This window comes from Oncorhynchus mykiss, chromosome 6 (assembly GCF_013265735.2).
Source record: "Oncorhynchus mykiss isolate Arlee chromosome 6, USDA_OmykA_1.1, whole genome shotgun sequence".
Classification (NCBI taxonomy): Eukaryota; Metazoa; Chordata; class Actinopteri; order Salmoniformes; family Salmonidae; genus Oncorhynchus; species Oncorhynchus mykiss.
Genome location: NC_048570.1, coordinates 29,649,602 through 29,701,470, shown reverse-complemented (window position 1 = coordinate 29,701,470; position 51,869 = coordinate 29,649,602). Strand labels below are relative to the sequence as shown.

At 41.6% G+C, this 51,869-nt stretch overlaps 1 protein-coding gene and 1 long non-coding RNA gene across 5 annotated transcripts; one reads left to right on the top strand and one right to left on the bottom strand.

Moving 5' to 3' along the window:
• Positions 1-8,984: 8,984 nt before the first annotated feature.
• On the bottom strand, positions 8,985-48,952 carry LOC110525692 (MLX-interacting protein). 4 transcript variants are annotated; one of them, XM_021606041.2, is made up of 17 exons: positions 47,542-48,952; positions 32,783-32,889; positions 32,360-32,445; positions 31,995-32,084; positions 31,275-31,310; positions 29,579-29,819; positions 28,273-28,362; positions 27,979-28,073; positions 27,228-27,819; positions 26,708-26,814; positions 26,491-26,602; positions 24,480-24,592; positions 24,208-24,315; positions 23,541-23,668; positions 23,304-23,427; positions 22,825-22,954; positions 8,985-9,697 (listed from the first exon to the last, which is right to left on the bottom strand). In XM_021606041.2, the coding sequence occupies exons 1-17, from the start codon at positions 47,853-47,855 to the stop codon at positions 9,576-9,578; spliced, it is 2,595 nt and encodes an 864-aa protein (XP_021461716.2). In that variant the 5' UTR covers positions 47,856-48,952; the 3' UTR covers positions 8,985-9,575. The 4 variants fall into 4 exon arrangements, with proteins under 4 accessions (XP_021461716.2, XP_021461719.2, XP_021461715.2 ...); XM_021606044.2 differs by having other exon boundaries at positions 29,579-29,750; XM_021606040.2 differs by having other exon boundaries at positions 31,275-31,316; positions 47,542-48,951.
• LOC110525693 lies at positions 47,695-51,268 on the top strand. Its single transcript, XR_005052054.1, has 3 exons — positions 47,695-47,817; positions 49,220-49,267; positions 50,140-51,268. It is a non-coding gene; the product is annotated as an uncharacterized LOC110525693 (long non-coding RNA).
• Positions 51,269-51,869: the final 601 nt, after the last annotated feature.

The following is a 51,869-nucleotide window of genomic DNA, read 5'->3' as shown; positions in this document are numbered from 1 at the left end:
TTCTTCATGTGTTTCATGCTGCAATTGTTGTGCTATGGTGAATGCTTACACATTCAGGTGTTAGCTGACATCTTTGCTTCATTATCTGCGCACAGTTTTGCACTATGGCATGGCTGTCGATATGGTTTTATGGGAGCATGTGCATGTTAAGGCTCTGCATTCATCACCTTGCCGATGCAAAGCTAATGCTAATTCCTGCATTGGCTGTTATGTTCTGTATCTTCTGCACATAGTCGTTATGGCATGACGGCATTGTTACTGTCAAGAGTATGGTGAGGTCTTGGTAACATAGAGGCAAACACAAGCCACCCCTTCCACAGCATCTGCTGGAGCTTCGCAGTACGATTTATTTTACCCAGGATGTTTCGTCGTTTCTTACCCAGATGCAATGAGGCATTACATGAACACCTAGTTTACATTCATGATGATGTCCTGCTTTAGTGTCGGTGTGTCTTGGCATTTTATTGAGTATTTATTGTGATGTATTATTGGCTGCTGCAATCAAAGATAAAGATAAGTGTTTCCAATGGCATCATCGGTGTCACTGGTGTAGAGAAGAGTAGGCAGAAGGCAGTCACAGGTGTAGAACTACTGAGTTGATTTAAGCACCATAGATCAAAGCGGGACGAAACCCAAACGCTGTTCTGCACAAAATATATCTTCATAAACAAAAAGGCAAAGGGCGAACCCATCGTGGAAAATATAAAGTACTCAGGAAATAGCGGGTGGAGTTAGTCATAGGGGAGGTGTCTAGGTGTCTTTCTCTGTGCAAAGGTGGAGCAGGAAGAGACGTAAACCAGGATGTCCCGGGCCAAGTTGGGCCACCAGTACTTGGCGGAGAGACAGTCGATAGTACGGGCTATACCCGGATGCCCCGACACTGGAGTTGTGTGTGCCCAGGTGAGGAGACGATCCCGCACATCAGAGGGCACGTAGATATACCCCTCGGGACAGTGGGCAGGTGAGGGCTTCTGTCGCAGAGCTCGACAGATGTCTGCGTCCACATTCCACATGACAGGAGCCACAATGCGGGACAAGGGAATAATGGGTATCACTTTCTCCCTTCGATCCTCTGTGTCATGCACCCGGGACAACGCATCGGCCTTAACGTTCTTTGATCCCGACCAGTCGGAGAGGGTAAAGTCAAACCTGGCAAAGAATAGGGCCCACTTGGCCTGACGCGGGTTCAGCCTCTTGGCTGCTCGAATGTAAGTTCCTGTGGTCCGTCCAGACAAGGAATGGGTGTTTAGCACCCTCCAGCCAGTGCCGCCATGCTTTCAGCATCTTCTTGATAGCCAACAACTCATGATCCCCCACGTCGTAATTCCGCTCTGCTGGAGACAGCTTCCGTGAGTAGAAGGCGCATGGATGGAGTTTAGGCGGCAATCCAGTGCGTTGGGAGAGAACAGTCCGTACTCCAACCTCAGAGGCATCCACCTCCAAGATGGCGCCGAAGAGGATGGCTGATGTTTTACATACTCACCACGAACTGGAAGAAGCTTTTTCCTTTAAAGAGTCCGATGAGAAGGATATACTGCTCTCCTGGGAACAGGCCCAGATCCCCGTCATTTGCGTGAAGAAAAGACAGAGGAAAAGAGGACGCAGATCGGGCTGCCTTCTAAGAATCTGTAGGGGAGCGAGTAAACTTTTATTGCCTTCCGATCTACTTGCTAACATGCAATCATTGGAAAATAAAATTGATGACCTACGATTACGATTATCCTACCAACGGGACATTAAGAACTGTAATATCTTATGTTTAACCGAGTCGTGGCTGAACGACGACATGTGCACCAGCAGAACAGTGATGCTACGTCTGGAAACAACTGGTGCGCAATGTCTAATATTAAAGAACTCTCTAGGTATTGCTCGCCTGAGGTAGAGTACTTTATAATAAGCTGAAGACCACACTATCTACCAAGAGAGTTCTCATCTATATTATTCGTAGCCGTCTATTTACCAGCACAGACCGATGTTGGCACTAAAACCGCACTCAACCAACTCTATAAGTGTCATGTTCTGACCTTAGTTCTTTTGTTATGTCTTTGTTTTAGTATGGTCAGGGCGTGAGTTGGGTGGGTTGTCTATGTTCGTTTTTCTATGTTGTGTTTTGAGTTTGGCCTGGTATGGTTCTCAATCAGAGGCAGGTGTCGTTAGTTGTCTCTGATTGAGAATCATACTTAGGTAGCCCTCAGAAAAAAAAGACCTCCACAAGTCTGGTTCATCCTTGGGAGCAATTTACAAACGCCTGAAGGTACCATGTTCATCTGTACAAACAATAGTACGCAAGTATAAACACCATGGGACCACGCAGACATCATACCGCTCAGGAAGGAGGCGCGTTCTGTCTCCTAGAGATGAATGTACTTTGGTGCGAAAAGTGCAAATCAATCCCAGAACAACAGCAAAGGACCTTGAGAAGATGCTGGAGGAAACAGGTACAAAAATATCTATATCCACAGTAAAACGAGTCCTATATCGACATAACCTGAAAGGCCGCTCAGCAAGGAAGAAGCCACTGCTCCAAAACCACTGTAAAAAAGACTACAGTTTGCAACTGCACATGGGGACAAAGGTGGTACTTTTTGGAAAAATGTCCTCTGGTCTGATGAAACAAAAATAGAACTGTTTGGCCATAATGACCATTGTTATGTTTGGAGGAAAAAGGGGGAGGCTTGCAAGCCGAAGACCACCATCCCAACTGTGAAGCACGGGGGTGGCAGCAGCCTCATGTTGTGGGGGTGCTTTGCTGCAGGAGGGACTGGTGCGCTTCACAAAATAGATGGCATTGTGAGGAAGGAAAATTATGTGGATATGTTGAAGCAACATCTCAAGACATCAGCCAGGAAGTTAAAACTTGGTCGCAAATGGGTCTTCCAAATGGACAATGACCCCAAGCATATTTCCAAAGTTGTGGAAAAATGGCCTAAAGACAACAAAGTCAAGGTATTGGAGTGGCCATCACAAAACCCTGACCTCAATCCTATAGAAAATGTGTGGGCAGAACTGAAAAGCGTGTGCGAGCAAGGCCTACAAACCTGACTCAGTTACACCAGCTCTGTCAGGAGGAATGGGCCAAAATTCACCCAACTTATTGTGGGAAGCTTGTGGAAGGCTACCTAAAACGTTTGACCCAAATTAAACAATTTAAAGGCAATGCTACCAAATTTTTATTGAGTGTATGTAAACTTCTGACCCACTGGAAATGTGATGAATGAAATAAAAGCTGAAAGAAATCATTCTCTCTACGATTATTCTGACATTTCACATTCTTAAAATAAAGTAGTGATCCTAACTGACCTAAAACAGGGAATATTTTCTAGGATTAAATGTCAGGAATTGTGAAAATCTGAGTTTAAATGTACTTGGCTAAGGTGTATGTAAACTTCTGACTTCAACTGTATACAGTGAGAGAATGGGGATTGGAACCAGGTGTGTGTAATGATGATGAAACAAGTCCGGGGCTGATGAGTGAATTGCGTTTGCCAGCAATAGGTTCGGCAGCAGCTAGAAGGCCGGCGATGCCGAACGCCTGAGCTGGACAGGAGGGAGAGCCAAAGTGAAGGCTGGTGAGACAATCAGTGTGCATCGTTTGATTTTGACCGATTGTGAGTAGGAATTGCCTACTAATTACTTGCCTACTAATTGTTTGCTAATTGGTTAATGATGTCATTGGAAACACTTATTTCCTCTATCTTTCTTACTACAAAACATAGAAATGTGCCATTTTCACATATGTTGATGTTGGGATGGTGCTGGAGATGAATATGAAGTTGAAACATTTCGAAGCTTCTCTTTAACATTACTCAGTCTTTTCATTATTAAACATATATTCACCGATTACTACTGCTAACCCTAACCATTTTTTCCACACTCAGATTTTTTGTTATCACTTTGGACCTTAGTGGGGGAGCTGAGGCTGTATTGCGGTGCGATGACCAATCAAGGCTCGCTATAGCTTCCAGTCGCGTTGGATTGGGTGGTGATGATACATTTGAGGTTACACCAACATAAAAACCACCCTAATCTGTGAGGTGTAAGGCTTGTTAAGAGCTCCATGAACGCGGTTATGCCTAAGATTTTTAGAAGCATTAGACTAGAACATTGATACTGTTTGACATCTAAGTTTAAACATCAGTCATGAAGATTAGGCTATTTAGATTTTTGCAAAACGTGATGTAGTTCTCTTGGGATTTGGCTCAATCTTCCCTCCTCTCTCATGTAATTATTATTTCCTCAGGTTGTTACTGTAAATGAGAATGTGTTCTCAGTCAACTTACATGTTAAAATAAGGGTAAAATATATATATATATATATATATATATATATATATATATATATATATATATATATATATGACCTAGCATGATCAGCTGTTTCCAGATTTCTAGGAAATATGACCTATAATTAATTACGAGTGAAAAAGTCCCCCCCCCAAATGCAAGTAATTATGTTAAAAAGCATCTTTCCTGTGTTGGAATGGTGTGTAATGTTATGGAACTGAGAGGCATGATTGAGGGCTAGGCATACCCCAACAACAGAATGGTGTGGGTGTATACCGGGCATAAAACATATTTAGAGTAGACTGATTGGCCAGCTCATCCTAAAATAGCAAATTTTTGAAACCGTCTGTTTGAGATACACGTTTGAGGTGGTGTTTTTGAAGTGTTTGTTCTCCAATATATGCTTTGGCCACATACAAGTATAGGATTAGTCAACATTATTTGGGTATGAGTTAACAGAATATGAACTTTTAAGTGAGATTTTCACTGTACAGTTAGTTACAGACAATTCTTGGATTAAAGTATCATTGTTATCAGTTGATAGTCATAGAAGAATATTAGCCATCATTGGAAACCTTTTCAAAATAAATGGTTAAATGTAAATGTGGTGTTATACCTGATACAAATCCGTTAACATGGAATAAAAGTACTATTCAGAAAAAAATGTCAATGTCTTGAACATGAGAGAAACTGTCAAAGAGCAGAAAACTGTACTGTTGTCATACTTCCTAGACTTGTAACATGCACTCGGGAATGCAAGAAAGGAGGATATTGATGTGACCGAAACAGTACAAAAACACAGAAACCATGCTGGGGGAAAAAATGTCTTTACTTTGTAGACCAAGAAAGAGAATATTTCCAACACTTACTGTATCTCAGGGGGAACAAACATAGAAATACTTCCAAAAAGTAATCTCATAAATGAAACATCCCCTTAAACAAAATACTTAATCCTTGTTTTATAACTTAAACCAGGTCATGATTCTTGACAAAAGAATATTGGAAACTTTCCCCACCACATAGTAACTGCTTGGCAAACACATTTTTAATGACATCCATCTGCTCTTGTTCTTTTGGAGTCTTTGCATAGTTCCAATTCCCTTTGAATGGAACAGAAATAAAACCTTTGATCTGAATGACACTAGATTAATGTTAATTGTGATTAGCCCACAGAAATGCTGTCTCATGTGGCCAATACTGTACATGGGGCTCAGAATCAGTAACAATAATACAGTCCCCAGTCATAGGATAAAGAGTACTCCACTCGTAGAGTAGCAAAGAGTGCAAACATTTAGGTGATCACAGTTATTGAGATGTATTAAGGACTCTCATAAAGTCCATATAGCCTCTAAAAAAATAACATACATTCAGGAAATACAAAACCAATAGTGCTAAATGTGATATAATTCCAAGCAAATTCCATTGTGCATCAAAATAATAAATACGACAAAAAACAAATACTAAATATCACTCTGCAACAGTCAGGAGTTACAATAATAAAGTATATTCATGTATTTGCTGTTCTGAGGTGCATTGCTAATAAAGGAGTAGTTTCTCTAAATGCCTCCCACAATGTACCAATGTAGGTCAGGGCTTCTGAGACTAATAAAGGAGAGACGTGAAATTAAAGTTTCTACTTTTGCAATATAACCTATAATGTTTAACTGTATCTTAGACAAATACGATCTGAACTATGAGAAGAGCTATGTATCTTTGACAGGCTAGCATAACGCTGTCATAAGCATACCTTAGACATAAGGATGGCTTGATTGTAAGAAACAAAAAAAGAACATCATACATATGCTATGTATGTAACCTGTATGCTTACAGTATGGCTGATGCTTTCTTCATCATAAAATATCCTGATTGTGTTTGTTTGGTTATAGGGAGCAGCATAAAAAGCTCACCAGCGCATCCCTGAGAGAACAATAAGAAAAAAGCAACATTCACCACATAATGTTTGAATGCTCCTATAGCACAATGTTTGTTTAAAAGACAATGAAATGGTAGGCTGCAGTGTGTAAGGTTAAATGTGCTCAAAGTGCTTCACACCTGTCCATGGCCTTGTCCAGGAACCACCCAGGGTCCATTAGTAAAGACTGAATTTTCCTTGAGTGAAAAGTGAACCTTTTTCCATGGATAGACTTTGGCTTAACATCACTGAGGATATTAAAGACTTCTGGTATTATTTGAACAGTCCAACCCCCCAAGAAAAGGGTAGAATAACCAGAACGTCTGGCAACAAAAAACTAGGACACTTCATTTCACGGAAGACAACTGTGCATGAGTTTGAGACCCCACCAGATGCAAAGGCACATGAGTCGAATTATGATGAAGAAACAGTAGTAAGTAGTTACTGAAGGCTTTCAGAGTACTCAAAGCATACTGCCAATCAGTGCTAAGCCTTTTTATAGCCTTTTTGATAACACTCAATGTATCCACACTCACCGTCATACAACAGAGAAAACAACAACAGAACCCACAACTCATTCAAGAGATATTTCCCTTTTATGACAAATCATATGCCGTTTTCTTTGTTTCATACCTTAAAATAACAATAAGAGCTCAATAAAAACAAAAATACCAAATAAAACGAGCAAGCACGGTAAAACACCTCTGGTTCAACACCATGTTATTTACCTGCCAAAGTACAGTGCCTTCAGAAAGTATTCATACTTACTCCATTTTTCTTTGGTGTGTTAAAGCCTGAATTCAAAATGGATTCAATCTATTTTTTCTCTCTCACCCATCTACACACAATACCTCATAATGACAAAGTGAAAACATGTTTTTAGAAATGTTTGCAAATTTATTGAAAACAAAATATGTAAATGAGATATTTCTGTAAGTATTCACACCCGAGTCAAAACTTTGTAGAAGGACCTTTGGCAGCAATTAAAGTTGCGCGTCTTTCAGGGTAAATCTCTGAGCTTTCCACACCTGGTTTATGCAACATTTGATTCAAAATTCTTCAAGCTCTGTCAATTTGGTTGTGGATCATTGCTAAACAACCATTTTCAGGTCTTTCCATAGATTTCAAGTAGATTTAAGTCAAAACTGTAACTCTGCCTCTCAGAAACATTCACCGTCTTCTTGGTAAGCAACTCCAGTGTAGATTTGGTCTTGTGTTTTAGGTTATTGTCCTGCTGAAAGGTAAATTCATCTCCCAGTGTCTGTTGGAAAGCAGACTGAACCAGGTTTTCCTCTAGGATTTTGCCTGTGCTTAGCTACATTCCATTTCTTTTTTAACCTGAAAAACTCTCTAGTCCTTAACGATTACAAGCATAATGTTGGATTCTAGTTTGAAATATACTTATTAATGTTACCATACTAGAAGTTATTGATTACTTTACATGTATAAGGAATGCATACGTTTGGGTCTATAGAGAGTGTAAGAACTAGGTGTATTGAAAGTTACTGAGTGAGGAAGGGGGAGTGCAGAAAGTTTACATTCTCAAAACATGGTATTGTTAAATCTCATGGCTCCTAAAGAGAGAAGCAAACTGCAACAGTCTGGTTTCAGTCACTGATAAGGTAGGACAGCCGTGGAGTAGGGAGGAGTGAGGAATTTGTCCCGAGGTCGGGTCAGATGAAGTGACAAGGAACAGTCATGTTACAAACATTATACTTCCATGCCCATGAAGGTTCTAGCAGGAGGCGGGGCCATGACCACACCAGTGAGAGGAACCAATTAAGTCCGGACTTGCAAAAGAGATGTATTGGCTGTTTAGATGTGCAAGGAGTTGACTCAGCCTAGTAGAAGGGTATAAATATATGTGCTTGTGTAAACACATCTTTTGCCTTTGCAGCTGTTTCACCCAGTGGGGGAATAACTTGGTTTGAGCTTTTCCTAGTCGTCCGTTTGAGTTTTTACTCTTTGTTCAGAACCTAACAATACCCATAACATGATGCAGCCACTATGCTTGCAAATATAGAGAGAGTGATACTCTGTAATGTGTTGAATTGGATTTCCCCCAAACATAACACATTGTATTCAGGACAAAAAGTGAATTGTTTTGCATAATTTTTTACAGTATTACTTTAGTGCCGTGTTGCAAACAGAATGCCTGTTTTGGAGAAGAAAATACAATTCTGTACAGGCTTCCTTCTTTTCGCTCTAATTACGTTAGTATTGTGGAGTAACTACAATGTTGTTGATCCATCCTCAGTTTTCTCCTATCCCAGCCATTAAACTCTGTAACCATGAGAGGTTGGTTTCGTTCCTCTCCGGCTACTGAATTAGGAAGAACGCCTATTTTTTTTTTACAAATATACCAATAGGTGCCCTTCTTTGCAAGCCATTGGAAAACCTCCCTGATCTTTCTGGTTGAATCTGTGTTTGAAATTCACTGTTTGATTGAGGGACCATACAGATAATTGTATGTGTGGGGTACAGAGATGAGTTAGTCCTGTTAAACACTATTATTGCACTATTATTGCACACAGAGTGAGTCAATACAACTTATGTGCAAATATTTACTCCTGAATATATTTAGACTTGCCATAACAAAAGGATTGAATACTTATTGACTGTAGAAATTTTTGCTTTTCATTTTGAATTAATTTGTAATTTTATTTAAAACACAAAAAAAAAAAAATATATATATATATATATATATATATATATATATATATATATATATATATATATATATATATATATATATATATATATATATATATATATATATTCCACTGACATTATGGGGTACTGTGCGTAGGCCAGTGACAAAAAAAAACTAAATTTAATCTATTTTAAATTCAGGCTGTAACACAACAAAATGTGGAAAAAGTCAAGGGGTGTGAATACTTTCTGAAGGCACTGCAAGCCTTAAAACTAATTGGGAGTTCCACCATCAACAGTGTGGCGAGTTACATTAACAAAGAGCAATGTTATTGCTGGGTTCATAATATGCTGCAAATGTTGTTCTGTGTGTGGTGTGTATTGATCATCCAAAGTAATGCACCGAGCTTGGGTTGTTGACCGCAATGCCCAGTCGATGTGTAGGAATGAGAGGTCAGTAAGCTGGATGAGGTCACGTATACAAAGACCACAAACTTCATGTCCTGTTCTAAATGGTAATGGATAGGGTGGAAGACAGAGTAACTTCTTTGGATTACCTTTACGGCAAACTAGTGCTGGTACTTTTCCATTCTGTAGTTTCAAGGTCTTTTTCAATCTGGAGAGGTTAGAGTACTTTGTGGTAGAGACCCTCTGTGAAGTGCTGTACTAGAGGGTACTATGACCATGCACTCAATCTGAATCACTCTTCCCCTCCCCTGGAGGTGCGGCTAGGAGTCTGCAAAGTGACTGTGGGTGTTGGTGACAGCCTGGGTGGCTTCCTCAGGCAGAAGGGTGGGGTCAGTAAGGATGGATGTGCTAGTGCTGAACTGTCGGAGAGTGCTCAGTACCACTGGAGAACAGAAAGACAAATCAGCTATACATTCATCACAGTTGACATTTTGTGTGACAAGTTACACAAAACAAGTTACAAAAAATATATTTTTTCCCTCCATAAAATAATTTATGAAACAGCAGACAAAGATAAAGAGGAGCTAGCATGCCTCTCAGTAAGGCTTCAGATTGTGCATCTGACTCTTCATAATCCTACTTCCAAAAGCATGCTAATCAGACGGTAGTAATATATAGTCGCTAGTAAAAGTCTATGACCCAGGGAATCGATAGAACATCACTAAGAGATGCACAAAAACAATGTACCATTAAAAATGGGCGAATCTTCACTTTAACACTTGGTGGAAGCACCCTTGGCAGCCATTACAGCTTTGAATAATTTTGAATAAGTCACCAACAAGTCTTAAGGCAACAAATATCCATTGTTTTTGTAAAAATTGCTCAAGCTTAGTAAATTTGGTTGGGAATCATTGATGGTTAGAAATATTCAAACCTTGGCTCTGATTTTCACACAAATTTAAGTTAGGACTGAGACTGGACCATTCAGGAACACTTAACACCTCTTAGAAAGCCAATTCTGGTTTGTCTTTGGCATTACTTTTGTGTAATTGTCCTGCTGGAAAATACAACTGTATCCCAGGGTTAGGTATTCAGAAGACTGTGGCAGGGTTTCTCTAACTTTTTACCTGGGCTTTGCTCCTTTCATATTTATTTTGATCCTGACAAACTCTCCAGTCCCTGCCGGTGACAAGCATACTCATAACATGATGCTGCCACCACAATACTTAAATACCTTATCCTGGGTTATGGTTTTATTTTTCTGCGGGACAATTACACAAATGTAATGCCAAAGACACACTATGATGGCTTTCCAATAGGTGTTGAGTGTTCCTGAATGGTCCAGTTTCAGTTCTAACTTAAATTTGTTTGAAAATCAGAGACAAGGTTTGAATATTGCTGTCCATCAATGATTCCTAACCAAATTTACTGAGCAAGATCTAATTTAATCTATTTTTAGATGTAATTTTAAGGCAGCAAAATGTGCAAAGGGGTGTGTAGACTTTCACTAGGCACTGTAACCTAGTGAACTGAACTGTCTCCAGTGATGATAATCTCTGACGTCAACATCCCTCCCTCTTAGATTGAGTGTGTAAGAGACACAGGTTGAACAAGAGACTGAAGGAGAATGTGTTCTTTCTTGTAAATAAGTGACAGGGAAAATATTGTGTGTGAGATCATGTCACATCAGGAGGTAAATCTTTCCTTACAAAGAAAAATGGGGGTGAAATGGACTATTAGACATTCTAAAAAAATAAGTATATCGTACATCACACACACTGTACCATCTAACACCTACAGACAACTAGTCATTCAAGTCAAAATCATAGTGAAATGCTGTAATGCAGTGGTATTCAAACTTTTTCAGGCAGTCTTTTTGTCGAGCAAAACTTTCTGAGGAAAGTAATACACAGAGCACAACAAACTTAGTTGAAATACGTCAAGTGTCCTTATAGGTATATTTGGCGTGGAAAATGTGAATCCAGCTGTACAGCCTATTGCCTGTTTCTGTTTACGAGTCTTTTATTAAATAATGTGAAACAATGTGTCTGTTTGCTGCTTTTCGTTAAATCATGCATAGCTGTTCTTTATATGGCCTAAAATAAATGTGTTCATATGGGCAGAAAATAATCTATAGGCTATAGCATACTGAATTTTTATCAGTTATGAAAATAAAACATTTAATGCAGAAAAGTGGATCTGGTAAACGGCTGACATTTGGATGTTTCAGTTAAAACAGACTGTCACATGACTATAGAAATGGAAACATTACGATTTTAGAGACACAAAGTAACAATAACCTATGATTAAAGGGTTAGGCTATACCGTCATCATCATTATTCACATCATTCAAATTCAATCAAGTCACAATTATCGGCTTTGGTATTGACATCAATGAGCAGACTTTCCGATTATGAAATTAGGACCAAAGAAATCCACTGTTTATATAAAAGGTATGCCTTTTCCCCTACATTTTAACAGTCTAAATAAGTCAACGTAATATAAGACATCACAAAATCCATTTGGCCTACGTCGTTTTATGTAGTCTCACTATGATGCGGAAAATGTAGGCTATTTCTAAATAATTGAATACCACATTGAGTTGACTGTATAGGCTATTATAGTAAAGATCTATCTGAGGTTCAACTTTAAGACAAGGGCATTTTTTAAAACTATTTTGATACTCACCTCATGTCTTGATAATGTGAATGAAATCCATTTAGTTTTGAAATCAGTATTTGTCCATTTACCCATTGTTCCCATTTTCAATAAAGAAATATGCATGACAGACTCTTTTTAGCCTGTATCGTTTGGACTATCCTTTCCGTAAAGTATGAGACTTCCATTTATTATTATTTTTTTTAACCTTGCATGCAATCACAACAGCTGTTCACATAACTGTCAAAATTCTGATTCAGCTGATTGTTGAAACAGGGTTCAAGTTGAATGTCTAATTTCACATATAAATGCTTATAGTCTGGAAGATGGCGCCGAAGAGGATGGCTGACATTTTACATGCCAGTAACCAATTGTGCTATTTTGTTCGTTTTTTGCGCTGTTTGTAACTTATTATTTAACTTATTTTGTACATAATGTTGCTGCTACCGTCTCTTATGACTGAAAATAACTTCCGGACATCAGAACAGGGATTACTGACCACGAACTGGAAGAAGCTTTTGACTTTAACAAGTCAGACAAGAAAGATATACTGCTCTCCTGGAAACAGGCCCAGAACCCCGTCATTTGCGTGAAGAAAAGACGGAGGAAAAGAGGACGCAGATCGGGCTGCATTTTGAGAATCTGTAGGTGAGCGAGTAAACTCCCACTGCCATCAATTCTACTTGCTGACATGCAATCACTGGAAAATAAAATTGATGACCTACGATTATGATTATCCTACCAACAGGACATTAAGAACTGTAATATCTTATGTTTCACCGAGTCGTGGCTGAACGACGACACGGAAAATTGATTTCTGGAGGAATTTTCAACGCACCGGCAGAACAGAGAAGCTACGTCTGGTAAGACGAGGGGTGGGGGTGTGTGTCTTTTTGTCAATAACAGCTGGTGCGCGATGTCTAACATTAAAGAAGTCTCAAGGTATTGCTCACCTGAGGAAGAGTACCATATCATAAGCTGTAGACCCCACTATCTACCAAGAGAGTTCTCATCTAAATTATTCGAAGCCGAAGACCGATGCTGGCACTAAGACCGCACTCAACCAACTCTATAGGGCCATAAGCAAACAAGAAAATGCTCACCCAGAAGCGGCGCGCCTAGTGGCCGGGGACTTTAATGCATTGTAAGTGCATCAACAACGTTGTCTCAACAGTGACCGCACATACAGTTGAAGTCAGAAGTTCACGTACACATAGGTTGGAGTCATTAAAACTAGTTTTTCAATCACTCGACAAATTTCTTGTTAACAAACTATAGTTTTGGCAAGTCGGTTAGGACATCTACTTCGTGCATGACATAAGTCATTTTTCCAACAATTGTTTACAGACAGATTATTTCATTTATAATTCACCGTATCACAATTCCAGTGGGCCAGAAGTTTAAATACACTAAGTTGACTGTGCCTTTAAACAGCTTGGAAAATTCCAGAAAATGATGTCATGGCTTTAGAAGCTTCTGATAGGCTATTTGACATCATTTGAGTCAATTGGACATGTACCTGTGGATGTATTTCAAGGTCTACCTTCAAACTCAGTGCCTCTTTGCTTGACATCATGGGAAAATCAAAAGAAATCAGTCAAGACCTCAAAATTATTTTTTTAGACCTCCACAAGTCTGGGTCATCCTTGGGAGCAATTTCCAAACACCTGAAGGTACCACGTTCATCTGTACAAACAATTGTACGCAAGTACAAAAACCATGGGACCACGCAGCCATCATACAGCTCAGGAATGAGACGCTTTCTGTCTCCTAGAAATGAACGTACTTTGGTGCGAAAAGTGTAAATCAATCCCAGAATAAAAGCAAAGGACCTTGTGAAGATGTAAAACAGTCCTAGACCACCATAACCTGAAAGGCTGCTCAGCAAGGAAGAAGCAACTGCTCCAAAACCGCCATTAAAAAAGTCAGACTACAGTTTGCAACTGCACAATGTCCTCTGGTCTGATGAAACAAAAACAGAACTGTTTGCCCATAATGACCATCGTTTTGTTAGGAGTAAAAAGGGGGAGGCTTGCAATACCATCCCAACCGTGAAGCACAGTAGTGGCAGCATCATGTTGTGGGGGTGCTTTGCTGCAGGAGGGACTGGTGCACTTCACAAAATAGATGGCATCATAAGGAAGTAAAATTAGGTGGATATATTGATGCAACATCAAGACATCAGTCAGGAAGTTAAAGCTTGGTCGCAAATGGGTCTTCCAAATGGGCAATGACCCCAAGCATACGTCCAAAGTTGTGGCAAAATGGCCTAAGGACAACAAAGTCAAGGTATTGGAGTGGCCATCACAAAGCCCTGAACTCATTCCTATAAGGAATTTGTGGGCAGAACTGAAAAGGCGTGTGCGAGTTACACCAGCTCTGTCAGGAGGAATGGGCCAAAATTCACCCAACTTCTTGTGGGAAGCTTGTGGAAAGCTACCTGAAATGATGGACCCAAGTTAAACAATTCAAAGGCAACGCTACCAAATACTAATTGAGTGTAAGTAAACTTCTGACCCACTGGGAATGTGATGAAAGAAAATTATTCTTTATAAATTATAAAACTCCTATTATTCTGACATTTCACATTCTTAAAATAAAGTGGTGATCCTAAACTGACCTAAAACAGGGAATTTTTACACAGATTAAATGTCAGGAATTTTTAAGGTGTATGTAAACTTCCGACTTCAACTGTAGATATCCCAACCAGAAGTCATGGATTACAGGCAACATCAGCATCGAGCTAAAGGCTAGAGCTGCCGCTTTCAAGGAGCGGGACACTAATCCGGATGCCAATTGATAATCCCCCTATGCCCTGTGGCAGGGCTTGAAAACTATTACTGACTACAAAGGGAAACGCAGACACGAGCTGTCCAGTGACCGGAGACTACCAGACGAGCTAAATGCCTTTTATGCTCGCTTCGAGGCAAGAAACACTGAAGCATGCACGAGAGCACCAGCTGTTCTGGATGACTGTGTGATAACGCTCTCGGTAGCCGATATGAGCAAGACTTTTAAACAGGTCAACATTCACAGTGCAGGACCAGATGGATTTACTAGGACGTGTACTCAAAGCATGCGCGGACCACCTGGCAAGTGTCTTCACTGACATTTTCAACCTCTCTGAGTCTGCAATACCTACATGTTTCAAGCAGACCACCATAGTCCCTGGACAAAAGGAACACCTACGTGAGAATGCTGTTCATTGACTACAGCTCAGCGTTCAACACTATAGTGCCCACGAAGCTCATCACTAAGCTAAGAACCCTGGGAATTAACACCTTCCTCTGCAACTGGATCCTGGACTTCCTGACGGGCCACCGGATAGGCAACAACACGTCTGCCACGCTGATCCTCAACACCCTCAGGGGTGTGTACTTAGTCCCCTTCTGTACTCCCTGTTCATCCAAACACGACTCCAACACTGACGACACAACAGTGTCCTGATCAACGACAACATTAATGGGGCTGTAGTGGAGCGGGTCGAGAGTTTCAAGTTCCTTGGTGTCCACATCACCAACGATCTATCATGGTCCAAAAACAGGGCACGAAAAATCCTTTTCCCCCTCAGGAGACCGAAAAGATTTGGCATGGGTCCCCAGATCTTCAAAAAGTTATACATCTGCACCATCAAGAGCATCCTGATCGGTTGCATCACCGCCTGGTATGGCAACTGCTCGGCATCTGTGCGAGCGCTGCAAAATAAATGTACACATACATGTTATTCAATCATTGCACCCACAATGCTCGCACATGCCAACGAGCGTCTGTGTTGCCAGGGGCTAAAACATAAGTTGCTTCTATTTGTGACGCCGAACGCGATGCAAGTCCTGTTTCACCCATCTCCTCATTGGCTTTTAGAAGCATATACCCACATGCCATCTCCTCATTGGTTATAACCATGTGGGTGATTGAAAGATGAACTGGTAATACACCTTATTATGAAAGTTAGATGCCAATCGCCATATAAAGTCCAAAGAAGAAAAAGCCTGGAAGGAGAAGAGATGACTAGAAACGATTCGGTTGATCGTTTAATGTGTGGATTAATTGTCCGAGTAGAGGACCTTGTGCACAAGTAAAATAACAACTCAACATTTATGTCCCAGGACAAATTAGCTAGCAACAGCAAGCTAGCTAACTAAATAGGTCAAATTAGCTAGCAACTGCATGCTAGCTAGCTAAATTGCCATACATGTTTAATGCTTTTTGACCTGTCCCCAAATTAATATAATTGTTTCAGAGTTTGCTTTGATATTTCAACCTGCGTGTCGTGATCACATTTGGTGTGAGGGGACAAAATCTATTTGCACACGATGGCGGACGCAGTTTGGGCATGGTGGGAGGCAAGACCTGAAACCCGACTCAATCATGACTTACTTCAAGCCAGCGGCTTCTAAAGCTTTCACAAAGGTGTTTCCTGGGACTCACAACCTGGGTTGCTTCTTTCACATGAAACAAATGCAAAATGTACAAATGTTTTCCAAAGTGCGACAAAAGTACCTCCACGACACGACTATGCCCAAGAGATAAGGGAGCTCGGCGTGCTAGCATTCGTCCCGCCGGCTGATGTAGGCCAATGTGTCCACGACCTGCTGGATACCTGGGTTCTTTCAGCGCACGGAATGTCAACTGGAGGAGCTCCTGACATACTTTCAGACAACATGGGTTGGGGAGAAGGTCGGAAGCATTTTTTGTATTTTGCTAAGCTTATTTGTTGATAAATACATGTTTTAAGGTGAATGGTTGGTGTGAATGGATGGTGTAAAAACTATATGAAAGGAAAATACATTGTAGAAACTAGATACAGGCCTAGATAGATTATAGTTTGTTTTTAGCCTTATATATACACACTGTTCAAAAACATAAAGGGAACACTTAAACAACACAATGTAACTCCAAGTCAATCACACTTCTGTGAAATCAAACTGTCCACTTAGGAAGCAACACTGATTGACAATACATTGCACATGCTGTTGTGAAAATGGAATAGACAACAGGTGGAAATTATAGGCAATTAGCAAGACCACTCCCAATAAAGGAGTGGTTCTGCAGGTGGGGACCACAGACCACTTCTCAGTTCCTATGCTTCCTGGCTGATGTTTTGGTCACTTTTGAACGCTTGCGGTGCGTTCACTCTAGTGGTAGCATGAGACGGAGTCTACAACACACACAAGTGGCTCAGGTAGTGCAGCTCATCCAGGATGGCACATCAATGCAAGCTGTGGCAAGAAGGTTTGCTGTGTCTGTCAGCGTAGTGTCCAGATCATGGAGGCGCTACCAGGAGACAGACCTGTACATCAGGAGACGTGGAGGCGGCCGTAGCAGGGCAACAACTCAGCAGCAGGACCGCTACCTCCGCCTTTGTGCAAGGAGGAGCACTGCCAGAGCCCTGCAAAATGACCGTTCTAATGCCTGCAACATCCTCCAGCATGACCGGTTTGGCGGGTGGGTCAGTCATGGTGTGGGGTGGCATTTCTTTGGGGGGCCGCACAGCACTCCATGTGCTCGCCAGAGGTACCGAGATGAGATCCTCAGACCCCTTGTGAGACCATATTCTGGTGCGGTTGGCCCTGGGTTCCTCCTAATGCAAGACAATGCTAGACCTCATGTGGCTGGAGTGTGTCAGCAGTTCCTGCAAGAGGAAGGCACTGATGCTATGGACTGGCCCACCCGTTCCCCAGACCTGAATCCAATTGAGCACATCTGGGACATCATGTCTCACTCCATCCACCAACACCACGTTGCACCACAGACTGTCCAGGAGTTGGCGGATGCTTTAGTCCAGGTCTGGGAGGAGATCCCTCAGGAGACCATCCGCCACCTCATCAGGAGCATGCCCAGGCGTTGTAGGGAGGTCATACAGGCACGTGGAGGCCACACACACTACTGAGCCTCATTTTGACTTGTTTTAAGGACATTACATCAAAGTTGGATCAGCCTGTAGTGTGGTTTTCCACTTTAATTTTGAGTGTGACTCCAAATCCAGACCTCCATGGGTTGATAAATTTGATTTCCATTGATCATTTTTGTGATTTTGTTGTTAGCACATTCAACTATGTAAAGAAAAAAGTATTTAATAAGAATATTTCATTCATTCAGATCTAGGATGTGTTATTTTAGTGTTCCCTTTTTTTTGAGCAGTGTATATATAACCATATGCACAAATGTATATATAATATTCTGCCCATACTAACTTATTTTAGTTACTGAACCAATTTCTGTATATACACACACAATATTCTACCCATGAGCACTAATGTATATACTATATTTGTAGCCATACGTGATTAAATGAAAAGCACTAAAAACACCTGCCCATGTGAACGAATGTAGGCCAATAGGCTATACAATATTTAAAACCATATGAGTAAACGAAAAGCAGTAAACGTACACATTATTTCACATTCTTTAATAACAGACTCAAACAAAATCACGCAATAGGCTACAGATCACTTCACAGCTTCACCAGGAAACTCAACGTATTGTAGCCTCATGTGGATGAAAGAGTAGCGGAGGAAGGAGTTCGCTTCTGCTGCAGTGTTCATGGCAAAATATTATGTGTTGCAGTGGTGCTTCGCTTTTTCAGCGGGGACTCAAATTATTATTTCCACCAACATTTCTGGAACCCCATTTTTTTTTTTCGCCGGAAATTCTGTAGACCCCACCACAAATCTAATGAAACAACCTTACAAATGGGTACATTTAGATTTTCATATCAACAAATAACCATCTCTCCTATCAAAATAAAGAGAACCAATATATACAGTGCCTTCAGAGTATTCATATCCCTTTATTATTCCACATCTTGTGTTACACCCTGCATTTAAAATGGATTCAATTGAGATTTTGTGTCACTGATCTACCCACAATACCCCATAACGTCAAAGTGGAATTCATTTTGTAGAAATTTTTACAAATTAATTCAAGCTGCAATATGTAACTTTTTGGGCAACCCAACCAACTTCACATAAAAATATGAGTTATAGATCTGTCATTCTCATTGAAAGTAGGTCTAAGAAAAAAAATGGTAGATATGTTCTATGAGTATTATTTCTATGCTTCCCATTCTTTAGTTTTGTTTTTGTGTCTGTTACTTTCAGTTTTGAACACCAGCTTCAAACAGTAGAAAATACAATATTTTTGGTTTTGGAAAATATATTTCACAGCCGTTTAGATTGTAAAATGATTCTCTACACTATACTTACTTGTTTTGTCACATAAACTGAAATTAGGCAAACTATTACAATTTTACTGGGTAATGGTGGAATGATATCTGCATAATACATCTTTAAAAATGAAAAGCTGAAATGTCTTGAGTCAATAAGTATTCAACTACTTTGTTATGGCAAGCTTAAATAAGTTCAATAGTAAACATGTGCTTAAGAAGTCACATAAGTTGCATGGACTTGTGTGTAATAACAGTGTTAAACATCATTTTTGAATGATTAACTCATCTCTGTAGCCCACACATAGAATCATCTGTAAGGTCCCTCAGTTGAGCAGTGAATTTCAAACACAGATTCAACAACAAAGACCAGGGAGGTTTTCCAATGCCTCGCCAAGAAGGACACCTATTGGTAGATGCGTAAAAAAGCAGACATTGAATATCCCTTTGAGCATGGTGCAGTTATGAATTTTACACTTTGGATGGTGTATCAATACACCCAGTCACTACAAAGATACAGGTGCCTTTCCTAAATCAGTTGCCAGAGAGGAAGGAAACTGCTCAGAGATTTCACCATGAGGCAAATGGAGATGTTTAAACAGTTGCAGAGTTTAATGATTGTGATAGGAGAAAACTGAGGAATGGATTAACAACATTGTAGTTACGCCACAATACTAACCAAACTGACAGAGTGAGAAAGGGACAGAATAAAAAAAGATTCCAAAACATGCTTCCTGTTTGCAATAAGGTACTACAGTAATACTGCAAAAAATGTGTCAAAGCAATTAACTTTTTGTCCTGAATACAAAGTGTTATATTTGGGGCCAATCTACAACACTGAGAACCACTTCATATTTCAAGCATGGTGGTGGCTGCATCATGTTATGGGTATACTTGTCATGAGCAAGGACTAGGGAGTTTTTTGGGTATAAAAATAAACAATAGAGCTAAGCACCAGCAAAATCCTAGAGGAAAACTTGGTTCAGTCTGCTTTCGAACAGACACTAGGAGACAAATTCACCTTTCAGCAAGACAATTACCTAAAACACAAGGCCAAATATACACTTGAGTTGCTTACCAAGACAACATTGAATGTTCCTGAGTGGCCTAATAAGAGTTTTGACTTTGAAAAACTTGAAAAGGACTGTCTAGCAATGATCAACAACCAACTTGACAGAGCGTGAAAAATGTTAAAGAATAAATGGGCAAATATTGTACAATCCAGGTATGCAAAGCTCTTAGAGACCCAAAATCAATCACAGCTGTAATCGCTGCCGAAGATGATTCTAACATGTACTCAGCAGGTTGAATACTTATCTAATCAAGATACAGTATATTAGTGTTTTATTTTTCCATATAAAACAAATAATCTTTGAATTTTTCTTCCACTGACATTAGAGTATTGTGTGTTGATCGTTGACAAAAAAACTATTAAATCCATTTGAATCCCACAATGTAACACAGCAAAATGTGTAAAAGGTCAAGGGGTGTGAATACTTTCTGAAGGGACTGTACATGTATTTACTCAATACACATGAAAAGTTTGGACACACCTACTCATTCAAGGGTTTTTCTTTATTTGTACTATTTTCTAGATTGTAGAATAATAGTGAAGACATCAAAACTATGAAACATATGGAATCATGTAGTAACCAAAAGAAATGTTGAACAAATCAAAATATATTTTATATTTGAGATTCTTCAAAGTAGCCACCCTTTGCCTTGATGACAGTTTTGTACACTCTTGGCATTCTCTCAACCAGCTTCATGAGGTAGACACCTGGAATTAAGTTAAATTAACAGGTGTGCCTTGTTAAAGGTTAATTTGTGGAATTTCTTTTTGAGCCAATTACTTGTGTTGTGACAAGGTAGGGGTGGTATACAGAAGATAGCCCTATTTGGTAAAATACCAAGTCCATATTATGGGAAGAACAGCTCAAATAGGCAAAGAGAAACGACAGTCCATCATCACTTTAAAACATGAAGGTCAGTCATTATGGAACATTTCAAGAACTTTGAAAGTTTCTTCAAGTGCAATTGCAAAAACCATCAAGCGCAATGATGAAACTGGCTCTCATGAGGACCGCCACAGGAAAGGAAGACCCATAGTTACCTCTGCTGCAGAGGATAAGTCCATTAGAGTTAACTGCACCTCAGATTGCAGCCCAAATAAATGTTTTACAGAGTTCAAGTAACAGACACATCTCAACATCAACTGTTGAGAGGAGACTGCATGAATCAGGCCTTCATGGTCGAATTTCTGCAAAGAAACCACTACTAAAAGGACACCAATAATAAGAAGAGACATGCTTGGGCCAAGAAACACGAGCAATGGACATTAGACTGGTGGAAATCTGTCCTTTGGTCTGCTAAGTCCAAATTTGACATTTTTGGTTCCAACCACCATGTTGCATGCGTGATTCCCACAATGAAGCATGGAGGAGGAGGTGTGATGTGTGGTAGTGCTTTTCTGGTCACACTGATGGTGATTTATTTAGAATTTATTTAGAATTCAAGGCACATTTAACCAGCATGGCTACCACAGCTTAGTAGGGCTATCATTATTTTTCTACAGGATAATGACCCAACACACCTCCAGGCAGTGTAAGGCTATTTGACCAAGAAGGAGAGTGATGGGGTGCTGCATCAGATGACCTGGCCTCCACAAATCACCCGACCTCAGAGTTGGACCGCAGAGTGAATTGAAAAGCATCCAACAGGTGCTCAGCATATGTGGGAACTCCTTCAATACTGTTGGGAAAGCATTCCAGGTGAAGCTGGTTGAGAGAATGCCAAGAGTGTGCAAAGCTGTCATCAAGGCAAAGGGTGGCTACTTTGAAGAATCTCAAATATTTGTTGTTTAACACTTTTTTGGTTACTACATGATTCCATATGTGTTATTTCATAGTGTTGATGTCTTCACTATTATTCTACAATGTAGAAAATAGTATAAATAAATAAAAACCCTTGAATGAGTAGGTGTGCCAAACTTTTAACTGGTACTGTATATATTTGTATTATCTTTCTCAATAAGTGAATATATTATCCTATGAAATAATACGTACTCTGGTTCTCCCCCTGAAAGAAAATGCTTTATTTTGCGATCCCACTGCAATTCCATTTGAATATCACTGCTGTAATGGAACCACTTGCCAACCGCCACTTCTCTATCCACCTCCTCACTGTCCTACTCTGACGCTGCAGCTACAGGAAGACTGATTAGCAGGAAAATCATGGGGGAATCTTGAAACCATTTAATTGAAAACATTGAGCGTGTGTGTGTGTCTGTGTGGATTTTTGGTTTTATTATCCTTAGCTCAGAGGTTAAGTTTAGGGTTACAATTAGGGTTAGGAGTTTGGGTTAGATTTAGGGGTAAAGGTTAATGGGAATCAATTGTTTGATCCACACAAGGTTAGTAAAACAAACGTGTGTGTGTGTGTGTGGAGGCTTATATACTATCCTCGTGGGTACAGTCCCCACAAGGATAGTAAAAACAAGGAAATTATCCCTCATGGGGACATTTCCCAGATCGCTACAACGACAAAGGCTATTTTAGGTTTAGGGTTAGCATTAGTGTTAGAATTAGGGTTAGGTGATAGGTTTAGGAGTTGGGGGTTAGGATTAAAGTTAAAGTTAGGGAAAATATAAATGTTGAATATTTTAGGTCCCCACAATGACAGTAAAACATATGCTGTGTGCGTGTGTGAGAGAGAGAGGTTAGGGGCATTGAGTGTAGTTTACTCACTGGGCCTCAGCACATGGAGGGAGCAGTGACGGTCCAGCCATTGCAGTGTGGTCTCACACAGCTCCCCTTTGCTTGTGGTGGAGACAGTCCCATTGAAGGACTCAAATAGGGGTTTAATAATGATGCTGAACTAAGGATGGTGGGTCAAGGGTCAAACACATAGGGAAAAGGGAAAAGATTCAAAGTTGCATCCTATTTCAATCTCAGAAGACATATGAACGAACCTCTCTGGCAGAAAGGACCTCAGATGTACTCAGATGGCTCATGGTATACAGTCCTATATCATACTACTTCATTTTCTACAGTCGTAACCTTCACAAGTCCTCCTGAAACCAAACATTATTGCTCTTCTTTGCTTATATACAGCATCTAATCTAGCCATCTGACATAAATTAAATAAATATTAAAAGTAGCCTGATTGATTATATCATTATGACAAAGTCATGTTAAATGTCAGTGATAAGGGTAAAAACGGATACGATCCAAAACTTCCAGTTCTGAAGTGTGCGGCTCTTCACGTACTCATCAAACTTCTCCCGCATGTGGTCGAATCGGTGGCGTGTGATGGGCACACCTGTAGCAGGCAGCTGCTCCTGACACACACTGTGGCACAGCAATAGCACAGATTACTATGTCATGTATACTCATACTCAAACTGTTTCCTGAACTCGTCTACTCAGATAAGAGAGATAACATAACAGTGAGGCAGTACATACTTTATGGAGGCATTGACCTCCTCAATCTCCTCCCGTAGCCTTTTGGTCTCCTCCTGCATCTGCTGCCTCTCCTGCTGCAGCTTCCTAATGTACTCCACTGTCTTCTGCAGCGTGACTGCATTACTGATCTGGTATCAAACACAACAAGAATAGGTGGCAATATTGGAAAGGTCATGACACGTCGTCAACTGCTGGAGCATTCAACAATGTGTGGGTATGTATCATTCTTTCATGACTTTACCATTTCAGACAGAAGATGTGATATATTACCTGTAAAATAAAATTAAACAATGGGTACTGTTTACATTTCACATTAGAGAGGTGTTAAACAATGGAAATGTTAATGCACTTACCTGCAGAAAAAGCATAGAACCATTCACACAGCCCCGATAACTGTATTTGGTTATAGGGCTTTTAATTTACAATGTTTTTTTTTACCCCCTACATATATATGCAAAATCTGGTATAAAAAAGCAGGCATGGTAAATGTGAGATTTTGGTCTGTGTATGAAAGGGATACTATATTTGTACCCTATACCTGAAAATAATAGGATGTGCAAACACTATGCTTCTGAACTGATCTTTAAATAAAAGCCATCAAAAGCTAGATCTGGAATATATTAGTAGGAGGACTCAGTAGACAGATGACAGACAGACATGGCTTTACATTGGACTGGGACTTGAGAGCAGGAATCAGGCTGCACAGCATTTTGAAGCCAATGTTGATGTTGAAGCGCCTCTTCTGTTCAGCAGTGATATGGGTCACCCTACGGCTCTGGAACAGACAGGGAGAGAACAGACACACACATAATCAGAATGATTAGTCTGCAATGATTCAACGGCAGGCACACAACACTGGACCTGCTTGAAAAAGCTGGAGTCATACACAGTCACATACACAGACAGAGAATAGTAGGCAGGAGGGTGGGCTGCTGTTACCTGGTTGGACTCGTTCTTGGAAAGGGCAATGCAGCTGCTGTGTGGAGACTGAGGACTGGAGACCTGCTCTGACCCACACAGTGACCCCTGACCTGAGCTACGGTCCTCATGCCCTGGGAGACACAAATGATCCACACTTACCAAAAACCATCATAAAAAAGACTGCTACACCAGTGAGCACCAACTCACATTAAAGACAATTCATTAATTTTATGGAAAGCAGATCAGTACTGTAAACATTCCAAAACACTGTATGAATGTGTTACCATGCCACATCCTGTATACACATGTAGAGCTAATAGATTGATAGCTTATGTTTGACAGGAGGCAAGCACCCTGTGACACATGACTGAGTTTAGTGTACATACAGTGGGGCAAAAAAGTATTTAGTCAGCCACCAATTGTGCAAGTTCTCCCACTTAAAAAGATGAGGCCTGTAATTTTCATCATGGGTACACTTCAACTATGACAGACAAAAAGAGAAAAAAAATCCAGAAAATCACATTGTAGGATTTTTTAATGAATTTATTTGCAAATTATGGTGGAAAATAAGTATTTGGTCACCTACAAACAAGCAAGATTTCTGGCTCTCACAGACCTGTAACTTCTTCTTTAAGAGGCTCCTCTGTCCTCCACTCGTTACCTGTATTAATGGCACCTGTTTGAACTTGTTATCAGTATAAAAGACAACTGTCCAAACCTCAAACAGTCACACTCCAAACTCCACTATGGCCAAGACCAAAGAGCTTTCAAAGGACACCAGAAACAAAATTGTAGACCTGCACCAGGCTGGGAAGACTGAATCTGCAATAGGTAAGCAGCTTGGTTTGAAGAAATCAACTGTGGGAGCAATTATTAGGAAATGGAAGACATACAAGACCACTGATAATTTCCCTCGATCTGGGGCTCCACGCAAGATCTCACCCCGTGGGTTCAAAATGATCACAAGAACGGTGAGCAAAAATCCCAGAACCACACGGGGGGACCTAGTGAATGACCTGCAGAGAGCTGGGACCAAAGTAACAAAGCCTACCATCAGTAACACACTACGCCGCCAGGGACTCAAATCCTGCAGTGCCAGACGTGTCCCCCTGCTTAAGCCAGTACATGTCCAGGCCCGTCTGAAGTTTGCTAGAGACCATTTGGATGATCCAGAAGAAGATTAGGAGAATGTCATATGGTCAGATGAAACCAAAATATAACTTTTTGGTAAAAACTCAACTCGTCGTGTTTGGAGGACAAAGAATGCTGAGTTGCATCCAAAGAACACCATACCTACTGTGAAGCATGGGTGTGGAAACATCATGCTTTGGGGCTGTTTTTCTGCAAAGGGACCAGGACGACTGATCCGTGTAAAGGAAAGAATGAATGGGGCCATGTATCGTGAGATTTTGAGTGAAAACCTCCTTCCATCAGAAAGGGCATTGAAGATGAAACGTGGCTGGGTCTTTCAGCATGACAATGATCCCAAACAAACCGCCCGGGCAACGAAGGAGTGGCTTCGTAAGAAGCATTTCAAGGTCCTGGAGTGGCCTAGCCAGTCTCCAGATCTCAACCCCATAGAAAATCTTTGGAGGGAGTTGAAAGTCCGTGTTGCCCAGCAACAGCCCCAAAACATCACTGCTCTAGAGGAGATCTGCATGGAGGAATGGGCCAAAATACCAGCAACAGTGTGTGAAAACCTTGTGAAGACTTACAGAAAACGTTTGACCTCTGTCATTGCCAACAAAGGGTATATAACAAAGTATTGAGATAAACTTTTGTTATTGACCAAATACTTATTTTCCACCATAATTTGCAAATAAATTTATTAAAAGTCCTACATTGTGATTTTCTGTTTTTTTCCCCTAATTTTGTCTGTCATAGTTGAAGTGTACCTATGATGAAAATTACAGGCCTCTCTCATCTTTTTAAGTGGGAGAACTTGCACAATTGGTGGCTGACTAAATACTTTTTTGCCCCACTGTACATATAACAAAAAAAGTAAGGGCCTGGCGTATGTCACTCTCACCAGTACTTGTGGAGGGTTCTTGTTTCTTGCGGCTGGAAGAGTAGGTCTCCTCTTTAGGGATAATGAGCTGGGGAGACTTCGTAGTCTGTGGAAGGATGTGAAATCCAGGAGCCTGAGATAGAGGGATGTAAAGAAATAAAACACAAAATAAATGAAAACTATTTTAATTAAAACAGTTGAATGCAAAGGGGGCGCTTCAGAGCAGACCGGGTCTTACCCTTGATAGGCTGGAGGAGCCGATGATCACGCCCGTTGAGGGAACCACATCTGCTTTCAGGGGGGTTGGAGTAACAATCACTGCACTGGTATGCCCTGGGAAGGGTGCTGGGACAGCAAAACATCATCTGTCAGGGCCTTTGACATTAAAACCACAGGGTAAATGCGGATTCTCTCATGTATTTAATGTCTAATATTGAGCCTGGATGTCATTGATGATCTTTGCTAGGATCATTTCGGCTGAATCGCCTACAAACATGGACTAGTTTTCATTTAGTTTTTCATTACAATAGTCACTGACTATATAATGATATACAGTAGCACCACCTAGTGGTGAGATCAGACAGCTCTAGTGGAGCAGTAATCCCCCACTTCAATAAATACTATTGTTTCTAATGTGGTCGTTTTTTTCTGGGTAGCACCAGCTAGGCATGTATTAATTCAATATTACATTTGATATTAAATCAATCCACCATTCTTATTCAGCAACAGTTAAACCTTTTGGGATGTGATTAACTCACCTGTTAGGATGAGGTGAGACGAGGAGATGGCAGGAACAATCCTTTGCACACGGCGTGTCTTTTTGTTGGAGCAAGAGGGCTGGATGGGTCTGGGCAGGGCGAAGGTCTGGGGGTGTTGTGGGGTGGCGGCAGGCGAGGGTGGCAGGGGCTGGAGGGGTGGGGTTGTAGGTTCACGGTTTAGGGAGCTGAAGTCAGAGCTGTGACTGAAGGTGGTGGCAGCATCACTGGGTAGAACAGTGGAGGTGGTTGTATGTGTGATGACAGATGAGGGCGGGGAACCGTCCAGGCTTGTGGCATCGTCTAGGGTTGGGGGGGCTACTAGTGTTGGGGTGGCAGCACCCTGGCAGGTCTGGGTGTGCCGCACCGTGGGAAGGGCTGAGGTTTGCCTGAGGGAGGAGCCTCCAGCCTGAGCACTAGGGGGCACCGGCCCAGAGAACAGAGGCATGTAGTTCTGTACGTAAGAGGGGCTTCCACTGGTTTGATTGGACATGAGGGAGGAGATAGTCAGGGGGGCTGGGGAGGCGATAAGTCTGTGGTCATGACTGACGGACGGGAGGTCAGCTGAGAGGTGCATGGAGGAGAGAAGCTGGCCCTATCAAGTCACAAGGACAAGAGCAAAGATAGCACATTTATAATGTTATCAGCTAGTAAGATGTTGTGAAAACATCGAAGAATAAAAGACAGGTGTGTTAGGTCTGGGGGTGTGTTAGGGTTGAGGTTCACAGGGACCGGGCCAAGGGTTGGGGTTTACCTGGGATTGAGAGCTGCTGCTGTGCAGAGGAGTGGCGGATGAGGCAGTGAGGGAAGCAGAGGGGAAGATGGGCTGACGGAGGCTGTGAAATAAGTCTGGAAGAAGAGTCTCTAGGTTAGTTAGAATTAGTATAACATCCACTCTACCCTCATAAGTGTTAGGATAGTCCACCTGCTGTATTATACTTACCGTATGAGAGTAACATGGTGCTCCAGGGACCTGTTAAAGAGTTGGTGCACTGTGCAAGTGACATTATTTAGAGTTTGTCGCTGTGGCAGAGTGCATTGTCATTACCTTGTAATTGCTCATAGGAGTCCATAAAGTCCAGGTTGGGCTGTAGGGGGATGAGTCCAGGCTGGATCATGTCTGCGTTCCCTGCATGAGCTATGGGGAACATGGATGGGGTGTGAATAACAAACAGACTTTTCCTATAGTTCTGGTTGGAGGAAGGTTTGGGTGGATCTGAGTAAATAGAAAAAGGCTTGGTGTATGGCAGTGCTAATGTTAAGTGCCAAAAGGAGCCCTCGTTCAATATTCTCCATTGGGAGAATCTGTTTTCCTGTAGTCCCAACCATTAAGTGCTGTCAGTCAATATCACCCAACATACAAGTTACAGCAAATCAGAGCTGCTAACAGGGGTACAGGGTCTGTTTTCCCACCTATTGGCTCTTTCACCGCAGATGAGATCACTACACTGCCTGATACAGAAGAGCGTGATTTGAGTTTAAAACAAACATCACAGACTCAGTTGTGGCTATCATAAACTTTATCCGATCAACATCTAGCCTGCAACATCGCTTATTCGTAGTCTGCTGAGCATCATGATCTACTTTACACACATTTTCCCACATTTTGTTGTGTTACAGACTACATTTTAAAATTGAGAAAATTTTGATTTTGTGTCACTGATCTACATAGAAAACCCCATAATGTCAAACTGGAATTATGTTTTTAGAAATGTTTACAAATTAATAAAACATTTAAAGCTGAAATGTCTTGAGTCAATACGTATTCAATCCTTTTGTTATGGTAAGCCTAAATAGGTTCAGGAGTAAAAATGGAGCATAACCACCCTGTAGGCCAGAAGCATACCACTGCAAGCTTGCCTCTGAAGATAAGCAGGGTTTGTTCTGGTTGAAGACCAGATGCTGCTAACAGTGGTGTTGGAGGGCCAGTAGGAGGCACTCTTCTCTGGTCTAAAAAAATATCCCAATGCCCCAGGGCAGTGATTGGGGACATTTCCCTGTTTAGGGCATCATCTCTCAGATTGAATGTTTAACAGGTGGCCTGACTCTCTGTGGTCACTAAAGATCCCATTGCAATTATTGTAAGAGTAGGGGTGTTAACCCCGGTGTCCTGGATAAATTCCCAATCTGACCATCACAGCCAACTAATCATCCCCAGCTTCCAATTGGCTAATTCATCCCCATCCTCTCCCCTGTAATTATTCCCCAGGTCGTTGCTTTAAATGAGAATGTGTATAATAATATATATTCTTTTAATTCCACACTGTAAATAACCTTCTTCAAATCTGGCCCCTGTAAGAATATAGTTGATAAGCCCTGGTGTATGGAATGGGATGTTGGTGGTGGGCCCTCACCTATTTCCCTGGGATTGGGCCAGGCCATGGGCTGGTGGGAGGCCAGCGTGGAGAAGAGTGTGTCAGAAAACTCTGACATCAGCACGTCCATGTCAAAGAGTGGGTCCATCTCCATGGGGACGGGTGACTCACGGCTCTTGCGAGCAATGCGGCGCCCAGCCATTTCCTCATCCTGATAAAGGGACACACGGAAGGTGTCTGGAAAGACATCCCCAAACAGCGAAAACTGTTCTTCCGGCCCCTTGGGGTGTTCAATATGCAACAAGCCAGCCAGTCAGTTACACAAAAAACATGCAGTGCACATATTATACAGCATAGTCACACAACTAATCTACTTAACAGAGTAAGACAAAACAATTATGAAACATGCACATCGCATACTCAAATTGATTATGCACCCAGCGGTTTGTTTGAAGTAGACCTACTACACTCCCCTACATATTTTTTGGACAGTGAAGCTGAAACTTTTAATTTGACTCTATACTCTAGCATTTTGGATTTTGAGATACAATGTTTCATATGAGGTGACAGTACCTTTTATTTGAGGGCATGCTCATACATATTCTGTTTTACTGTTTAGAAATGAAAGCACTTTGTGTCTCTAGTGCCCGCTTTTGAAGGCGTCATAAGTATTTGGAGAAATTCACTTTTGTAATAAAGTAGTCAAAAGTTCAGTATTTGGTCCTATATTCCTAGCACGCATGACTACATCAAGCTTGTGACTCTACAAACTTGTTGGATTCATTTGCAGTTTGTTTACGCTGTGTTTCAGATTAGGTTGTGTTTAGTAGAAATTAATGATAAATAATGTAGTGTGTCATTTTTGAGTCACTTTTATTGGAAATAAGAATAGAATATGATTCTGAACACTTCTAGATTAATGTGCATGCTACATTGATTACGGATAATCATGAATGAATCGTGAATAACGATGAGTGAGAAAGTTAGAGGCATAAATAGCATACTCCCTCCAAAAAATGCAAACCTTCCCGGTTATTTGTACTGGTGAGTGGTTAGCATGTCTTGGGGGTATGATCTTCGTGCCTAACTCATTCATGATTCATTCCAGATTTTCTGAAATCATGGTAGTATCCACATGAATGTAGGAGTGTTCAGAAACGTATTATATTCTTCTTTATAATAAAAGACTACAAAATTACACAATACATTATTTACCATTCATTTATATTGGGCACAACATAATCTAATTTACAACTAACACAAACTGCAAATGCATCCAACAAATTTGTAGAGTCACAAGCTGGATGTAGTCATTGCGTGCTAGGAATATGGAACCAAATACTAAACTTTGACTACTTTAACACACAAGTGAATTTGCCCAAATACTACAGGCACTTTCAAAATGGGAGAACGAGATGCATAAAGTGCTTTCATTTCTAAACGGTAAAACAGATATGTATGAAAATACCCTCAAATAAAAGGTGACATTCTGTACTGTTCTGTAAAGTTGATCTCAAATCCAAAATGCTGAAGTATAGAGACAAATTAAAAGTTAAAACCTACAACTTTAATGAATTCATTCTGTGACATTAATAACCTATTATTTTCCATTTTCACATTAGATTTCAGATGTTGGGATTATTTGGGTGTTAACCTTATTTTCTCTCACACTACTTTGCTATTACCAAATTTGAATAGAGCCAGCATCACACACAAGATCACTTAGATTGCATACCTTGAGAAGGCTTGAGAGATCGTCATCCTTGTGCTTCTGTAACTGTGACAAATTGGAAAATCAATGTTAATTGGCAGATTCATATATTGAATGAATAACATGAAGTAGAGCATACTAAATGTAGGATATTCAACTGGTTGCCTCACGAGCCAGTTAAAGCAACTGACAAGAACCTAAAATAGGCATACTACTGCTTAGTCTTAAAAATGTGTCAACTTTGTTTAATTGCGACATAGCAGTACTTTTTTTTTTACATTTATTTTTCATTTTACCCCTTTTTTGTGATATCCAAATTGGTAGTTACAGCTGCAACTTCCCTCCTTCGAAACATGACCCTGTCAAGTTGCACTGCTTCTTGACACACTGCTCGCTTAACCCGGAAGCCAGCCGCACCAATGTGTCAGAGGAAACACTGTCCAGCTGACGGCCGAAGTCAGCTTGCAGGCGTCCGGCCCGCCACAAGGAGTCTCTAAAGTCGCGATGGGACAAGGAAATCCCGGCCAGCCAAACCCTCCCCTATCCCGGATGATGCTGGGCCAAATGTGTCTCCCGGTCACGGCCAGCTGTGACACAGCCCGGGATCGAACCCGGGTCTGTAGTGATGCCTCAAGCACTGCAACCTTAGACCGCTCCGCCACTCAAGAGGCCTAACATTGTGCTAATTTAATCTAAACACAGAAAAGGCACCATTTCAGGAAATAACTAAATCCATTACTCTACCCTTTTCTTGAAATATGTCCTCCACTTGTGATACTCTCGAATTACAATTTCAATTCTTCTTTTCCAATATTTCCCCTCTGTGGCTATTGCCTACGGAAGATAGAAGGGGAGGGAGAAAAGAACGTGGGAAGAGGTTGACAGAAAAGTGGTAAGCAGTAAGGAGGGGTGAGAGACATGGGTGGGAGTAGAACAGAGGAGAGGGGGAAAAAAATCATATAATTGATAATGAAGAGCGACATGCGAAGGAGCCAAAACGATTCGTATGGGATAAAAAAAGTGATCAGAGATAAGAGTCTGGTTATTAGGGTGAAGCAGCGGTATGGTACTGTTGCCTATATACCCAGCAATCCACTACCCCTCCTTACCTCTGCCGGACGATGGTCCTCCATGTCCACGGTCCCATCCAGAGGAGTAACAAAATGGCAGACAGGGTTCTCTCGCTTCTCCACATCTGTAGAGTAGAACACATGCAAGAGCTACCAGTTGAGTGAAAATAACACTAATACTAATTATAGAATATACCTAATATAATTGAGAGCAGATCAATTTACCCAGATTGATTAAATATGATTTGTACACATTAACTGTAGACATTACTTCTCAATCAGAAGGTGATTCAAGTGCCATTCAGTGGCTCTCCAAACCCAACCCTGTATTCCCCTGCACAAGCGTTAACACAAAACTTATTTCAGCAAAGTTAAACCTGGTTGTTACTTCGTTACAACAGTTGGGTTACTGTTTTTAGTGAGAGACAGAATAGAGTATGAAGCCATGTGTGGAGCTCTTACATTGCATGTACCAGGCCCTCCAGATAGCATTGTTGAGCCGGATCTTGTCTCTCCACAGCAACTTCAGGCCTTTGAAGTTCTTCCATTTTGGCGACACCAACTTGCCGCTGAAAAGGCAGAAGACAACACAAGCACCTAAATTACCTACTCAAGCGGCAAAGACGCAGGTTTGCAAAATCAGGAGGTAATGTTAACAGTGGAGTTAGAGGTTATTATAGAACAAATATGGATGTCACCCCTGATTTCAGACAGCTCAACCTTCCCTTTATCCTAAGTGTAGGCAGGCTGCCTTGACAGTGGACACTCCATGACTCCAACTCTGAAAAGGCCAACATAACACATGCATCCATAGGGACTAAGTAGGCCACCGTTGACACTGGAGACTACACAAAACACAACAGTGAGGCAGAGAGCATAGGTGAGGCAAAGACAAGGCAGTGGAGGTTTTAGCATGTTCTATCAATCATGAACAACTTCATGTCCTATTTCACACCGATGCTTGGTGGTTATCGTGGGGGAGTGTTGGAAAGATTAAAATAAAAAAATAGACTTGGTTGACTTTCTGTGTAATGAAAAGAAAATGTGTCTCCTTGTCTATGTAACTGACATATTTGGGAAACTAAATTAACTGAATGCAAGCATGCATGCATGCAGGGGAAATACAAAAACATTATATGAGCGACAATCAGTGGATTCAGAGGAAATAATTCTTATTGGAGAGAGTCTTTCAAAAGTGAACATGCATGTCACATGCGCTGAATACAACAGGCTTACCGTGAAATGCTAACTTACAAGCCCTTAACCAACAATGCAGTTAAGAAAAATAAGAGTTAGGAAAATATTAACTAAAAAAAAAAAGTAACACAATAAAAGAATAATGACGAAGCTATATACAAGGGGTTAAGTCAAGGTAATTGAGGTAATATATACATGTAGGTAGGGGTAAAGTGACTATGCATTGATAATAAACAGCGAGGAGCAGCAGCGTAAAAACAAATAGTTGGGGAGCCATTTGATTAACAGTTCAGCAGTCTTATGGCTTGGAGGTAGAAACTGTTAAGCAGTCTTTTGGACATAGACTTGGTGCTCTGGTACCGCTTGCCATGTCTATGACTAGGGTGGCTGGAGTCTAACCATTTTTAGGGCCTAGGTGTTCCTATTGTCCAGGTGGGAAAGGGCAGTGTGGAGAGCAATAGAGGTTGCGTCATCTGTGGATCTGTTGGGGCGGTATGCGAATTGGAGTGGTTCTAGGGTTTCTGGGATTATGGTGTTGATGTGAGCCATGACCAGCCTTTCAAAGCACTTCATGGCTACAGATGTGAGTGCTACATGTTGGTAATCATTTAGGAAGGTTACCTTGGTGCTCTTGGACACAGGGACTAGGGTGCTCTGCTTGAAACATGTAGGTATTACAGACTCGGTCAGAGAAAGGTTGAAAATGTCAGTGAAGACACTTGCCAGTTGGTCAGAGCATGCTCTTGAGTACAGTGTCAGTAAGTGTCCCACACGAGTGATGACTGCTCACCTCCAACGATTAGAAGAACAGTTTGGGACCCAATCCGTTTGACTGTGATCCTGGCTCAGTTGATGTGCCAGTAAGTAAAATCTAACAGTTGATTGAGCTGTCATGTGACTGAATGCTGCAGATAACGTATTTGGCTATTTCAGCCACACTCGTTGCTGATAGGTTTATACAATTGAGCACTCAGCCATACAATCTCCATAGACAAACATTGGCAGTGGAATGGCCTTGTTGAAAATCACTGAGCTAGAGCTGCCCCGGTCAACTGTAAGTGCTGTTATTGTGAAGTTGAAACATCTAGGAGCAACAACGGATCAACCGCGAAGTGGTAGGGAACACAGGCTCATAGAACGGGAACCACCAAGTGCTGAAGCACTTAGCGAGTAAAAATAATCTGTCCTTGGTTGCAGCAATCACTACGGCAGGAGCTTCAGGAAATGGGTTTCCATGGCCAAGCAGCCATACACAAGCCTAAGAACACCATGCACAATGCCAAGAATCGGCTGGAGTGGCGTAAAGCTCGACGCCATTGGACTCTGGAGCAATGTAAACACGTTCTCTGAAGTGATGAATAACGCCATCACCATCTGGCAGTCCGACGGAAGAATCTGGGTTTGGCGGATGCATAGTGCCAAGATTTGTGGAGGAGGAATAATGGTCTGGGGCTGTTTTTCAAGGTTCGGGCTAGGCCCCTTAGTTCCAGTGAAGGGAAACCTTAACGGTATAGCATACAATGACATTCAGGATGATTCTGTGCTTCCAATTTTGTGGCAGCAGTTTGGGAAAGCCCTTTCCGGTTTCAGCATGACAATGCCCCCATGCACAAAGCGAGGTCCATACAGAAATTGTTTCTCGAGATCGGTGTGGAAGAACTTGACTGGCCTGCACAGAGCCATGATCTCAACCCCATTGAACACCTTTTGGATGAATTGGAAAGATGACTGCGCGCCAGGCCTAATCATTCAACATCAGTGCCCGACCCCACTAATGCTCGTGACTGAATGGAAGCAAGTCCCTGCAGCAATGTTCCAACATCTAGAGGAAAGCCTCCCTAGAAGTGTGGAGGCTATTATAGCAGCAAAAGGGGGACCAACTCCATATTAATGTCCATGATTTTGGAAAGATATGTTTGACGAGGTGTCCACATACTTTTGGTCATGTAGTGTATCTGTGTGAAGCTGGATTCAGTGCTCTCGTCTGCATTAAAACCAAATGTCAATCCAGGTTGGATGTGACAGCAGAGATGAGGCGCGCCATTCGAAAAACGCCCCTTGACTTTGAGAATCTCCGACTCGACATGCACACCCATCTCATTAGTGCTGGTGAGATAATATACATGTCAGTAATTTGCAATTGACTGTCATAGCCTACGTTTTAATGTGGGGCTATGTGATGGTGATTTGAGAAGACAATCAGAAATACTGTTAGAATGTTTTTCAATCGACTGCCATAGCCCCAAATAAAAAAATGTTTCTCACTTGTTTCTCACTTGGTTGGGGTCGGAATCATTTTTCGCTATCAACATAAACAAATTATGTAACCATTATTTAACTAGGCAAGTCAATTAAGAGCAAATTCTTTTCACAATGACAGCCTACACCGGTCAAACCCGGACGACGCTGGGCCATTTGTGCGCCACCCTACGGGTAGTGCCCAAAAAGGTTTGGGACTCCCTGGCCTAGTATAATCTGTTTACTATAACTAAAAGTGCAGTTCATAGGGTTGAGTCAAACACAGGAAGACAGAGGCCATCAACAGGACAAGAAAAAAACAGGAACAAAGGGACATTCATATGTGTAGGACTAACGGGTTGCGCCACAGCAATGGAAGTTCCCCCGACAGACATGGTTACGGCGAGTGTTTAGTTGGTCGCTCTACACAGACGGGTTTCCTCACACAACGATCTTTCCCCTTTTGAACTTTCAATGAGAATCTGGGGAAATATGCTATGTTGGATTGACATTAAAGGTTGCCCAATGACCCGGGGTAGGTAAACTGTGGATGCCCGGTCGGGAAAGGTACAATTTTGTCACAAGGACAACCTTTATTTCACATTGATTCTAGTGTTCCATTTGTTTAAAACAACAAACATTAAACCAAGGCCAAGTGCCTCACTCACTCAATTCTGATCAGACCACTCCCTCTAGTCTATTCACAGGCGTGCTGAACACAAAAGATCCCATTAGGCCTGTAGAAATACTGCCTATAAAACGCATCTAACTGATGGGATACACAAACAAAACTATAGACAAGCTACATTCCTTGCTTAATCACGACAGTTTTATCACAAACTCAAAAGAGACTTGCGAACCGCTAGTGTGCCATTTAGAATTGGTTACAACAGCCCTACACCTAGGCAGGTTCCAGACTGAAACGTGCAACAAAAACATTGTTTTGGTAAAAGGCAGAGTATTTTTTTCTGAATCATTAGTCTACTTTGTTACATTTTTAACAAAAGCCTGCCCACCAAGTTTAAACTAAACAAATCAAACACAAGGTAAACAAATGTACACCCATGGAATGTGGGTGACGTATGGTTAAATATGGGATTTTTTGCTTTCTAATGTTGTTAACGGTTTGTCTCAACTCGCAATATTCAGGGAAAAACACAGTTAAATCGGGAGTAAACGGTGAACAGCGACGAAGTTGCACCTGGGTTTAGGAGTGTTTTAACGAAGCATCGTTCCAACGGCCGAAGACTTAACATACGTTTGTCAAAACACCATGCAGAGAACATTTGGTAAATGCGTCGTTGAAGCATGTGTCGATACTGAAAAATAGGCAGCACTGCTCTCGGATCACCTTTCTACACTGCACAAAAATATAAACGCAACATGTGAAGTGTTGGTCCCATGTTTCATGAAATTAAAGATCACAGAAATGTTCCAAATGCACAAAAAGCTTATTTCTCTCAAATTTTGTTTACATCTCTGTTAGTGTCAATTTCTTCTTTGCCAAGATATGCCACACCTGTCAGGTGGACGGATTATCAAAAAGCTGATTATACAGCCAGATCATGCCTCCCAAGTTGCGCAGTGGTCAAATGCACTGCATCGCAGTTCTTGGGGCGTCACTACAGACACGGGTTCGATCCCATGCTGTGCCACAGCCGGCCATCCAATCATAGCCCACGTGTATGGAGTCGTGTGGGCGAGCAGGTTTGCTGATGTCAATGTTGTGAACAGAGTGCCCCATGGTGGCAGTGGGGTTATGGTATGGGCAGGCATAAGCTACGGACAACAAAAACAATTGCATTTTATCAATAACATTTTGAATGCACAGAGATATACGGTGACGAGATCCTGAGGTCCATTTTTGTTAAGGTATCTGTGACCAACAGACACATATCTGTATTCCAAGTCATGTGAAATCCATTGGATAATTTATTTAAATTGACTGATTTCCTTACATGAACTGTCACTGAGCAAAAAAAATGTGCGTTTATGTTTTTGTTCAGAATATATTAAAATCTTACCTTAACATTAGAATTCTTTCACAATACTGAGAATGAATCAGCTCCTAGAGAGATATTACCACCCATGACTGCAAATATAGGAGTGTTATTCTAATGCCTACCCAATAATAATGCACTAAAATCCCAGATTTGGTACAAAATTGTCCACATGCTGTTAGGCCTACACATTAAATATACTGAGGCAAATATTACAGAAAGTAGCCTACAATTAGCCAAATATAACTCAATTGATTTAACATGAAATTGATTTAAATGGGATTTAAAGATATAGGCCTATATAGCCTATACTGTATTTATCTGAAACGTATTTTTATCCTTTGCTTATTTGTAGCCTAGTCAACATCATTCTGAAGTTATCGGCGGTCAGAGAGACAGACAAACATCTTGATTCTGTGTTTAGCGTATATCTTCGCTAGATGCAAAAAACATCTAACGACACACTTAGCTGGTTCGTATTGCCTCGGAGGCCAGGTTGGGGCTGGTTCTGAGAGGTCTGAGGCAGTCGGTAAATGACAAGCGTTTTCAAGGGCAACTTTTCTAACAATGGTTTTGGGAAACAGCTTGGAGATTTAACGTAGCTCCTACGAAGGTTCTAACGATAAACTTAGCCATAAGATGCTTTTGGGAAACCGGGGCCTGTTTCGGTAGCGCGAGTCGCAGCTCAAGTGGCGCTTGCAGTCCATCATTTAGCAAATCACCTCGCAACTCTAGCAAGTGTTTTTCTGTTTAAATTACCCAATGACAATGAGCATAGACTCTATTTAGTATGTATTTTGCATATACATGGAATGAAAGGTATTTTTTTATCCCCTGACAAGTGAACTGAAACTATTAATGAATCAAGGATATGTCCTTCCACTTAACCAAGTTGATGTGTACAAAGCCACCTGACCCGGATGCCCGTATCACCCATCCACTTGGCTACATGTCTACAAATGTAGCCACTAGCCACTGCATTGGGGATTCCTGGGGACACCAGGCTTAAAACCTCTCCATCTATGACAGCCTAGGTGAGGACACTTGATGCTCTGGACGCCCTACCCCAACCCCCCAAGTTGCAAAGGCAACACTTTGCGGGTGGGTGATGTCTGTGCCAAGCCATCTGAGCAAGTGCCAAGGTCAAGAGTGTACATGAATGTGGTAGACTGGCCCAGTTTAAGTCACTGCCATGAGTCTGTCAACCTTTCTCACTCATAATAGTTGCACATTGGCATTCACTCTTGACCTTGGCACTTGCTCAAATTGCTTGACACAGGACAAATAAATCACTGTGTTGCCTTTCACTTGGGGGGGGGGGGGGGGGGGGGTCGGGTAGGAGGTGGGAGTCAGGAGCAACAAGTGTCCTCACATGGGCTGTCATAGATGGAGAGGACATTTGTAGATTTGAAGATGCACCCAGCCAATGTGAAACTACTATGAGTGAAAAAGGTTGGCAGAATCGTTGTGGTTCCTTAAACTGGGCCAGTCTACCAGTCATGTGCATCTTCAAATGCAGTGTAATAAAAAAAAAGAGTGAGTTTGATTTTATGGTGGACTCTTCAGGCGCTGTCCTACTGTGTAGCAAAACAGAGTGTACCTGGACAGTCTACATTGCAGTACACTTTTGTTGCTCTAAGAGAGAGCCAAAGTGCTAAAGGAATCCAGATTATCGTGCATGTAGTAAAGGGTGTGGTTCACTAGAGATAATCGGTCAAACAGCGCTTACCTGACGTCACTGAGGGATGACCTTAGCTTGACATCACTGAGGGATGACCTTAGCTTGACATCACTGAGGGATGACCTTAGATTATGAGAATGAAAGCGCAAAAAATGCTGTTGATTTAATTGGCCAAGTTTGTGTTATGTACCTGCACCATGGCCCTACCACCTACATTTAGTTCAGGTTCTGAACTTCTGTCATTGTTCTCTACATTCCACTAAACCTAGTCTGCCGTAAAACTAGAGCAAAGGTTGCGGGATGTGCGATGGTGCCAATCCTTGGCAAGCAGAGAGCTGTAAAGGAATGCAATCTCCCTTGCACAGGTGTCATATCATGTGTTGACATGGGTTGAGGGTGTTCTGAGAAGGAGCAACACCGACTTTTATTGCAAAACCCCTGTCAGCAAAGTGGTGCTCAGGCTGTTTGCATTGCTTGGGCATCTGGTGTCAAGTGTCCTCTCCATACTCAGCACATCAAGCATGGCTAAACATCGGGCTGTAAAATCCCAACAATCCAGGGTCCATTCTCTCAACGAAACAGGGTCTGTCTGTGTTTGGCACTAGACAAAAGACGGCATCTGAGTGATTCCTTATAAAATGCAGGATTTTTTTCCCTAATTTTGTCTGTCATAGTTGAAGTTGTACATATGATGAAAATTACAGGCCTCTCATCTTTTTAAGTGGGAGAACTTGCACAATTGGTGACTGACTAAATACTTTTTTTGCCCAACTGTATATAGCGAAGGTACATGACGTAATGACGCCACGTAAAATTTTGCTCAATACATTCAACACAGCATTCCTAAACTAGCCCAAACGTCTGCTGTGTGGATCGATCAGTCAACAAAGTCAAGCAGTCATTTGAAAGAGTAACATTTCAGCAAGACAACTCAAAGGCGAAATCCATTAAAGCCAAGATAATGGAATTCATTCCTCTTGACAATCCACCGTTCTCCATCGTTGGTGATGTTGGCTTTCGCCGACTGGTCGGGCACCGGTTAACACTACCAAGTGTGCTATGTTGCCTTACCGGAATTACACAGTAATAGCGTCACTGCTATTAGCTTCACGACATACATACTATGAAACACCGTTTGGGTCTTTGTGTGTCAAAAAATATACACTAGCACTGTCAAAGCTGTACAAAAAAAAAGTCAGCAAACATGCAAACACTGGTTATGAAAGATGTGTTTACAATACAGCATTGGTTATCAAGCATAATTTGTTCAACCGCAACTTCTGGGGTAGCTAGCATTACCTAGTTAGCCTGAAAACAATGACCAGTAGAAACTGCAGTCATTTTCATTATTCTGGGCAATGATTTAGGAATCTTTGTGAGTACGTATTAGCTAGGTTGCCACTTGTTATTCGTCTATTGAAATTGAACTTCAGTTCATGAAAATAAATAGCTAGCCAGCTACTTAACCCTATTGCCCAAAGCTAACGTTATAAGCAGCCAGCTAGCTTCATCCAGCTAGTGAGGCTCGACAGGAGCGAGTTGTGTGTTGTAAAGCTAGCCACAATAAGGATTAGGCACAATGGTGGAATTTGCGGTTCACCTTCAAAATAAAATAATGTCATTAAAAGTGATGCAAATTAATAAAAATAGTAGAATTATGCCATACTTTTACTTTGAAGGCTAACCGCAAAGTCCACTATTGCGGCTAATCCTTACTGTACCTAGCTTCACATAGATGGGGCCGACCACCATTAATCAAGTAAGAACGGTCATATAAATTAGGGTTATTTTAGATGACACCTAGCTATATAGTTAGCTAGCTAACTATAGCTACTGAAACAGATTGTCGTTTTGCTATGTTTTTGAGGAAGATGATTGTTTGCATCCATGAGCAACCTAGCTTTTTTTATGATCAGCACTGTAGGTGCGCGAGACAACTTTACCAGCACATTAGCATACATAGATGAATCGTTGTGACATATCAAATATGAGTGAGTGTAATCAACGTGTAATAACTACTTAAAACATTTATGAACGTTAAATTATTATGTGATGCGCAGTCATATTCAGGTCCTGATTGGTCAAATATTGTTATTTGACACGTCAAATTGTGTTAAATAGTATAATTTTTGACACGCAAACAGTGTTCCATAGAAATCCTGGATGAGATTGAAACGACTGAACAGATGAACAACGAAACAGCACAGTAAGTAAATTAAATAAATACAGTTGAAGTCGGAAGTAGACATACACTTAGGTTGGAGTCATTAAAACCCGTTTGCAACCACTCCACCAATTTCTGCTGCCGCCCCGTGATTCACTTTTGGGACGTGTTCTTCGGCTTGCAAGCTTCCCCCTTTGTCCTCCAAACATAACGATGGTCAAACAGTTCTATTTTTGTTTCATCAGACCAGAGGACAATTCTCCAAAATGTACGATCTTTGTCCCCACGTGCAGTTGCAAACTGTAGTCTGGCTTTTTTATGGCGGTTCTGCGGTGGCTTCTTCCTTGCTGAGCGGCCTTTCAGGTTATGTCGATATAGGACTCGTTTTACTGTGGATATAGATACTTTTGTACCTGTTTCCTCCAGCATCTTCACAAGATCCGTTGAGGTTGTCTTTTCGCACCAAAGTAAGTTCATCTCTAGGAGACAGAACGCGTCTCCTTCATGAGCGGTATGATGGCTGCGTGGTCCCATGGTGTTTATACTTGCGTAGTATTGTTTGTACAGATGAACGTGGTACCTTCGGGCATTTGGAAATTGCTCCCAAGGATGAACCAGACTTGTGGAGGTCTACAATTCTTGGCTGATTTCTTTTGATTTTCCCATGTTGTCAAGCAAAGAGGCACTGAGTTTGAAGGTAGGCCTTGAAATACATCCACAGGTACACCTCCAATTGACTCCAGTTGACTCAAATTATGTAAATTAGCCTATCAGAAGCTTCTAAAGCCATGACATCATTTTCTGGAATTTTCAAAGCTGTTTAAAGGCAGTCAACTTAGTGTATGTAAAATTCTGACACACTGGATATGTGCCACAGTAAATTATAAGTGAAAAAATCTGTCTATAAACAATTGTTGGAAAAATTACTTATGTCATGTACAAAGTAGACATCCTAACCGACTTTCCAAAACTAAAGTTTGTTAACAAGAAATTTGTTGAATGGTTGCAAAACGAGTTTCAATGACTCCAACCTAAGTGTATGTAAACTTCCGACATCAACTGTGCACACATACATATACACACATATTTCTATTTTATTTCACATTTATTTAACCAGGTAGGCTAGTTGAGACCAAGTTCTCACTTATAACTGCGACCTAGCCAAGATAAAGCAAAGCAGTGCGACAAACAACAACACAGAGTTAAACATGGAATAAACAAACAGTCAATAAACAGTAGGAAAAAAGTATATACACAGTGTGTGCAAATTAGGTAGGATAAGGGAGGTAAGGCAATAAATAGGCCATAGTGGCGAAATAATTACAATATAGCAATTAAACACTGGAGTGATAGGTGCAGGCAGGGATAGGTTGCACTGCCTGCACTGGGCAGGTGCAGGCAGGGATAGGTTGAAGAGCATGTATTTAGTTTTACTTGCATTTAAGAGCAGTTGGAGGTCGCGGAAAGAGAGTTGCATGGCATTGAAGCTCGTCTGGAGGTTGGTTAATACAGTGTCCAAAGAAGGGCCAGAAGTTTACAGAATGGTGTCGTCTGCGTAGAGTTGGATCAGAGAATCACCAGCAGCAGGAGCGACATCATTGATGTATACAGAGAAAAGAATCGGCCCGAGGATTGAACCCTGTGGCACCCCCATAGAGACTGCCAGAGGTCCGGACAACAGGCCCTCTGATTTGACACACTGAACTCTGTCTGAGAAGTAGTTAGTGAACCAGGCGAGGAAGTCATTACAAAAACCAAGGCTGTTGAGTCTGCCGATAAGAATGTGGTGATTGACAGAATCGAAAGCCTTGGCCAGGTTGATGAATACAGCTGCACAGTATTGTCTCTTATCGATGGCGGTTATGATATCGTTTAGGACCTTGAGCGTGGCTGAGGATCACCCAGAGCTAGCTCGGAAACCAGATTGCATAGCAGAGTGGGATTCGAAATGGTCTGTGATCTGTATGTTAACTTGGCTTTCGAAGACCTTAGAAAGACAGGGTAGGATAGATATAGGTCTGTAGCAGTTTGGGTCTGGAGTGTCTTCCACTTTGAAGAGGGGGATGACCGCGGCAGCTTTCCAATCTTTGGAAATCTCAGACGATAAGAAAGAGAGGTTGAACAGGCTGGTAATAGAGGGTGCAACAATTCCGGCTGATATTTTTAGAAAGAGAGGGTCCAGATTGTCTAGCCGGGCTGATTTTTAAGGCTGATTTTGCAGCACTTTCAGAACATCAGCTATCTGGATTTGGGTGAAGGAGAAATGGGGGGGGGGGGGGGGGTACAAGGCTGTTGACCAGGGTAGGGGTAGCCAGGGGGAAAGCATGGCCAGCCGTAGAAAAATGCTTACTGAAATTCTCAATTATCACGGATTTATCGGTGGTGACAGTGTTTCCTAGCCTCAGTGCAGTGGGCAGGAGGTGCTCTTATTCTCCATGGACTTTACAGTGTCCCAGAACCTTTGGGTTTTTGCTACAGGATGCAAATTTCTGCTTGAAAAAGCTAGCCTTAGCTTTCCTAACTGCCTATGTATATTGGTTCTTAACTTCCCTGAAAAGTTGCATGTCGGGGGGCTATTTGATGCTAATGCAGTACGGCACAGGATGTTTTTGTGCTGGTCAAGGGCAGTCAGGTCTGGAGTGAACCAAGGGCTATATCTGTTCCTGGTTCTACATTTTTTGAATGGGGCATGCTTATTTAAGATGGTGACGAAGGCACTTTTAAAGAATAACCAGGCATCCTCTACTGACGGAATGAGGTCAATATCCTTCCAGGATACCCGGGGCAGGTTGATTAGAAAGGCCTGCTCGCTGAAGTGTTTTAGGGAGCGTTTGACAGCGATTAGGGGTGATCGTTTGACCGCAGACCCTTTACAGACGCAGGCAATGATGCAGTGATCGCTGAGATCCTGGTTGAAGACAGCAGAGGTGTATTTGGAGGTTGGTTAGGATGATATCTAGGAGGGTGCCTGTGTTTACGGATTTGGGGTTGTACGTGGTAGGTTTATTGATCATTTGTGTGAGAGATTGAGGGCATCAAGTTTAGATTGCAGGATGGCCGGGGTGTTATGCATGTCCCAGTTTAGGTCACCTAACAGCACAAGCTCTGAAGCTAGATGGGGGGCAATCAATTCACATATGGCGTCCAGGGTAGAGCTGGGGGCAGAAGGTGATCTATAGCAAGCGGCAATGGTGAGAGACTTGTTTCTGGAAAGGTGGCTTTTTAAAAGTAGAAGATCAAATGATTTGGGCACAGACCTGGATAGTAAGACATTACTCTGCAGACTAACTCCGCCCCCTTTGGCAGTTCTATCTTGTCGGAAAATGTTATAGTTAGGGATGGAAATTTCAGGGTTTTTGGTGGTCTTCCTAAACCAGGAGTCAGACACAGCTAGGACATCCAGGTTGGCAGAGTGTGCTAAAGCAGTGAATAAAACAAACTTAGAGGCTTAGGAGGCTTCTGATGTTAACATGCATGAAACCAAGGCTTTTACAGTTACAGAAGTCAACAAATGAGAGTGCCTGGGGAATGGGAGTGGAGCTAGGCACAGCAGGGCCTGGATTAACCTCTACATCACCAGAGGAACAGAGGAGTAGGATAGGAGTATGGCTAAAGGCTATAAGAACTGGTTGTCTAGTACATTCGGAACAGAGTAAAAGGTGCAGGTTTCTGGGCACGATAGAATAGATTCAAGGCATAATGTACAGACAAAGGTATGGTAGGATGTGAATACAGTGGAGGTAAACCTATGCATTGAGTGACGATGAGAGAGATATTGTCTCTAGAAACATAATTTAAACTAGGTGAGGTCACCGCATGTGTTGGGAGGTGGAACTAAAGGGTTAACTAAAGCATATTGAGCAGAGCTAGAGACTCTACAGTGAAATAAGGAAATAATTACTAACCAAAACCGTAATTGACATTAGGGAGAGGCATTCTTAGCCGAGTGATCATAGGGGCCCAGTGAGTAGCTCGGCGGGCCGGGGCTAGCAAGCTAGCAGAAGGGCCTTAGAGTGACGTCGTGACGGAAGAAGTCTGTTGTAGCCCCCTCGTGCTGTTATGTCGGCAGACCAGTCGTCATGGATCAGCAGGGCTTTGTGTGGTAAAAAGGTCCGATTTGCTCTGGTTTGAGTCACGCTGTGCAGACTACCGAGAGTTCTCCGGGCCTAAAGGTAGCTGATGACCGCTAGCAGTGGCTAGCTGACGACTAGCTAGTTAGCTGGTTAGCTTCTGTTGCGGTTTCCAGTTCAAAAGTAAAGAAAATAGCACATCCATACCACATTGATTGAGGCGGATTGCAGGAGAGTATGTTGAAGATTGAGGTTAAGAAAAATATTTTTTTTATATATGCGTAGAAAAAATATATAAAAAGATATATACATGGGACATGACAAGAACAGGACAAAAGACGTCTGACTGCTACACCATCTTGGATTAGACACACACGTATAGTTTTCCAGAGTGGGATCTCTGCTAGTTTGAAAATTATGCAAATGTTACATTATATTGACCAGATACTCCATTGGCCGCTCTAACAATGAAAATAAATGTCTTAAAATGGAAAGTAATCGGGAGGCGGCATCAGGTGGGAGTATTATATTCAAAGAAAGGGCAGATACGCGTGTGAATCACAACGGTCCTTGCTATTTGGAATCTTTGGGACTTCCCTACCCCATTGAAGTTGCCATTTAAATTGGTTTAGGTGCCGGATAGGGTTATGGTTAGGATTTTGGGGTAGCGACGTCAAAAAGATTCCGGATTGCACCTTCAGGCACAATTCTGATAGTGTTTTTTCTCAAAGTTGCCGGGATGACACGTGTCCTATTTATACCAGTACACTCCTAACAGCATAAGCATTACGAAACTTCTATTTGATCAAATAAACATCACATAGCATGTAAAGACACATTTTGGTTGACCAAATTCGACATTCATTGACCTCCATACAAAAAAAACTCAAAACGCTACCTGCTGGAGAATACATTTTCGGCCGAGTTACCTTCTGTGTATAAAAATAGTTTTCTTCCAATAGCCCTACGTCAGATTATTAGAGTGGGTTTAAATATGACTTCATATTTCAACAGTTTAATTTTTTTTACGGAAGGTTATGCCGTTAGGTGGTGCCTAATGCGATGTAACTGTCAAACTGTTATGCAAAGTTATCCAGACCAGACCTGCAAGTAGGACAGGACAATATACTGCAACAACAGACAACTGATATTGGAACCGCTGCACAGCACATAATATTTAGCAAATTCCGAATATTTGCCTGGCTACCCAGCCACATCGTTCCGACCAAACGCCACGCCCAGGATAGATATAACTGAACTAAATTCAGTAAGTAGCCTGGCAAGCCTAATAGCTTCTCATCTGACATTGACAGACACTACATGTGAAGGAGCTGCATCGAATTATTACATGTAAAGCATTAATTAGATTATGGTTGTTGTAGGCGACTATACTGTAGCCTGTGTTTAAGAAATTTAGACCCGTGACTTCAGCTACACCCAAAGCTTCGGGCGTGGTATCAAATACTCGAGAGACACTGGAAAAGGAAAGGCTCGTCCAACTTGTGATTCGCTTAGAAAATAAAACCACTTAGATAGTTGTCATTGGTCGAGTTCGTTTTGCATGTCCCGGTGCACCGCGTGATTTTGGTCGAGTTCACTTTGCGTTCCCGGTGCACCGCGTGGCGGAGTTTATCTTTTGAGGCAAGTCCATTGGTCTTTAAACACATCTCCACTCAACCGGAGCACCGGGCCATGCAAAACAATCTTCCCCATTCGGTAGCTGGGTATGGACAACGCATATTTTTAACACAGTCCAATATGTAGCCAATTCAATTAATGCCACCGCAGTAAAGCAATGCTTAGAAGCTAGGTAACTATCTAGTTAGCACACGTTCAATTGATTGACGACGAGAACCAACCAATACACAAACCTGTATGCAAGGGTCATGCATTCGAAAAGTTTTGTCAACGACGCGTCAATGGAGAGATGTGATGTACACTTCTTCCCGAAGTGATACGTCCGACAGGTTTGTTTGTTGACTGTGTCGAAATCGTAACCTTTTCTTGGTGGGTGTTCAATGTGCGGCGAAGACACCATGAAGTGACCACTGTGGATTATCTGCGACTCGCGTCCATCCGACTTCTTGAAACCAATGTGAGACTCCTCCGTGTCCGAGTCATCGTCCTGCTCCTGCTTGATACTCACTGTGGGGCTTCGGTATTGTATTTCCCTGGTGGTAGCCATGTCTTAGTTATTTAGTTAGCTAACGTTAGTTCTTCTGGAATTCTTTTCTAACGTTAGCTGTTCTCATAGGTAGTAGTTGCGAGTTAAAATAAAGTTATTCATACATGATGTTACTTTGCTCTTTCGAATACATTTTCCAGTTTTGCTCCACCCTTTGAGAAACGTTGCATTGTTGGCAGCCACTGCCAGTCTTTTCAGTATCCTATTTTGCTAGCTATATATAGCTTGCTTACAGCTAACAAAAGTGTTGTTGGTATCGAAATATTTCCAGTGAAGCTAAAGGGACTAAATGTTGCGCCGTCATGTCTGCCAACGTGATTGGCTGAAGTATCACACAAACACCCTCCACTCGAGCTGCAGGCTCAAAATAACTTCCGACGTAGAGAGTAGTCGTCTTCGTGCGGTAGACTCTTTGTTCCATATTGCAGCGTTTCCCAGTTGGGAACGTGCATTGAATATTTGTTTACGAAAAAGGGTAAAGGAAATTGAAGCGCCATAACCCTATACATACCACTATGCCCAACACACATTCCCACTACTTTGGCCAAACAGACCCCACACCAGGCCTGGGAGGCTAGACTGCCTTCTCTCAAAGCCCCCTGCAGTTCTTCAGCACACATCTCATACCCTAGAACATCGCCGCTGCTGTTGCTACTACCAATTCAATCTTCTGGGATTTCCTTCCCCTCATTGTGGTACAATTAATGACCAGAACAGCAACAAGCTAACTACTACCCACAGGGCTCCAATCAACAAGGCCTACTACTCACAGGGCTCAAATCTCTCACTAGCACAAGACATTTCTGATCCCCAGCAACATGGTCACCCCCACAATTGAAACACACACTTTTTTCCCTTTAAACTACACTTGTCCCATGCCCTCCTGCACAATTATCACACTTGAATCTCCCTTCTGCATACTGCTGTAACATGACCATAAATTTGGCACCTGAAACCTCTTAGTGGGTTCGGAACAAAAGCTCTCACAGGATAATTTATACCCTAGCATGACTTTATCCGGCAACACTGCATCAAAACTCTAAAGGACAGACCGGGTCTCCTCAGTCTCACGCTCTCCACCGGGTCTGCATTGCATCACGCATTGACTTCACCAGGCCCAGGCTTTACCCCCAAATTATTTAGTCTCTGTTCCGAGTCTTTTGCCCTGCTGGGATAGTGTAAAATAAGCTATTCTACACTGCAAAGAATACTACAAACATGAGCCCTGGCCTGCCCTGTCTTTTTAGTGCTGCCTAAAACCAGCATTTCAGTGTATGGTGTCACTTTAGGAGGTGGAAACAAGGTGGTTTTCTGAAGTCCTTTTTGATTCCTCCCCCCAAAAAATATATTTTATCTGTGCACAGGCTCATTCTCTGTGGGAGAGAGCGCAAAGATGAGAAGGAGAACTGGAGGTAAACTTTGTTCGCATGCTATTACTATAGCACTTTTTTTGTTTTTTTTTTTTGCCCATAATGATGTTATTCAGATTTATTGACTTCACAGTAATCCAGATTCGAGTAATTTACATTCAACATGTTGACTCAAAAGCTGCACTGACAGGTAATGTTAAGCTAACGAACTAACATGATGGTCTACCCAGTCGAGCTAACACTGAGACGGTTGTTGTATTTGCAGAAGGAAGTGAATAGATTGTGTGTGTACAATATAATTATTTAGCATCTAGCTACATAGATTGGTTGGCTGACAACGTCACAAAAAATGATGTGCAATCTTTCATGGGGCTTAAATCAGCCTGTTGTGATTCTGGATGGCCAGATTGCTAGCAAGAATGACACTGCCATGTGTGGGAATAATAAGTGTCTTATTTCAGCATATTGCATCCAAGTTATTGATACCATGTCTTGTTTTGACTGATTTCATGTCAATGCAAATATGGCTAAAATTCACTAGCTAGCTAACCAACAACTGTAACGATTTATTTGAAACAACAAGTGGTCATTGTGCAAATGTATTTGTTTTCAATAAAAATAGGAAACTAAATATAGCTTACATGTTAACAATCTAAGCCAACCTAATTTGTTTTGCCACATGGTTGCACGCATTTAGAATTTGTTGCTAAAGCGACAGCGAGAGAACACAGGTATTGTGGTTAGTGAAGGGTAAAACAGTTGAATGTTAATCAGGTTTAAGATTGAGTGAAAACATTTATGTAAACATTATTTGCCTGTTCATGTTGCGTGCATATTGCTTCTGTGTGTTTGTCTGTTCAGGATAGTCCATATTGCTACGGCACTGATACTATGCCTTCTCTGTAATAATATAGGAAATCCAAGACAGCAGAATGTCAGACTGCAAGGAAGAGAGGGGAGAAGACAGGAGAACATCTCGAGAGGGCAGGCCCACACAAGACAAACATGGCATATTAATCTCAAGCCAGAGGAACTAGTCCTTGCTAAACATAAAGATGCCACTTCTGACATGTCCTGTGTGTATAAATTGTAAGACACTGATATTTTCCCATCACTGAAGGCAATCATACAGACTGTGCTGACCATCCCAGTTAGCAGCTGTGAGAGATCTTTCAGTGCATTAAGACATCTACATACCTGGCTTAGGAGACCAAGATAGAATGCCCCATGACAATTGACAAGGATATTCATACTGTAATACTAACACACTTGGGAAAGAGTGAAGTCATAGTCAGGTTTGCACCTACAGTTTAATTTCTAATTTTTATGGATGGACTAATCCTAGTACTGTGTAATATAACTAGCAACCATTGTGAATATTTAGTTGGAGAATGGATTGTATGTTGGTACATGTGTGTAAAATTGTGAAGTGTTATTACTACAGGGGTGTTGGAGGGGGTGTATTTGTTTTTGTGTAATTACTTGGGTAGAAATATTGTCAAGTAGTTAATTGACCTTGGACCTTTCAACATCCACGCGATTAGGAATATACCATCTTCATAGTCATGTTATGCTTGGTTCAATAGCTATTGATGAGGAAACCGAATACCCAATATAAAACTAATTTTACCTCTGTAAGCAGGACACCACTTTTAGCCCCAGAGACTCAAAACCACAAACAGATCGACCAAAGGTATGGATCCACTTTCTCCAAGAATCATACTCCCATTGGGCCAGAGTCTTCCTGATCATTGGAGTGAGGCTCAGAAGCCTTCACACCACCTGACGACCCAGGTTTTTTCTCACTTTCGTCAGGATCAATTTCAAGTTCACTGTCCGTTGACAGCTCAGGGTCTTCAGGCACGTAACATGCATTTTGTCTCTCCCGTTTCCTACCCCATTGAAGTTGAACATTTAAATGGGTTAGGTAAGGGTTAATGGCAGGGGGCTTGCCTGTTTTGCATGCTATTTTGACATTAATACATGTCACATCAGGTTGCAAACAATGTAAAAAAAAATATATAGATACACCGAGTTAATAAAACTGCATACAAACATGGTGTCTTTTTAGTTTTTTGGAGCAAGGCAGCTCCAAAATGCAGGTATTTCAGCCTTGCTCAGTGCTTCTGTGGTGGTGGGACAAGCCAGCAGAAGAGCATTGTGCTGTGATTGACCCAGTGTTCTGTCACTCATGGGGACACTACGTCGCCACCAAGTCTAAGGGCAGAGCTCGAAAATTCAAGCCCCCTTGGGTGCTGCCATAGAGTTATTAGATGTGCCCATCCAAGAACGCTCAAGGTCCTTGGCCACAGAATTACATAAAATGGTGTTATATCTACAGTAGCTTTGATTGGACTTTCAACATCTTAGCTAGCAGTCATCACCATGAATCAAATCTACTGGCAAATCCTTTTTAATCCTTGTCATATGAAGAGAAATTATAGATAAAACGTATTGGTGCTCATCGGCCATTGGACAAACATTACACAAGTTGGAAATCGCATTCAACAGAGTGGTTTGGAAGGAATCAGTGGCTAACTGCAAGCATTGCAAAGCAATCATTAGCCTCCTATTCAGTGAAGTGGCTGTGTGGTCACAAGTCTATGATTAAGGGCCTCTTTTCCTAGTTTAAAATAACATTCAA

Coding starts and splice junctions, on each gene's coding strand:
- LOC110525692 (XM_021606040.2), bottom strand. CDS start 47,855: ATGGCTACCACCAGGGAAATACAATACCGAAGCCCCACAGTGAGTATC. Junction 27,820..27,978: donor GCAGCAGCTCTCAATCCCAG/GTAAACCCCAAC, acceptor GTGACTTGATAG/GGCCAGCTTCTCTCCTCCAT. Junction 26,603..26,707: donor GCTCCTCCAGCCTATCAAGG/GTAAGACCCGGT, acceptor CCTCTATCTCAG/GCTCCTGGATTTCACATCCT.